Raw genomic sequence first — 60,948 nt, 5'->3', positions numbered from 1 at the left:
CTTGGATAATGAGTTTGGAATACCTACAATTGTTACACCTGGTGTTAAGTAGAGGTATATATCACCTCATGAGAGAGCGGAATAGCATAGTGTACCACAACACTACGAAGATCATAGAGAGACAAAAAACTTGTTGACATATTTACTTACAATAGATACTTAGCTGAACGCTATGCATACATGACAAAAATAATGAGTTACAAAGAACTCATGTCATTTGCAAAAGCAATCAGAGATGAGAAATGTTGTAAAGCAAGGGATGAAGAGTATGATGCATCCATTGACATCGAGATATGATCTCACTAATAACTTGGATAGTGAGTTTGGAATACTTGCAATTGTTACACCTGGTGTTATAAGTAGAGGTATATATCGCCTCATGAGAGAGCGGAATAGCATAGTGTACCACAACACTACAAAGATCATAGAGAGACAAAAAATTTGTTGACATATTTACTTACAATGGATACTTAGCTAAACACTATGCATACATGGCTTTCAACACTATGCATGAAGGCAAGATTTCTATTAGATGCAAGTGGGTCTACAAAGTCAACTGCAAATCAGATGGCTCACTTGAAATATACAAGGCCAGGTTAGTTGTGAAGGGTTATGCTCAACAATATGGGTTGGACTATGAAGAGACATTTAGTCCTATTGCACAAAGATGGCAATTGTACAGACAATCATTGCATTGGCACCATCCAAAGGTTGGAACTTATATCAAATGGATGTAAAGAATGCATTTTTGAATGGTCGTTTGATGGAAAAAGACTACATGGATCATAATCGAAAGAATATGTACATCCTAAATATACATCTTACGTTTGCGGATTGAAGAAACCACTGCATGGATTGAAATAAGCACCACAGGCATGGAATGCAAAAATCAGCTAACACTTACAAAGACTTGGCTTTCAAATGGATAAAGTTAATCATAGCTTGTTTACCAAGAAGATAGACAAAGGCTATGTGATTTTGGTGGTTTGAGTAGATGACTTGGTCATTACAAGTGATAATACATATGGGATTGATGAAATCATATCTATGTCGCAAAAAGAGTTTCAAATAAAAGATCTAGGAGAGCTGAAAATTTTCATTGGTATTGAAGTCATACACACAACTCAAGGAATTTGGATGTTACAAAAGCAGTATGCACATAATATATTGAACGTTGGAGTGCAAGCCCATGGATACTCCATTAGAAAAAAATATCAAGTTGATTGAAAATGTAACCATGTACAGATGGTTGATAGCTTGATTTATCTTACCATCACTAGACCTAATCTCAGTTATTCGGTTGGGTTAATCAATCAATTAATGCAAAGGCCAAGGAAACCTCATTTAGATGTAGTGAGAAGGATCATGAGGTATGTGAAGGCTACACTACACTATGGATTGTTTTATGAGTATGGCAAACCTCTTGAGCTTACAGGTTACAATGATGCAGATTAGGCTGGATGTACAAACAATAGAAGATCAACACATGGGTATGCATTTGATCTTGGCAACAACATGATTAACTAGAGCAGTAAAAATCACCCCACTATGGCTCTCTCTAGTATTGAAGTAGAATACAAAGGTGCAACCTTAGTTGCATGCTAAATTATTTGGCTCGTTTTAAGATGTTAGATGACTTGGGAGTACATGTGGATAAACCAATCAAGTTGTATTGTGACAACATGAGCAGTGTGCTTTTGGCAAGTAATCTTGTTTATCATACTAGATTGAAGCACATAGAAGTGCATTATCATTTCATTAGGGAAATTTCATTAGGGAAATGGTACTTGGAGGCAAGATAGACCTTATCCATGTGAAGACAAAACACTAGGTAGCAGACATCTTTACCAAATCACTTAGTAAAGATAAGTTTACTCATTTCAAATTGCTACTTGGGATATAGTAGATCACTTGAGCTTGAGGGAGAGTGTGAAGAATCGAGCTCATATGTCTGACTCCTTGTCCTTAGCTCAATGTCATTTTCGTGCCATAATAAATGAGTTGAGATCTATTTTTTGACTCTATTGTAGTTGTGTGTAGTTATCTATGTTACTCAATGAATAATGGGAAAGACTATTGAGAGCACCCTAGTCTCTAAGATTGCCTCACTCTCTATCTCTCTCTCTCCCTTTGTATCTTGAACATCAACCCTCATTGAAGATAGTTCAAGCATGTTTTAAAATAGCCCTGCATATACCTATTAGTTGCTCTAATTTTCTTCTCTTCTTTCTCTAGATCATCCCTATTATGGTTTGAATTAGGTTTTCTTCCTCATAAGCTTGAAATCTGCATTTATGCCCTATTTTTTCATTTTTCTCTCTTAACCGAATATGCCACGCACCTAAAAAATGCACTAGTCCTTCTCTTCTTGTCTTTGCCACCATCAATTAGCTCCAAACTTATGTTACCCAAAAATAACTCCTTTTTTTTATCATTCATGCACCAAGGTTGAGACATAGTCTTTAAGGCATTAAGTGCATTCACACATTTAATAGGTTAGATGCATGTAAAGCATACTCAACTCTTACATGACAAGATCCATGCTAAGTGCTATGTACATCAAGCAAGATCAACTTTATTTGAGCTTTATGTGTCTTTCAAATATGCTTGATCTTAGAGTTTCATTCCCTATCTATCAAAACATACAACATCGCAGTTGGCATTGCCTCTTATAGATGCCACAAGGCAAGAATTTCAATGGATGCGGATGCAAGATGGTCTAAGCTTTCTGTAATAAGCGAGACACATGGGAATTAGGGGTTAGATACCCAATTGCACCGATTGGAATATAAAAGGTGTAAGAGATCCAATTTAGGGCATCTATATATTATCAAGAACTAACTCTTCACCTTCTTCTTCAGCTTTCATGACTTCCTCCTCTCTCCCTCCCCTTTTCAATCTTTCTCTTTCTTCTTCTAGTATTTCTCTCTCCTCTTTTTCCTCTCTCCCTCTCTCTTATGTTCATTCTCCCACTCCTCTCAACCCCCTTTCATTACAATTGGTATCAAAGCCTCAAGCTTTGTTCCTTTCTCCGTTGCCCTTTTCTCAATCTAGCTTTCTTTTCAATTTTGGAAACTGTAGTTACTCAGGCAACAAATACATGTACAGCAAGGAGTACTATAGTTAGTGGAAATTTTCAAGAAGACAAGTAGGAGCTATGGCTAGAAATCTTGACATATCTAGAGGTAGAATGGTTAATTTAGCATGTCATTACCCTTTCTTATGCAACTTTTAGGAGTTATAGGATAAATTTGGAGCCTCAGGAGTCAGAGAAGGAGCAAAACCCCAGTTACTTTTTGCTTTAGGCCTTCTCTCTCTCCTCTTTTGAAAATTGCCATGGCTGCCATGCCCAAGAATCCTTCAAGTTCTTGCTTCTCCCTTCTCCAAGACCTCAAAGGTAGCAACCAATGGGCCCCCATCTCATGAGCACTTGATTAAGTAGTGGATAGGCTGGTTTCCTCCTTGTGGTGTCCTCCAAGAGGCAGCCTCGCAATTTGTAGTGTGATTCATGCTGCCTAGACTAATTTCCTCCTACCTCTCCTCATCCACTACCCTCTTGATCATTGGTTTCCTTGGCCTTCAAGCTCTCATTTGGGGACTCCTCCACTGAGATTGCACCTTTCTTCCCCCTTTTGCTAACCCCTCCATTTGAGATATACAAACCCTACGGTACACTATTTTAAATAGCCATTAAAGCTCAACCCAAGATCTCCAATCCTTCAAATTTCTTCAATCTCAAACCCCGCCCCCCCGTGGAGATTCTTCAACCATTCTTGGCTACATTGACCCAAATTGAAGACATGGAGGCTAGGATGCAAAGGTTTCTCATAGACAACCATGAAAGCTTCACATAAAGCTTTCAACTCTTGAAGAGCAAGCATGGGATCAAGCATGGGTGTGTCCATCCTCAAAGCAAGCATCAACCCCCTAAAGATTATACTCATTGAAGATGTCTTGATTCCACAAGCTGAATTAATGGAAGATTTGGGCTTCATTGATTAGTCAAGCCTTACTCATCTACTCCAATCATTGACAAGGTATGCTAATTAACTCTTAATCTCTCAGTTAATCCAATTGTTGAACTCAATCCTTTTGTTGGAGAGATTTAATGTTGCATGTCATCTCATACTTTGAATTCTCTTTTGAATTCTTGCTGTCCAATTAAATCAGTAGCTTGCTTGCCTTTCCCTACTAGATTAGAATTCCAATTAGCAATGGCACCTTTACTCAATTGGTTAATGCTAGTCCTAACACTTTCCTTATCATGTGTGTATTGATTTGTTCCTAAGAGATTAAGAAGCCCTTGTAAATAGGTAAGTGGCAGCCAATGAGTCACTAGACTGCCAAGGTAAGCCCTCCATCCAAAGCCCTTGTGAGTTATTGTCTTTCATGAAAAGGCCCAATGTTCAATTTCTTCATGCATCTCATGCTAGTTGAGTAATTAAAAATGTCTACCATGTATAGTCCAACTAAGGAAAAATGCTAATGTCAAGTGAGGTGGTAAGCTAAAAGAGAGGTGATCCTCCCTTACCACTTAAGACATTGAAGGGGGTATACCACCTAGCTCTGAGGGAACTTTTGCCCACCTCCCAGTGATTCGGAGCCCCTACACTTGTATAAAGGTACATGTATAATCCATGATCACCACATTACCGATTATATATCCCCTAACATGAGGCCCATTCATTGATCAAGACACCCATGTATAGTACTTGACATGTATGCAGTCAATGCAGGATGTATGGTATTGAAGCTTTCATAAGCAGTGTTGACAGAGTAAATTGATGCTTAAATGTGCTTGGGATTATGCTCAGTATGCTTTGTATGTTGGTTAGCATGATGCTTAGGCTCCTTATCCCTTAAGCCACTCATACAATGTGGAGTTGGGACCAAGACAGCAAGGCAATATTTTAGCTATAAGAATTCGGGGACAGTCACCACAAGCTTGTTGCAGTAACTTCAGCACTGAATCTAAGAGGGAACCTTGTAGCTCATTTTGTAGAGGGCATTCTCTCTTCAATTTGAATCGAATACATCCTCGATTAAAGTTATAGTCTAAAAGGTATGACCATTTTTGTGCATTGAGGTCATTGTGGACAAGGTGCAAAGCACTCCAAGATAGTCATAGAGATCCAATAGCACAATTCTCTTTTTTTCCCCCCTTCAATTTGAATAAAAAATTTCCTTAATTAGAGTTCCCTCTAGAAGTTATGCATGTTTTATTAATTGTGGGTCCTGTGGACTGCACTCAAATGGCAGGACAGAAAGGTAAAAGCAAGGCCCATGATGAGGTCCAAAGGGAGATTAGTGACTTCAGGGCCTCAATGAATGAGGAACCTAGCTTGGCACAAGATAATAATGGTGACATACACGAGGAGCTGCCCAATATAGAACCCTACAATATGCTCAATCACACCCTTGTCAACATGAGCTCCGTCACATGGAAAGGCACAATGACATAGTTACTAATCATCATCATATGCTATCAAAAATTGATCTTATGATCAAGCTAATGGCCCTCTCCAACTCTCAAACTCAACAAACCTTAGAGCACCTCACTACTCTTGAAGCCCAATTAGCCACTACCTCGGCACAAGATAAGGCAAATGAGTCCAAGCACGAATTACGATGGCCTTTACCATTGGAACTGCTTCATGGCCTACAAGTTATTATTGGAGCTAAGGGCATTCCCCCTACTACCACATATGAGTTTGGCGAGCCCTCTCACGTTAATGTGACGAGCCCCTCTTGAGCTCTCCCATCATCCATGCAACCAACCCCCCCGTGAGCTGTCCACTATCATTGACAGAAGCTCCCCCACTCTCCATAGGAGCCTGAATGGCACTTATATGCCTTAACCCAATAATGAACAATATGGTATTAATGGTCAGCACGTCACCCATCAGCAGTTTGGGGTCAATGTACAACATGGCTTATATGGACAACATGGTATATATAGATAGCAAGGCTTTCATGGGCAGCAAGGCCCAGCGATCTCCGTGACAAGATCATTCTTACCAAGTACAATGGGTAATCACCATCCCCATTGGACTTGGAAGAATAGATCTCTAAATTAGATTCATACTTTAATAATTACATGTGCACTAATGATCAAAAGATTCTCTTTACCCCTTGCCATTTAGAGGGATTTGTCCACACTTTGTGGCACTACATAAGCTGTGAGAATCATCAGTTTATTGATTGGGAAGACTTTAAGATACATATAGTTCAAGTCTTTATATCCTCGATGGAAAAAAGAGCGATTGGCAAGATGATGATACCACCTTGACCAATGAAATCTCCAGTGAGGGAGTACACAAATCAATTTATTTACTTGACCATATATGTTGAGAGCATTAGTAATGATGCAAAATTGCACAAGTACATCTATGGGTTAGAGCTTAGCTTATCGACTAATGTCATGGCTCAAAATCCTTCTACCTTGTTTGATGCAATTGAATTGGCTAAAAGACATGTAAGGAAGTACTGAAAAAATGAGAGATTTTAGCAAGGTTTTGGGTAGCCCCATACTTGAATGAGGCCAAGCTAATATGGTGGTATTTCTAGAGACAATCCCATGCCTAGTACCAATCCCAAAATTCCCACTTACATCCCTTTCTATGCTAAAAGAAAATAGAGAACTTTTGGGGTAGCACTTAACTCTAATTGTGAGCCCTAAAATACATTAACCTTGAGTGGTCAAAGTGGCCACAAATTCATTTTCTCAGATGTTATGAAATATCGAAAAGAAAAGGACTTATGTTTTTAAGTATGGAGATAATAATTACACAGCAAACCATGCCTCAAAATGCCCCTACAAGACAACAAAGGTCAAAGTTCACAACATGTATATTATGGAGGATTCGCAAAATGATAAAGAGGAGTTACGTGCCTTGAATACTACACATACCTTTGTTTATGCTAAAAATGAGAATTATTCCTAGTAGACTTGGGCCAAGAACAGTTCTATGATCCAAAGGATGGGTTTCCCTTTGACCCAAGTGGTTGCCCACCTCATGATTTTGATTTCACCACTTCCACTCCACCCCCTCAAGCTCCCACTTCCCTATGCTCCATCTCTATGGACACATGGACCGGCTCAAGAAGCCCCATCGCCTAGCGCATTCAACGAAGCATTAATGGAAAGCATGTATTTATCCTAGTGGATAGTAGTACTACCCACAATTTGGTTAATAGATTAACCATTGACGGGTTGAAATGCATCCCTACGAAATTACACCACCCCCTGAAAGTTCAAGTAGCAAACAATAAAGAAGAAATCAACACACATGTATACTCTAAAGTTTCCCTATACTTGGCTGAAAACTATGTGGCCTCAGTTGATCTAATTGGACAACTCATCTACCTAGAGGGAGTTTACTATGCATAGACAGCTCATCCATCTAGAGGAAGTTTATGATAATGCTATTTTTCAACTAATTATAGCAAAGCAACTCAAAAGGGAGTTTAAGAAATGCTTAGATCTCTTTGTCCTATACCTAAATAAGGAAAATTTTACTCCTCACAAGTGTCTAAGAATCCAGCATTGCAAGCCCTAAGAGAAAAGTATAACAATTTATTTCAAATGCCTACAACCCTTCCCCCTATAAGACAAGTAAACCACCCAATTGATCTAGAACCCCATTCTAAGCCAATGAACAAGCCACCTTATTAAATCTCCAAGTATAAGCGCGAAGAAGTTGTAAAGCAAGTCAAAGAGTTACTTGAGATGGGATTTATTAAACTGAGTTCCTCGTCTTATGTATCTCTAGTCCTACTAGTAGTCAAGAAGAAAGATTGCTCCTTTCGCATATGCATTGACTACAAAGACTTGAATGAGATCATAGTCAATAACCAGTATCCTATTCCAAGAATTAACGACTTATTGGATGAGTTGAAAGGTGCATGATATTTCACTAAGATTGATATGCGCTCTAGCTTATAAAAAATACGTATAGTGGGAGAGTGATGAGGTCAAAACGACTTTCAATAGTGATCATGGGCTTTATCATTTCCAAGTGATACATTTTTTATTTTGACTAATGTCCCCACCACCTTTCAGAGCCTCGTGAATAAAATCTTATACCCCTTCATTTTCAAGTTTGTGCTCGTATTCTTTGATGATATTCTTATTTACAGCACATCACGAGAGTAGTACGACAAGTATTTGATGTCTTGAGAGAACATACACTATCTGTTAAGGAAAGCAAATGCATCTTCATGTAAATCTCAAAGGAGTATTTGGGACACATTGTTAGTGAAAATGGCATACAAGCTTACCCCAAAAAGATATAATGTGTAAAGAACTAGCCCGCACCATCCAACACCACTTCATTATATAGTTTCCTTAGTCTCTTTTCATTTTATAGACATTTCATTAAGCATTAAGCCACCATTGTAGCACCTTTGACAAATTGATTAAAGAAGAAATCATTTTTTAAAAATGCTATTATTAAGATCGTAGCTTTAATAAATTGAAGGAAATGCTTACTTCAGCCCCTATTCTCGTATGCCCTAACTTCTCAAAAGAGTTTACCATTTAATGTGATGCTAGTGGCAGATAAATCAGTGATGTCTTGCCGCAAGAGCATGGTGTGATTACTTTTAAGAGTTGTCCTTGATGAAAAGGCGATACATATGAACGTTTACGACCAAGAGATGTTGGCCATCCTTCACGATGTTAAGAAATGGCAGCATTACCTCTATGGCAGTCATTTTAGGGTGAAGAACGACCATTGAGTGCTCCATTACTTCCTGACTCAGTCTACTTAAATACCTAAGCAGAGGAGATGGATGGCAACCTTGTAAAATTATAATTCTGACATCTCTCACATAGGAGCAAAGATAATATAGTAGTAGATTCACTATCATGGATGTGGGCATGGAAAGTATCTTTCATTTCAAAGTTACATAAAGATTAAATTGAGGAGCTTCAAGAGGCCTATTTACTAAATGAGAAATTCAACCACATATTCAAAAATTACAGTATGGGATAATAGACGAAAACTTTCAATATCAGCTAAAAAATGGCCTTATATGGTCCTATAGTAAGATTTTCATCCCCCACACTTTCCCCTTCAGACAAAGATCATGAAAGAGATGCATTTTTGTCCCATTATTGGCCATTTAGGTGTTTTCAAAACATATGATAGGATTGCCAAGAGCTTTCACTAAAAGGGTCTATGGAGGGATATCAAGGATCAAGGATTTTGTGCCCAATTGTGTCTCATGCCAACAAAATAAGCACATCACGCTTAGATCAACTAGTCTCTTGCAACCCTTAACCTATTCTTAAATGGAAATGGACACGCATCACTATGGATTTCATTATTAGATTACCCATCACCAAGAAATGATGAAATAGTACGTATGTGGTAGTTGATAGACTCACTAAGGCTATCCACTTTATTCCCACTAAAACTCAGTATATCACATCTCAAGCAGTCACTCAAATTATAAAGCACGTATTTGAATTACATGGGTTACCACAGGTTAGTGTGCATGACATGAATGCTAAGTTTATAAGCAACTTTTGATAGTGTGCATGACATGAATGCTAAGTTTATAAGCAACTTTTGACAAGCGATTTTCACATCTATGGGTACTAAGCTTGCTCCATCCACCACATACCACCCATAAATTGATGGTCAAAGACCAAAAGGGCCAATAAATGGGTTGAGATCTATCTACGGCACTTTTTCCGCCATGATGTACAACACACTTGGAATATGTGGCTCCACTTGGCTGAGTTTGCATACAACTCCACCTACTCTAGCATCAAGGTTTCTCCTTTTGAGACACTTTTTAGGTACAAAGTTCCCCTCCCTATGGTCCTCTTCAATGACAAGATCAAACACCAAAATAAAAAGGAGTTAGAGCACATACAAGCCATGCCTCATCAATGCAAAGTGAATCTTTGTAAAGCACAAGATTGTATAAAGCATTATGTTAATGGGACAAGAAGGCATCTAGAATTCCAAGAGGGAAAGCTAGTCCTATTGAAAGTGCCTAAGTCCTGCTACTCTACTATCAAGGAGAGTAGCAACGGCAAGCTGGCCCATCATTCCTATGGCTCCTATTGGATCCTGAAGAGAGTTGGGGACTTGACTTATCGATTAGAGCTTCCCTCCACTATCAAGATTCACAATGTGTTCCATGTCAATTAGTTGGAGCCCTTCATTGGCACCTCAGTGGACTATTTTACCTTCATATGTTTTGAGACTCCTAAAGCCTAGGTCTCCAAAATAAGGCTAAGGAGTTATGTCTTCAGCATATTGTGGGCTGAAAATAGTTCTATGTGGTGATAAAGGGACACTAAATGCTGACCACAAAAAATGGAACATAACTAAAGCAGTTTTGTTAAGGCACATTTCAACCTATGGAAGTTCTGTTCTTTTTGGAGAGAGAGGGGTAACCTACTGGAAAGAGTTTGCCAGTTGCCTCAGAAACCTTTGTATTTTGCTAGCAAAGTTTTAGGATCGTGAGCAAGGTTAGACAATTTTGATCTGATGACTGTGTCCCATTAAATGCCACAAGGATCGAGAATATAAACGTAAGAATCTTACAAGGTCAGATGGGAAAAAGGACAAATAACGACATTGAAACTACACACAGGTATGCCCACAACTGCATTGTGCATACAGAAAATACAATCATGAATACGTGTATATGTGCAGCATCAGCAGACAAAATTATCGAATATTCAGGTATCAACATGCCTGTTCTTATCAGCTGAATGCGATAACTCTTACATGGATTTTGGTAGTTCTTAACACATTTACAGCTTTTGTCTCACCCTGGCTCTGTTTTTACACTTGCTGAGATGGCAGTGTTTAAAACAACTAAAATCAGAAACAGCCTGACCTACACATCAGATAAACATTACATGAAAGCTATACTTTATAATGCTTGAGGAGCCTGTCAGCTTCACGAACCCCACTAAGAAATGCTCCATGGGTTGTGGAGTAAAAGTTTCTGTTGGTGGCTTCACCAGCAAAGAGCAGCTGCAAAGGAGAGGACTTAGTATTGGATGCAGGGTCAGTTGATGTAGGTGGTTCTACACTGAGGCCATCCCCTTCTCTGACTTCGCTGCATAATGATAAGGCTGACTTTTGCAGACTATCGTTAGTGTTGCCGCCTTCTGGCAACGGCTCTGCTAAAGTCTCCAAATCCCTTCCACTTGAACCAACAGCTACAAAGGAGTATGAACCTTGGCATAAAGGATTTGTTGCCCATTTGCTTCTCAATACTCCTCTAAACATACTTCTCAAACACAAATTCATGGATTTCTCATCTTCTGGAAGCTCTTGAAAATCATCTCTGTTCCTTCTTGTGCCTTCATTTTTTCCAGCCACCCCGAAACTGGTGAGCATTTGTGCCACTCCATTGAGAACCTCATCGTCAGATAGACCCTCCATTTCCAAAGCCTCCTCTCCGGCTAACCAACATGAGAGGACATTAGATCCTGGGTAAACAGGGGTCATGGAAAATATCTTTTTGGTCCACTTCGGTAAGCTCTCAACCTTCACAGAATCCTTATGGTGTAAGAATCGGAAGTATTGGCGTAAATGTTTATCTGCTGATGGGTCTAGCAGAAGGAAAAGCTTGTCAACGACACCAAAGCCTAATCGAGATATGGCTTCTAGCTTCCATGTGGGTAAAGTTGGCTCAAACAGCTCTTGATCTTGGAATTCTTTATCAGCCTTCCACCCTTGAAGGTCCTGCACTGATCTGCAAACAGAACTGTCTACTGCGAAATTCTTCAAAGTGCCTGTTTTTAGAACCCCTAAGGACATGGTCAAAATCACATGCTCAGCTTCAACAACAGAGCCATCTTCACAGTGCAAGACCACAGGTGCAAGTGTAGAAGGATGAGTACGGTTCCAGTATATCTTTTGTACTTTTTTCCTGAGCTTGACCGTGCCGGAGGGCAAGCCACCCTCCAGTTCTTTCAATACACTAATATATCCTTTAGCAATGGTTTTATGAGGACCTGGATATTCTGTGTATTCTTTCAAAGCATCGAGGTCCAGATCATCCAACGAATCGCATGCCGATAAACATCGTTCCATGGCTTGTAGCGACATGAACGCAGATTCCTGCAGTGCAAGGGGGTTCCATATCCCAGATGTATTGATGTCGCTCCCCTCAAAGGACCTCTTCATATCCTCTTCCTCTCTAAGAATGCTAGTCTGTTTCCCTTGTGTTTCTGTTGCTGCCTCGGAGTTCTGCACATGTGGTCCATCGGTGGACGGTTTTTGCACAGCAGCTTGCTCGGACAAGAATGAGAACAATCTCTGTCGCAGGAACGCACCGACACTTCCTTTCGAGGCGGCGGGTGATAACCGGCCTTCCCCTTTGTTTTTCACAAGGGCCATGGATGTCCTGTACAGGTCCATGGCAGGACCGACGAGCTGCGGATCGACGACAAGGCCGCCCTGGGCTCGGACGGCAGGGGGGCCACCGCTCGATCCGAGCTCCCGTGCACCGTCTCCAGACATGGCGCCAATCCTCTGGGCGATTCCGAAGACGGGGCTGCCGTTGATGCCATGAATGAAGGTTGCGCCGAGCTCCACCTGGTCGGAGCCGAGAAAGGAGGTGAGGATTCTGCCGCCCAGGCGGTCGCTGCCCTCCAGGACGGTGAGTTCGAATGGGGCGGCCGTCTGGTGCAGGCGGTGGGCTGCAGACAGACCCGCCATACCTGCTCCTACCACCACCACGCGAGGTCTCGGAGCCATGGTGACAGTCTTTTTTCTTAGCTTATTGTGATTGTTGTGATGATGAGAATTGGGCTATGCAGAAAGGCTCTTTGAGCTTTTACTATATGATTCTCACATTTATAATATAATTCTCACATTGTGAATTACAACAACATCATGAGCTTCTTCGAGGGTAGCACCCCCCCGGGACCGGCAGCCCATTGCCTCCGACCGCATCTAACTAGGTAATATGGTGCCTCTGGAGCAAAGCTACTGATAGTGAACACTCCAAGAAAAAATAAATGAAAAGAGCCCTTTGCCTTACATTAGAAATTTTTAAAAGCTTATTATGTTAAGCTTACTCTGATGATAGTAGAAACATTCCACAATCTAGCCTTTTAACCTTTACTATGATTATAATAAATTGCCAAAAATGGCACCCCGCTATAGAAAAGAATTCCACATTCTAAGCTGGTGAGCCCTTTTTTCTTTTTTTCTTCCCTATGCAAGCTATTAACAACTCAATCAATAGGATGATTGCTTGAGAAACATGTGGTCAAGGGTACAAATCCTATGATTGAGGTGGATAAAGTACAATCACAATAGGCTCTTAAGCTTACTATGAAGGTAGAGAAAACACGCAATCTGGCAAGCATGGTAAGGCTAGGGGCCATAAAAATGGGAGGCACGTGATAGGGCTCTAGGGAAAAGGGACCATATTAGTAAAACTAAGATTGTCTTGTATCCCTTTCACAACATGAATAGACTCAAGTATATGCTATTGAGAACATGTTATATAATGCTTTGTACTCACAATGCCAACATGTTGGAGATCAAATCTTATTTTCAAGTTGATCAAAAGAAATGTGAGTGCCAATAGTATCATAATTGGTCACTTTCGCTCATTTGCAAAAGGGTGCAAGGCAAAGGGGCCAATACAATGACATCTAACCTTCCCCCATAAGATTATTTTCCCAAGTGAGTAACATAATATTTTCATATAGTTCACCTATAAATATCATAATGATAGTCAAATAAAGAATTTGGAGCAATTTACTATGTGAGTGACCTACTACAGTGGCAAGTGGCAGGGGGGGGGGGGCGCTCAATAGAGCGATATTCAAGAATGCACTATTTTAAGATTGTACAAAATCTTAAATCTTTAAAAAATTACATGACTCACATTAAACTCACCAATACTATCATTGTTAGTCCCTTTCACTCATGTGCAAAAAGGGGCAAATACATCTAACCTTCCCCCATCATATTATTTCCCCAAATGAGTTACATGATGTTTTCTTAAAGTTCAACAACAAAAAATATATGATCGTTAACTATAAAATTTAGAGCATTTTAATATCTAAGGGGCATATTAGAGTGATAATAGGGGGGCCAATAGAGTGGCACTCAAGGATTCATTGTTTTAGGGTTTTACAAAATCTAAAATTACAAACATATATGACTCAATTGTTTGTCTCACATTAACTTATTTATAATAAATAAGGATGTGTGTCATAGCTTTAAGTGGCTAAAGAAGATGCATCTTTGGTGCAAATTTGTCATTAAATTGGGGTGCAATGCATTTTGCTTTTGGGGAGCTATGGCTTTATTGGCCCCTTTATCCTAGTAGCTATATAGTTTCAAACCCATGTAAACAGAGTATAATCAAGCAAGTCACTCATTTATGAACACCTTTTTCTCAATCAATATGATATCTTATGTCTCAAACTAGAACATGAGAATGTCTTTCTTGTTCATTTGGGTGTGACCATTTGAGAGTCGTAAAGTTATTGGCCACTTTACCCTAGCTTACTACAATTGTAATAGTAACAATTATCGTTCCTTGCACACTTCACACACACGGATTGCTATGCTGCTTCATGGCGTAACAAGGGAAGCAAAGTTACCGTGTGATATTTCACTTTTCTCATTGTCTTCCCTCATTTCTTCTCCACACATCGTATTTCGCTTTCCTCAACTTCATACGACAACTTTGCTCCCTTGCCTCTCTTTCTCTCTTTCCTTCGACACTTCATGCATAAGGAATGCCGCAAAAGCGACTTTGTGGGGGAAACAAAATTTTCATAATACCACATAGCAACTTCGCTTCCCTTTTGTGGTGACTGTGCTTGGACACCAATTACACATGGCATACCACAAGGAACATTAGTACATCTAACCTTCCTCCATCATATTCTTTCCCCAAATGAGTTATATAATGTCTTGTTATAGTTTAACAACAAAGATTATATGATAGTCAAATACAAAATTTAGAGCATTTTAAGATCTAAGGGGCATATTAGAGTGATAATGGGGGAGTCAATAGAGTGGCACTCAAGGATGCATTGTTTTAAGGTTTTACAAAATCTAAAATATTACAAACATATACGACTCAATTGTTTGCTTCATATTAACTTGCTTATAATAAATAAGGATTTGTGTCATAGCTTTAAGTGGCCAAAGAAGATACATCTTTTGTGCAAATTTGCCATTAAATTGGGGTGCAATGCATTTTACTTTTGGGAGGGCATGGCCTTATTGGCCCCTTTATCCTAGTAGCTTTATAGGTTTCAAACCCATGTAAATGAAGTATAATCCAGCACATCACTCATTATGAACACATTTTTCTCAATCAATATGATATATATGTCTCAAACCAGAACATAAGAATGTCTTTCTTGTTAATTTGGTTGTGAGCTTTTGACTGTCATAAAGTTCTTAGCCACCTTACCCTAGCTTACTACAATGATAATAGTAATAACTAGCATTCCTTGCATTCTTCGTGCACGCAAAATGCTATTCTGTGAAGCAGTATATCGAGCGAAGCGAAGTTGATGAGTGATATTTCATTTTTCTCATTGTCTCCCCTCATTTCTTCTCGACACATCGTATTTCACTTTCCTCAACTTCATATGGCAACTTCACTTCCTTGCCTCTCTTTCTATCTCTCCTTGGGCGCTTTATGTGCATCGCAAAAGCAACTTTGTGGGGGAATACATATGTATATATATGTATATATATATATATACATATGTATATGTATATATATATATATATATATATATATATATATATATATATATATATATATATATATACACATACATATATATACATATGTATATGTATATATATTTATTTATATATATACATATACATATATATATATAATCTCTCTCTCTCTCTCTCTTTCTCTCTCTCCTAAATTTTTCTTCTCTCCCAATTTTATTTTCTTCTCTCAATGCCCCAAAAGTCGTTTCTCTCCAATCTCTCTCTCTCTCTCTCTCTCTCTCTCTCTCTCTCAATTTTTCTTCTCTCCCAATTTTATTTTCTTCTCTCAACGCCCCAAAAGTCTTCTCCCTCCCTCCCTCTCTCTCTCTCTCTCTTTGTCTCTTTGTCTCTATCTCTCTCTCTCTCTCCCCTAAAATTTTCTTCTCTCCCAATTTTATTTTCTTCTCTCAACGCCCCAAAGGTCTCTTCTCTCTCTCTCTCTCTCTCTCTCTCTCTCTCTCCAATTTATTAGTTCGCTCTCCACTCTCTTTCTCCTATCAAACCAAAGCACAGAGGCACACATTATCCACTTTGAACTCATTTGCCACGTTAGAACACAACAGACCCACTTTTAAAATTAAAAAGAGTTCACCTCCAGATGGTAGGTGTGTCTCTTTGCAAGAAGAGTAGTATAACTGACTTGAAGGACTCTTTGAAAGCTAAAGATGAAAAGCAATTCAAGTCTCTTTACATTGCATGGTTGCTTGGTCTGATGCCAGCTAAAATAGCTTCTTTCAACCTGGTTTCATCAAGCAGCTCTGAGTAAAATGCATATAAAATTTTGATATCCAAAGATGGAACTTGTGTCCTATTCGTAGATGTAAAGGCTGCTAATAGCTTGTGTCTCTCTATTTTCTTTTTGTAACTTAAAATTCTCTCTCTCTCTCTCTCTCTCTCTCTCTCTCTCTCATCTATTCCTATTCTGTTGCATGCTATCTCTTGGCATCTTCGGTTCTACCTCCTACTGTGCTACCTCCCTCTGGATGTGCTACCTCTTGCCATTGTTGATGACATGCTGCTACTACTGATGTTGCCTCCCATCATGCTACCCACCTCTAGTTTCGTCTCCTATTGTGTTGCCTCCAATCCCACTGCTACCACTATTACTGCCTCCTATCCAACCATACCTTCAATTCTGCATCCTGTTTAAAAGGCAGAGCCCAAGTGGAAGCACACAAGAGGAAGCAAAAGCTATGGTAGATGGAGCAAGAGAGCAAGGGAGAGATATACCATATATGGGAACTCCAATGGTCATAATGTGTGACCGGCCTTCCCTTATTCAATAGTCACTAAAAGAATAAAGAATAAAATGATAGTAATGGTCGCTCGCCACCTGCAATGTATCAGTGTGTGGTCACTGTGTGTGTAAATATAGGGTAGCATAGGCATAGGTGCTTTTATCCCCAACAACGTCCAACTTAAAGGCGAATGTGCCTCTAGTGAGGAGAGGATAAGAAGAAGTGACAAAGTACAAATGTACATAAAGTACAGTAGGATGAGGAATAGATGTCTTCTCATCCTACACCCATCATCTTCCAAGGAAGGCAAAATGTTCCACTGAGAGACTTTTGGTCAGTAAATCTGTAGGATTCTCGTTAGTGAAGAGATCTTGACAATCTCAACAGACTTATCCTCTACCACCTCCCTGATGAAGTGATAGCACACCTCAATGTACTTTGTCTTCACATGAAAGACTGAATTCTTAGCTAACTAAATAGCACTCATAGAATCAAAATGCAGTGTAGGAGTAAGATTAATACCAAGATCTATCACCATAGGGCCTCCTTGCAAGCTTCAATGTGGCTATAACATACTCTATCTCAATAATAGATGAGACCGTGCATTTTTACACCCTAGACATCTAAGAAACAACACCCCCTGCAAAAGTGAAGACATACCCAAAGGTGGACTTTCTACTATTATCTACATAGGATAGTTGGAATTAATGTAACCTACAAATATATTGTCCTGACCACCATAACAAATGCTCATATTTATAGTGCCTTTCAAGTACCTCATGAGACCCTTTCACAACATCTCAATATTGCCAGTCCCAGATGTAGCCATATAGCATGCCACAACTCCCACTGCAAATGCTATGTCTAGACAAGTGGCTATCATGGCATACGTCAAACTTCCCACTGTATCTTGGCCTTCTACTCATCTAACTAGGGACAATATATGTGACTAACCTTCACTTGGAAAGATAAGGGACAACTAATCAACCAAACATCCTGCATATGGAAGTGCTCAAGGACGTTTATATGTAGTTCTTCTATGATAAGTAAAGGAGCCCCTTAGAGTGATCATACTTGATGCACATGCCAAGAATATGTGAGGCGGCGTGTTCCACGTTCTTCATCTCAAAGCTCTTCTTAAGCTGACTTTTCATAGCATACAACTAATCCTGAGCTCTCTCAACAATCAATATATCATCCACATAAAGTGCCAAGATAATAAGGCTGCCATGATGAGCCTTCTTCATGTAGAGTCACGAATCCATAGCACTACATGTATATCCTTGTGAATGTATGAAAGCATTAAACTTATGGTACCATTCCTTAAGTGCCGATTTAAGTTCATAAAGGCTCTTTCTCAAATTGCACACTAGGTATTCTCTACCTTTTTTCTCAAAGCCCTTAGGCTACTATATATAAATCTCATCATGCAGGTCCCCATGTAAGAAAGTCGTCTTTACATCCATCTAAGAAAGGTCCAGATCTAATTGTGTAACCAAAACCAGTACTAACCATAGGATAGTTATCTTGACCATAGGAGAGAAGACCTCATCAAAGTCAATACCATGCTCCTGCTTAAAACCCTTTGCAACCAATTTGACCTTACATGTTGGCTTAGGGTCTCCAAGGGTACTCTCAACTTGCACACCCACTTGCATGGCAAAGCACACTAGTGATATTCTGATTGGATGGCCTCTCCCAAGAGTGACTATCACCTCTGTGCATGGCCTCATCATAGGTAAGAGACTCACAAGTATTTGTCACCATAACATAGTCCATGGAGGGCGCAAATCAATCAAGCTAACATCTATCTCTAGTAGACTCACAAAAGAGGTTGTGTAGCATGTACATCCTATCCAACATCGTGATCATGGGCCACTAGAATATCAATTGTAGTTTTCTAGTTGATTGTATGGTAACAAGAGGCTCCTCTTGATATATCACTTTACGTACCTCAACTAGTTGCTCATGCTACTTATGCTTCTTCTCCTTGTGGAAAACAACATCATAGCTATGAATGACCTTCCTAGTTTGCAGATCCTAGAAAGATGCATTTTACTTATTTAGAATCCAAGTTATTATGTTTGTCCTTGGGAACATGGTAAAAAGTCTCACATCCAAAGATAAACAAATGAGCATATAATGGAGGTTTTCCATACCATACCTTCTCTACAACTTAATAGCCAATAGCAGTGCTTGGGGATTTGTTTATCGAGTGTATGGTAATAGTAATTGTCTCAATCCAAAAATGATGCGGTAATCCTGCCTAGCTAAGCATACTGCAGACTCTCTCTTGAATTGGCATGTTCATGTGCTTTACAACACCTTTCTAGGGTTGGGTGTAAGGGGTAATCAAGTAATGCTTAATATCCTACTCATAGCAAAATTGCTCAAAATTTTTAGAGACATATTCATCCCCATTATCTAACCTTAGGCATTTTAGCCTATAATCAAACTGGTTCTCAATAAGAGTAAGCCAACACTGAAAGATAGCCAATACATCTAATTTCTCCTTGATGGGATATGCTCAGATCTTATGCAAATAATCATTAATGAAAATCACAAAGTACTTTATGCCACCTAGTGATTTACATGTTGAGAATAGCAAATGATGCTTGGTATATGTGCCCAAAAGAGGCTAGAAGATAGACATATGATGTATGCTCTAGGAAGAGATGACAAAATCCCATAAGCACAATGAGGAGAGTGGAATAACCCAAAAGCTATATAAGCCTGTACTTGGCTCTTATCTAAAAAAATTGTACTATCAGTTTGAGTCACTCAAGATTGTCTTTATGAGTCCAAGCTAATCTATCTTGGAACCTAATTCACTTGAGTTACAATCCCTCGTTATGATAATGTATTGTGTGTTTGACTTGCGTCCACCATAGCTAGCTAGCTCTAGATCTATGTTTCTCAACATGGTATCAGAGCCATGGCTGAGCTAGATAGCTAGCGGGTATAGTTTCCTAACATTTCCTTCTTTCTTGCATATTCTAAATCATCTCATTCTTCTCCTTATATAAGCCTACTTCCCATCTCAATATCTCAAGCTTCAAAAATTCTTAGAGGCTTTCCCTTCAACCCTCTTCTTTGTCTCATTAGGGTGCATCCCAACCTCAAGAAGAAGATCGGAATCAACTGCTACTGTTCGTTTGGTCTGTTTTTTCCAAAACGTTGACTTTGAACTATAAGCTGTAATAGAAAGAGACGGAGAAGAAGTGATAGATCTTGAAGCTCTAAAGCTTGGCAATGATTTGATCCTTGCTTCTCTAAAATAATTGAAGAAGTGCCTGAATGTGGTAGGAGGGAGCTGCCTTTTGTGCCATCGTCTACATCTTCCCGCGCCCGACCTGCGTCTAGGATAAGTAGCCCAAGGGTTTTCTTTGACATCAACATTGGCAGGAAGCCCGAGGGCCTTGTTGAGATGGTGGAGATCTTTGCTGACACCACTCCCAAGACGACTGAGAATTTGTGTGCTCTCTGCACAGGAGAGAAGGGGGTGGGGAAGTCATGCAAGCCATTACATTTCAAGGGATCTAAGTTTCATAGGGTGATCCCCAACTTCATGTAATAGGGGGGTGATTTCACCAAGGGTGATGGGACAGGTGGAGAGTCAATCCATGGGACCAAGTTTGCCGATGAGAACTTCTCAAGAAAGCACACTGGCCATGGTGTTCTATCCATGGCCAATGTAGGCCCTAACACCAATGGGTCACAGTTCTTTATGTGCACAGTGCCAAGTCCATGGCTTGATGGAAAGCATGTTGTCTTTGGAAAAGTGGTTCAAGGCATGGATTTTATGCAGAAGATTGAAGGTGTTGGGCCCCCAAATGGAAGGACCAGCTAGCCTGTGGTTGTCGGCTTGTGGTTGTTGAAGACTGTGGCCGGATGTAGCTTGTCTTTTATGTCCGTGGTTTAGCAATAAGGTAGGTGTTGGGTATTGCCTAGTATTCTGAGCCCTATTTAGGACTTTACTCTTGGTAAGTTGAGGCAGCTACATAGAGGGAGCTGCACTCTTTGTGGAAACTTAATGATTTGTTTGCACCATGTGCAAATGTTCAATGCCCATAAAATCCTATGTATTCCAAGATCTATGTAATGACAACCTATAGCAATATACCTATTTGTATCCATCTCAAACTCATTGAGAAAAAGAACCTCACAAAGAAGACTAGAACACAAGTCAAAGATGAAGAGCATGAAGAAAACAAGACCAAGAAGATTATGAAGAACAAGAAGATTGAAGACATCATCGAAGGGTGCCAAAGAAGCACAAAGAAGATGAAGAAGATACTTTTCGCTGACAATTAAAAAAAAACTCCTATAGTGGATCTTTATTCCTCGTGGTGGATCTTGTTTCCCATAGTGGATGTAAAAACCCTTACCAAGATGTAAAGTTTCAAGCCTTAACTTGACTAGGCTGCCAAAGAGCTAGCCTCTTGGTCCATGTTCACATGCAGAGGGGGCAAAAGCTAGCAAGGGTAGAGACTCATCATTTGAGGGGGAGTGTTGAGAATAGCAAATGATGCTTAATATATGTGCCCAAAAGAGGTTGGAAAATAGACATATGATGTATGCTCTAGGAAGAGATGACAGAATCCCATAAGCACAATGAGGAGAGTGGAATAACCCAAAAGCTATATAAGCATGCATTTGGCTCTTATTTCAAAAAATGGTACTATCAGTTTGAGTCACTCAAGACTGTCTTTATGAGTCCAAGCTAATCTATCTTGGAACTTAATTCACTTGAGTTACAATCCCTTGTTTTGATAATGTATTGTGTGTTTGACTTGCATCCACCATAGCTAACTAGCTCTAGATCCGTGTTTCTCAACATGACAGGGCATGGGGCCATACACATCAAAATGAACAAGAGCCAGAGGCTCATCCATGCACATAGTGCTAGACTTCTTATGAGAACCGCATGTATGCATGCCATAAAGACAATGATCACATATGAATCAAAACATTTGTAGTTAAGGGACGAAAGATACCACAAATGAGAAAGCATTTTCATTCCTTTTAAGGGCATGTTCCCAAGGCGATAATGCCATAAATATACATGTGGTATATCAATGACAGCTAAAACATGATCAATAGATCAAGATACAAGCAAGGGATAAACATTGCTAGCCTTGGCACCTCAAGCAAAGACAATATTCCTACAAGAAATCTTTCACAATGAATCACCAAAAGATACATGATATCATGCATCATCCAATTATCTAGCAAAGAGTAGGCTTTTGATTAAAGTTGGAATATGGCATACATCATGCAAAACAAAAAGTGTTGCATGCAAAAAACTGTAGTCTAACATCACCAATGCCAAGTCATTTTCTAATCGCACAAAACTTGTCATGCTATTATATGAATTAAACCAATTCTTATGCAAAGGAACATGAAAAGAAGTCCCTTGAATCAAGGAGCCAACACTAAGAAAAAGTGGATGAGGCATCAACTAACTAACTAGCATCAAGAGAATAAGCTGGCAAGATGTAATCATCATCAAACTTAGACTCCAAGTCATTTATCTCCTCAATTTCCATACTAAACTTACTAAGAACAATACTATAATCATCAAACTTATCTTGCACTTTTCTTTGCCTTTCTCCTTGCACTTATCATCGCACATATTATGGCACTATGGCCTAATATGACCCTGCTTCCCACAATAATGACATATAAGAGAGGCCTTACAACTAGAGAACTTTCTATGAGACTACCTGTGAGACTGTGACCTCTATGAGTCTCTACCATGATAGTCATTATTGCTATTATCATCATGTCTGCCCCTAGCAATCAATGCATGAGAAGTATAGTCTGCATTCACATTCTTTATTTTTATCTCCTCTCTCAAGATGCCACCCTCAACATCCTGGAGTTTCAAACTATTATTAGGCATATTAGCACACATGGCAGTATAGAAAGTGTCCTATTACTAAGGAAGTGTCACAAGCAAGAACAAGGGAGGAAGATTATCCTTAAATTTAATGCCCTATAAAGTCAACTGGTTGAAAATCGAGTGAAACTCATTCAAATGTGTGAATACATAGTCCCTTCCTTCATGCAAAGGTCCATTTGTGAAGTAGAACTTTTCTCATCATAAAGATTACATATCTTTTCCCATAACTACCAAGCATTATCCTCAAGTGCCACAACATTGAAATAAACATGTTTAGATAATGATAATATAAGAGTGGATTTACATAGCTCATCCAAGTCATCCCAAGTATCCTAATCAATGCCTTCGGGCTTTACACTCCGTTTTCAAAGGCCTAACCTGCTTCTTTAGAACCAATACCTACCATATCTACATCTTCTAATGGGTGAAGTTTGTGCCATCAAGCTTTTCAATATTGAAACTAGCACTATCATTTGAAGATCCAATCATAATCACAATATACCAACGTAAAATCCAAGAGAATGGACAACAATAAATGATTGCAAATCAGCCCCCAAAACTCAACCAAAATAAAGGAAAAATGGGAGGGGAGACCAAAGTATAGAGTTCTCCACCAACTACAAGTAATAGACCACCAAAGTACAATGTTTGCTATCTAAGACAATGTTAATAATTATAATTACAATAATGCTAAAATAAAGACAACTTTATATGTCAATCCAACAATGGGTAAATAGTGAAGAAAATAAGCTTCCACTACTAGGGATATTCGAGTAGCAATAGAGATACAAAGAATGCAACTAACAATGACTAAGTATAGACCATCAATACTAAAGACTATCACAAACTCAAATTTTCAGTAAGCCATACATCCCATAAGCATATACAAGAGAGCATATACATGAACCAAGAGTCACACTATCTCAAAGAACCAATCTCTACCAAGTAAATACAAGCATCTCTCGCTACAAGAAAATCCAAAATACAAAGTCCATGCACATTACAAATAGTTCCAAGAGCATAAGTGTTAAATGAAGCTTCAATACCTACAAGTAGGCATAAAAACGCAAAGCAACTTACCAAAGCCCAAGTATATCAAATGTAGCTCAAATCCAAGTTCCAAAGTATGTCATAACCATATCCAAGAACATGCATGAATGTTGGACATCACTGTAGACATGTAGCATACCTGAAATACCATGTAGACATAATAGACATTCAAAGCATGAAGCTCACTATTATATGCTTGCTATCCAAATTGTTATGACAGCAATAAACCTCTTCAAAACTGAGCTAATTAAGCTGTAAACAATCCAAATAGCATCCCAAAATCATAACTATAATATTCGAGAAAATAGCATCTCCGAAGCATCAAACATGCATTATGGAATTTACTATTTATTGTCCAAACTAGAATTATTCTATTTTGTGTAAAATAGAAAATTTAAAAAAACATAAAATTAACTCTATGGGTGCTCAAATTTGTAGCTCTCATTGCGCTCTTTATTTTTAGCCATATAGGATGCCTGAATTTGATAATATATATGCAAAAGTTATGACAAAAATACGACAATACTGTCAAGCTACCATAGTTATCCACAATGTCTACAGCATGTTTTGTATCCACTCAAAATGGATAGAATGGCTGCCTCTCAACTCAATAAACACTCAATAAGGCTCAACTAAGCCCTGGGAAGCTTCTTGACAAGTTGAGAGCAAGCTAAAACAAGCTGGAAGAAGGAAATACTTAATGTATACCTTAGGAGGAAGAAACAATGGCAACCACGAAACCTTGAGTTGAAGCTTTGAATCCGAGCTGAAGCAAAGGATGAAGATGCTCCTCAAATGGTTGGCTCTGATACTAGTTGAAAGGCAGATCGCGAGTGGAAGCATACAAGCAAAAGCAAGAGCAAAGAAAGAGCTATGGTGGATAGAGTAAGAGAGCAAGAGAGAGAGAGACATTATATGCGGGAATTCCAACGGTCACAATGTATAACCGGCCTTCCCTTATTCAGTCATTGAAAAAATAAAGAATAAAGTAATAGTGATGGGCACTCGCTACCTATAGTTTATAGGTAGGCGGTCATGGTGTGTGAAGTAAATACGTGGCAGTGTATGCATAGGCACCTTTACCCCCAACAATATTGTGTTACCTCTCACCACCTATACCATGTGCAGGTGTTGACTCCCATCGGCCACCCACCTCCAATTTTGCCTTCTATTACCCCTGCATACTATCGTCTTGCCTCCTATCTTGGCTACCACTACTATCACCCATTGGTAGCAGCAGCTATTGCAAGTCACTAGCCAACCATACTGCCTCTGTGTTGAGAGAGAGAGACAGAGAGAGAGAGAGAGAGAGAGAGAGAGAGAGAGAGAGAGAGAGAGAGAGAGAGAGAGAGAGAGAGAGAGAGAGAGAGAGAGAGAGAGAGAGAGAGAGAGAGAGAGTGTGTGTGTGTGTGTGTGTGTGTACACTAACACGACATGCATGTCTTTGGAGCCTCATGCTATGTTTATAGCATGTGTGTGGCCTCTATGCTCCCTCACTTACGATGCATGTACTATGACTGTAGAAGGTTGGTGCACCTTAGGACTTGCGTTGTGCTAAGAGAGAGAGAGGGGGGAGCATGACACCTATACCCATTGCCTACTTGATTCTGAAGTGTGAGAGAGGACAACACTCCATTGTGGCCAGTAGCTTCACACACACACACACACACACACACACACACACACACACACACACACACACACACACACACACACACACACACACACACACACACACACACACACACACACACACACACACACACACACACACACACACACACACACAAAGAAAGAGAGAGAGAGAGAACTTGTCAGTAGAGAACTTTAATTTGAAATGGAAAGGTTTGGGGATTGTTGTAGGCTTGGGAGGCCCTTTGGGGGTTTGGGGCCTCCAAAGCCTACAATAAAGATAATATATAGTATAAATATCTAACCTCTAGGATCATTTTGTTATATATTTCTTTCATATCTATATTACTTAAAGGCACATGTACATGATGGGGATCAATTGGGTGATGCTTTAGATATGAGCAAGAAGAAGTCTCGATAATAGGGCACAAGTGCCACACAAGTCCCTCTACATTAGTGTAAGACCTTAATGTCAATTTATTTGTTGTTGATGCTCTCACTACTTGCTTATTAAAAGTCACTACCCTCCATGGTGGTAAGTATTAGATGACACCTCCTAAGAAACACTTGTTTTTCATTAACTTGATAGCCCACCTACCAATTTGTATGCACATTATAGCTAGTTTCACCTATGATAAGATATATTTTTTATTAGGAAAACAAGGTGATAAAAGTGCCTTGAAAGTTTTTTCTAATACTGCGCACTTGTGTTAGTAAGGAAAAGTAAGAGTATTTATGACAATACCAAGCCAATGCATTGACATCAAACTTGATAAAGGGCTTTAATAAAACTTTGAAACTTAATCGCAACCATGATGTTTTCCATGAGGAGAAAATACATAAGCAGCCTAAGCTTGTCGTTGAGGTACGCATGGTGATATTTCAGGAGGAGCCTCCTACTACTATATAGCCAGCTAGATAGCCTATAGCAGTAGCTTCCCCCATGGCCCAGGTCCCTAATGCTCCACAGGATGTACAGGCCTCATAGCCAAGGCAGTTGACTAGAGATACACAACAACATGTGCAGTTTGAGTCCTCTATGGATTATGTTATGGTGGTAGATGCTGGTGAGCCTCTTACTTATGATAAGGCCATGCGCAGAGGTGATAATCACTCTTGGGAGAGAGCCATGTAGTTAGAGTATGACTCACTACAGAAAAATCATACGTGGGATTTGGTTTCTTTGCCTAGTGGCAAGCGTGCCTTGCCATGCAAGTGGGTGTACAAGTTGAAAAGTAACCCTAGACATCCCAAACCAGGATACAAGGCCAGATTGGTTACTAAGGGCTTCAAGCAAGAACATGGTGTGGACTTTGATGAAGTCTTTTCTCCTGTTGTGAAGATGACTACCCTATAGTTGGTACTGGCCTTGGTTACGCAGCTTGACTTGGATCTTTATCAAATGGATATCAAGATGGCTTTTCTTCATGGGGACTTGCATGATGAGACTTACATGGAGCAACCTAAGGGCTTTGCAAAACCTAGAAGAGACCATCTACTGTGCAGATTGAGGAAGAGCCTTTATGGCCTTAAGCAAGGACCTAGGGAATGGTGCCATAAGTTTGATGCCTTTATGCACTCATAGGGATATTCCCATAGTAATATGGATCCATATTTATACACACAAAAGACCCATGATGGTAGCCTTATGATTTTGATCCTCGACATGGATGATATATTGATTTGCTAGGAGTGCCTATGATGAGTTGTATGCCTTGAAAGATCAACTCAAGAAAAGCTTTGAGATGAAGGACATGGGATAGGTCTCACATATTCTTGGGATGCGCATTACACGTGATCAGTCTATGAGGCTCCTTTACTTGTCATATAAGGAGTGCATTCAGAAGGTCCTTGAGCGGTTTCATCTGCAAGATGTTAAGCCTATTGGTTGTCCTTTATCTTCTCATGTGAAGGTTAGTCAAGCTGATTGTCTATAGTCTAGGGTGATGAGAAAAAGGTCGAGATGGCCAAGATCTCTTATGCATCCATAGTAGGCAGTTTGATGTATGCCATGATAGCCACTCATCCTGACATTAGATTTACAATAGGAGTTGTAGCACGCTATATGGCTCCACTTGGCAAATGGCATTGGGATGCTGTCAAAGGTATCATGAGGTACCTGAAAGACACAATAGCTATCTACATATGTTATGGTAGCCAGGATATCGAAGTTGTGGGATACATTGACTCTAATTATGCAAGACGACGTGCAGACAGTAGAAAGTCCACCTTTGGCTATGTTTTCACTTTTGGTAGAGGTGTTGTTTCTTGGATATCCAAGGTGTAAAAATGCACAGCCCTCTCTACTACAGAGGAAAAGTATGTTGTAGCCACTAAGGCTTGCAAGGAGGCTCTTTGGTTAGGTCATATAGTGGTAGATCTTGACATTACTGATGTGCTTCCTACACTGCATTCGAATTCTATAAGTGCTATTCAATTGGCCAAGAATCATGTATTCCATGCGAAGAAAAAACACATTGAGGTGCATTACCACTTCATCAAAGAGATCGTTGAGTATAGATCGGTTGACCTTGTCAAGATCTCAACTGACTAAAATCCTACAAATCTACTCACTAAAAGTCTCTCAATAGAGCATTTTGCCTTCCTTAAGAAGTTAATGGGCATTGAATGAGATGACATCTTTTTTTATCCTATTGTACTCATGTACATTTGTACTTTGTCACTTTTTTCATATTCTCTCCTCACTAGAGGAACATTTTCCTTTAAGTGGGAGGTTGTAGGGGGTAAAGGCGCCTATACCTAGCCGCCCGTGTATTAGTTACATTGATAGTACCTACATATCCGCACACATGTACACTGTAGGTGGTAGTCGCCCATCACTATCACTTCATTCTTTATTCTTTCAGTGATATTTGAATAAAGGGAATGCTAGTTACACATTATGACTATTGGAGTTTCCACATTCTCTCTCTCTCTCTCTCACACACACACACCATAGCTCTTGCTCCTGCTCCATGCTTCCACTTTAGGGCTCACTCCCTTCATATGGCATAGATTATGAAGAGACATTTAGTCTAATTTACTAGGATAGCAATTATCAGATATGTGATTGCTTTGGCAACAATGGAAAGGTGGAGTTTACAACAAATGGATGTGAAGAATGCCTTCTTGTGTGGTGATTTATAAGAAGAGGTGTATATGGAGTAAATGGTAAGTTATGAGGATTTGGAATATCCCACATATGTGCACACATTAAAGAAAGCACTCTATGGGCTGAAATAAGCACCTAGAGCATGGTCTAACAAGATCAGAAAGTATCTTGTCAACATTGGCTTTTATGTTTCAGATGCAAATCACTCACTTTATGTGAGAAAGGATGATGCATATTTGGTTGTCATAGTCATCTATGTGGATGACTTGATTATTACAAGTGATAGTGATAGTGAGAATGTAAGTCTCTTTCAATGCAATTGGAGCAAAATATAAAGTTAAATGCTAATATTGGGGATGAGATATGAGACCCTACTATGTTAAGGAAGATAGTAGGGAGTTTGGCCTATATAACAATCACAATGCTAGACCTAAGCTATGTTGTTGGACTTGTGAGTTAGTCCATGCAAGCACCTAAGAAGCCTCATTTAAATGCAATTAGATGTATATTGAGGTATGTGAAACACACATTGCATTATGGACTTTTTTATGAGACAAGTAAGGATGTACAAGTGTTATGATACATAGATGCAAATTGGACTAGTAGCAAAGCTGATAAAAAGATCTACCAGTGAATTCATGTTTTTCCTTAGAGTAGTGCAATAGCTACTTGGAGTAGCAAAAGCAACCAATAGTTGCTTATTGAGTGTAGAGGGTAAGTATAAAGGTGTTACTATGGCAACATGTGAGGTAGCATAGCTACGAAAGTTATTAGGTGATTTGGATGTGCAAGGAGATGGTCCAGTTGTCATTTACTATGACAACATGAGTAATATATAGTTGGCTAAGAACCTAGTGTTCCACGCTAGGACAAAACATATTGAGGCACATCACCATTTTGTGAGAGAGAACGTACTTGCAAGAGAGATCAACTTGGTATATGTCAGCACACAAGATTAAATAGCTGATGTTTTCATAAAGGCATTGGATGTAAATAAGCTTCAAAAATTTCGAAGCTTACTTAGAGTTGTAGAGATGTAATTGAGCTTGAGGAGAAGTGTTGAGATGGCAAGCTCAACACGTGCAGACGTTGATGATGGACCACCTAGTTAGATAGGCCTGCACCTCGTCTGCACATCTATAGTTAGCACTGTTGAGATATTGAGCTCCACTCGTGATACGCCAGGGTGACCGTTGTGTATTTATGTCACCGACTTGTCAGTTGCAGACGCGGTTGGTACACCGCCCATGAATAATAGCTACATGATAGCTATCCTTATCTACTCTAGTTCGTGGCTCAGTTAGTATGCCACCTTAGTTAGTTGAGTTTGGTTTGAGACCCATATTTAGGGTTCTTCTATTTCTTTGTAAGAGAGTTCTTTTTGGCTTACACAACTAAGAAGAGGAAAACTGTTTTCAGCCTCCACCCTTGTGTGTATTCCCCCATTGTGCAAGCAAGAAAGCTTCAAGTGAGACTCCTTCCTTCTCTCCCATAATCTTGACATGGTATCAGAGCCTTGTTCGTGGTAAGGAGCTCAAGAAAGCAAGCCAAGCTCGTGGTGTTCTGGTAAGAGGAGCAGTGTTGCTTTCATTTTCTATTTTGGGAGCAGATCTCTGCAGGTAGCACAGCCGGAAAGTGCAGGAGTGCATTGTCTCAGGTTGAGACGCCCTTCGCGGTGAAGCAAGAGGGCAGTATATGCTGCGGGCGAGGGCTTTAGCCCTCGGCGACCTTATTTTTTTGATTTGAGGCCATTTCGGGGCTTGTTTTGGAGGCGGAAGTTTTCTGCACGCACTCAGAAAAAGGCCCAGTTTTATGCTGTGCAGCCACTGTTCTATAGGTCGGTGAATAGTTACTGTAAAAATTGCATTGTATGCTTGTGCGCAGAGACATTGGGAGTTACAGAATCATCCCTGTTGCCTGTTGATGCAAAATCGTCACTAGGAAGTGACTGTGTGGTCAAATACCACTTTCGCCAGTTTTGCAGATTTTCCCTTGTGAGGGTGAAGCTGTGGTTTTTGCAGTGACAGAATTTCTTGCAGTATTCTGTAATGGCGTCTGATTCTCTTTCACAGATTGTCACTGAAAAGCTTGACAAGAACAACTTCCAGGCATGGAAGTTTAGAATGACGAATTTCCTTATGGGAAAAGGATATTGGGAATTTGTTGCAGGAAATGAAGAAGAACCAGTTCTTCCTGATGTTCCCAATCAACAGCAAATGCAGGCATTTAAAACATGGCATGAGAGAGCCAAGAAAGTTATGTATTGGCTTTCTATCAGTATTTCAGACTCTATGATTGTGCATATTCAGGATGCATGTACGCCAAAGGAGGCATGGGATACTTTGTCAAAAATGTATAGCACAAATACTCAAGCCAGAAAAATGCAGCTCAAGCAAGAGTTGCATAATGTGCAAAGAGAAAATATGAGCATCAATGACTACCACATGAAGGTGAAGAAGATTGCAGATGCACTTGCTTCCATTGGGTCGCCAGTGGAAGATGATGATTTAGTTTCTGTGACCTTGAATGGTCTAGGAAAGGATTATGCACAGTTTCGGACATCCATTTCAGTTCGTGAAAGATTTCCTGATTTTGAGGAGTTGATTGCTCGTCTAATTTCTGAGGAACAGAGAAATGGTGGTGCATCTTCTTCAGGAGGAACTTCAAAAGAAGCTGTCTTCTACTCAAATGCTGGAAGAGGTAGAGGCAGAGGTAGAGGAGGCCGATTTGGAGGCCGTGGCAGAAATCAGAATATGCAGCAAACTCAAGAAAACCAGTCCTATGGAGAAGGACGTGGTAACTCTAGAGGCAGGGGGAGCCAAAGAGGTCGTGGTGGATGGCAAAGAGGTCAAAATGCACTAAAAGCAAGATCAAGGGCTTACTTGCTAGACCTCAAAGGGCATGTTGTTGTAGATGTGCTTGTCCATCTTGGAAGACAATTTGAACCAATTTGTATTTTGGGTATGGGCACCATCTGATGGTAGAATAATGCAGGCCAACAAGGTGGTAAACATCATCCTTGCCATCATATTTTTCATAATACCTCAACTAGGTATGAGCTAGTAGATGCCAAAAACAAAATTCTACCATACATCTTGTAGTGCCTTGGTAGCCTTAAGCTTTTCCTTTGGGTATTTGAGGATGCTATACTACCACCCTTCTTTGTTGGCATTAAGTGGTGTGGTGGATAGCATTTCTCTCGTAATTATCCTAATGTCAAATGTGACATATGCACCAAGTTTGGTCACTTAGCCACTACCTATTGGAGTAGGGTTAGTTCTCTCCAGCAAGGTAGTCAATAACTTGGGCATGTGAACCATTGTGTGAATAACAAGAGTACCTAAGGAGAGGACCCTAAGAAAATTTTGCAAAGGGGTAAAGCCACACTTGAGGAAATGCCCAATGGGATAAGTTTGGTTGAAACTTTGCCAATTAGCAAGAGTTTATCTCCTAACAATGCTAGTGGTAGTAACTAGGGGTCAAAAACTGAAAGACACTAAGAATGATGACCCTAGTACAAGCAAAGTTAACCCTAAACTTAGCAAATATGATAAGAAGATGTTGGATGCTTAGCCGGGTCCTCTTAAAAGCGATGGTGTTTTAGAGGAGCATGCGATCAAAAGAAAACAAAAATCGAAAGAAAAGGAGGGTACTAAGATTATCAAGAAGCCAAAAGAGCAGCTAGTGTGGAAAGAGAAGAGAGTAATGGTGGCCAGCTTCTGTGAGTTTGACCTAGCAAACACACTATGAAGTCAAATTGGATGTGATTTTGGTACAACTAATCTAATTATTGCTGAACATTTGTAAGGATTTCAAGAAAATCCTACAAACGGGTTACATCATGGAACCTTTTGGTGTCCATCGAGTGGGTAGTGAATGGTGGAATCATGTAGAGAAGCACTACCATAGGGTGCAGGCATATGCCGATGGAATCTTAATAGACAATGTAGTGGTGGACCTCGGCTCTCATTCGTAAACATTATGAGTATGGATTTATTAGAGAGACTGGGTCTACCCATCCAAAAGGATGTCACGACATTTTTATAAATGGCTAATGATAGCCTAAGACAACCAGAAGGAATGGTGATACAAGTACATGTGACAGTTGCTAATATTGAGTGCGTCCTTGACTTCCGTGTTATCCGATTTGCTGGCCCATTGGCCAAGCTATCAGTTGTTGCTTGGATGTCTATGGATATTATATTCCAATTGTTTGATGAATATCCTAGCTAGTCAATTGATTTTTGGGCATGGGGTAAAGAGGATGGTTCTGGATGCATACCCTGAGCACCCGTTGGATGAAAGGGCATTACCTCCTACTATAGAATAGGAGGCACTAGAGGGAAATTCATCTATTGGAAACCCAAATTCTAGTGATTATAAAGAGGGTTCTACTCTACTGAGAAGGTTTGCCAAGCATGTTTAGATGAGCCAATAGAGGCAAAGGATAGGATTTGTGATACTGATGTGGTAGAGCTAGATCTTGGGATTCCCAATGATACTCATCCCATTATCGACACTATGTTATCTATTGATGAGTGTGCATATTATGTGGCACTCCTACAGGAGTTTAGGAATATATTTGCATGGAGTTATGATGAACTAAAGGGGATTCCCCCCTTTGTTTCCATGCATACGATCCCATTAAAAGAAGGTAGCAAGTCACTGAGGCAGAAGGTTAGACATATGCCTTTTGAGTTGAGAGAGCCTCTTTTTGAGGAATTGATGCATTTAAGGGGAAGGGTGGTTTGATCTTTCCTATTGAACATATAGAATGGTGCTCACTAGTGGTAATAAGAAAGAAAAAGAACAATCAAATCCACATGTGTGTCGAGTTTAAGAAATTGAACAAGTAGATGGTGAAGGACTATTATCCTCTACCCTTTATTGATGAAATTATAGATTAGTTGGCAAGGCGAGAGATATACTCTTTCATGGATTGTTGATGGGACCCAAAATGGATCGACACTGGCTAAAGCACTAGCCGAACGTCATGCATACAATATACATCTGCACCACCACCCGGCCTTGTGGGTGAGGAGCGTCCGTAATAACTAAATGCACACTAGATACATCTAATATTGCGTTTGTAGCTGAATAAGAGTCCAACAGCACCTTCCCCAAAACCCCTCAAAGGGGTATCCCACACATATTGGCAATAAGTGCCACGTATCACAGACATAGGAGGCACCCCATCGGCTGATTGCCATGACCCCACTGCAGCTCTCCTAGATCTTGGGGATTGGCCCCTTGATGCGCTGCTTTTACATATAAACACATTTGCACAAGACTCCTCTCTTTTCAGCGAGATCCAGGAAGTACCATGTTTCCTCACTAATAATCTCCCCCAAGAAACGAATGGCTAACCTATGGCAAGGGGAATCTCACCCTCTCAAGCGTAGGTTAACTATAATTCAAACAATTACTATACATTTCCAGGAGTTGATACCATGTGTTTGATCAATGCAATAGTGGATGTCTCATTGTGCAAAAATAGTTATGTTTCGAAATTAGCCTATGTGCTAGTATGCAAACAGTCTTTCCATGAATTCCAACTAATACGTATATGCTTCGTTGCAAGAATCTAGCACCAAGGCAAAACTTGTGCTACTAGATCCCTAATTTCCAAAAAGGCAGTTTCCTAAATGTTATGCATAGAAAAAATAATCAGAATTTGTATTATTTCAGCCCTCAAACTGTTGCACAAAATCCTACTCCCCCTTACCATTTAAGTTTTGCTTCGTTACATAGGTGTATAGAGGTTGTTTTGTCATGGTTTAATGTATAAACAGCAATAAATCACACACTGTGACAAAAAGATAGTTCAAACTCAGTTCAAACCTCATGCTTTGCCGCTACCATACACTCACAACTGCTTATTATATTTTTTCGTATTTTTCTAAGGCATATTCCTATTTTTCTCTTATTTTTCCCCATTTTTCTCTATTTTTCTTTATTTTTCCAATAAAATTTGATATATTTTCAAAGTTTTGGATCTTGATTCTTAGAGCAAAAAAAAAAAAGATTTTATTGGCACTTTATCCCATGTGTATTGGTTTATCCCACTCGAAAACACCAAAAACCCCATTTTTCTCATAAAAATCGTGTTTTACGGGTTTCTAAAAATTATTTCCAGCATTTTGACTTTATGTTTTCTGATTTTTTCATCATGCAAGCATAGAAAAAATAGTAGATAGCATGTCTACTAATTTTCACTCCATAAGAACAACATTGGTTCAATCAAATATAAAAAACAAGCAAATTTTCTTTGTAAAATAGAATTACCGGTTTTTCCTTCTTTGCGGGTTTTAAAATTTGATGTGGGACTGTAGATCAGCCCTCATTCAAGGCTCAGCCCACCTTTGAACAGCCAACTCTAGCCCTCCATCGATTCGGGAGTGATCCAGTACCATGCCGGACAAGCATCCTTCAACCGGTTCTCTTCTTCTTCATGGGCATGAACTGCCTCTTAAGGGGAGAGAGAGGGAGAAGAGAGAAAGACTAAAAAAATGAGATTTTTAAATCCTCCATTAAAACAGGCAAGCTTGTATCCATCCTGTTCCTCTCTCTGCCCTGATCAAGAATCTCCCTCTCTTTCTCCAAAAGGTGGAGAGGCATCGAGCAAAAATGAGGAGGCGCATTGACGTTTCCCTCTGTAACAATTTTTGCATTAGTTTCAAAGGCTTTTATTAAGCCTAAGGTTTAAAACATTAAAATAACCGATTTATCTTTTTAGGTTCACACTGTCTCGCAAGTGGATTTTTCAAATTTGAAGGCCCAAACCAACTTTGATTTGCAATCCGATTGGACAGGCGGCTTCATGGCATCGAACTCCATCAACTTGGCCTCTCCCATGCACTTTATAGCTTCACGATTCAGTAGCTACTTTATAACGCCGAACCTTGCGGGGATTAAATGGGGGGTCAAATGGGCTCGGATCGACAAATCGAGCCTTGCGTAGGATTCCTGACGTCGAATTGCACCTAGGAAAACTCTAGCTCAACCATCTGTCACTGTTTGATTTTTCATGAAAATTGGCTCTTTAACAGCTCTCAAGCACTACCATTCGACTGTCTAGCTTCCGATTTGAGGTCTGGAAATTTTTGACAGTCCGTCTTAGAGTCCCCCCATTACCAAGCATCTCCTAGAGTTTCATCTAACATGCCGAGAAATCATGAAAACTCCCAACCATTGCTCGATGGGTCTTTAAAGCACTTTTGGGGCTTTGCCACCTAAAATCGTACTGATTGCAGTTGCCGCCTTTGAGAAGTCTAATTTTTCCCTTGAAATTAAAATTTTTTGGCTATTTTAAAGCACTTCTCGGCAAAAAAAATCATATGTCAATTGTTTCACGGGTTATTATCAGATGGCCATAGCTAAAAAGGATAAGTGAAAGACAATGTTCATTACAATTTTTAGTACTTTTGCATACCATGTGATGGGTTTTGGCCTATGTAAGGCTTCTGGGTCTTGGCAAAGAATGGCTAACAATACATTTGCTGATATATCCCCTGAAGAGCTGAAGGTTTTCATAGATGATTTGAGGCCAGCTACCATGACCCATCATAGACACTTGATTGTTCTATGTGTATGCTTTGAGTGATGTTGTGAGTATTGCAATCGTTGAATCCTTAGAAGTGTGTATTCGGGGTGCCTTATGGTTTGCTATTGGGTCATGTTGTGAGTGTGGCTGGTATTGCACTGACCTTGAAAAGGTGGTTGTTATTGTGGCTCTAAGCCCACCCACTTGCCCTAGGGAGTTCACAAATTTGTTTCATCCATGGGGTACTATTGTCAATTCATTAATGCATTGGTTGGAGGTCTGTTATCCTTGATGAATCTTTTATCTCACAACCATATTTTTGAATGGAAAAAAGTATACAAAGTGGTGTTTGAAGATGTTAAAATGGAATTATCCAAAACACCAATTTTAAAAGCTCCGAAAAGGGATGACGTTTTCTATATATTCACACTTGCAACAAGGTATAGTATTAGTTGTTTCCTATCCTAAATTTGGGTGGCAGAGCTTTATCATCCTATTGCATCCGGAAAGCTAGAAGTTGAGAATTTTAGAGCTTCTTTACAGGTATTTGGAGAATATTTTCTTGGCTATGGTGTTTGCAAAGAAGTTTAAGCACCATATTATTTATGAGAAGGTGGTGTTCTTCACCAAGGTAGAGGGATTGCACTTAAAACTTAACAAGCTTCAACCCCTTAAACACCTAGTAGCCAAGTGGTTGATTTCTTTGTAGGAGTTTGACTATGAGATTAGGAGCAAGCCACAAAAGCTATAGGGTATCGTAGAGTGTCTAGTAAATTTCGGTGAGCCTAAGGAAGAGTGGGTTGATGTTAGTGACTATGAGGATTTATGCAAAATTGATGCAGCCTCTATTCCATCATGGTATGCGTGTATCATGCATTATTTATCAACAGGCAACCTAATGGAAACTCTTTCTAAATATGAGAAGAGAAAGATTAAGTAGCGAGCACTTTGCTTTTCAATAATATCATGTGCCTTATATAGGAAAGGTATGGATGAGATTTATCATCATGGTGTGGTACCCGATGAGGTACCCTTTATTTTAGAGAAATGTGATGATTCAACATATGGAGGCCATTTTGCTAGAGGACTCACCACCTAGAAAATTTTATGTGATATGGAGGCCATTTTGCATATGTTAAGTGTTGTGATGTTTGCCGAAGACATGATGCTAGGGAAAATTGAAAGCAGTTGCTTAGTCCTATTCTTGTAATTTTTCCCTTTGAGAAGTGGGGTATTGATTTTGCTGGGACCTATGCATCCTTTTTTGATACTATGTAGAAGCGATGTATCATTGTGGTGATGGGCTACTTTACAAAGTGGACTGAAACTCGAGCTACAATGAAGGACAATTCCAAGGAGGAGATGGCTAGTTTTATTATGGAACAAGTTGTCTGCCGTTTTGATCTACCAAAAGAACTAGTGTATGACTATGGGACACTTTCTGAATAAGGTTATAGAAGCCTTAATTGAAGCTCTAAAAATTAAACATAATAAAACTACCCCATATAATCCCCAAGTGGATAGACAAGTAGAGATACCAATAAGTAGCTTGTAGGAATTTTATCCAAGACTATATTTGAGGGTAAGCGTGACTGGGACACGAAACTTCACATGGCTATTTGGGCTTATAATACAATGTTCAAGAGAGCAACATGCCATATCCCATTTAAGTTGGTATATGGAGAAGAGTGTGTATTGGCTTTGTAAATTGAGTTACCCATTGTGAGGTTTGTGTTTTCTTTGGGGAAAAAGGAATCATTGCAAGAAAGGTTGACCTCCCTAGCATATCTTGATGAGATTCAATTGTAGGCTTTGTTGCATTAAGAGGTAGGGAAGAAGAGGATGAAAGCGATTCATGACCTTCATGCTAAAATATATAAATTTGTGAGGGGTCAGTTGGTTCTATATTATGATGCACATCATGAGTTATTTCCTGGAAAGTTAGAACCTGAATGGGATGGCATAAGACCATTTGTATAGGAAAGAATGGCTCTATAGTCCTTTTAGTAGATTTGCAGGGGGTGGAGTTTAAAACTAAAGTAAAATTCAATCAATTGAAGCCCTATTATGTGTAGGGGCTGACATCAAACTTGGTACCTTTGCAAGTCTTCCAAGATTCAGTTTAAACTTGCAGTAGGTGCTAAGGAAATTGGATGGATAGAATCATTCCTTGTCTTGAACGTCCATATTTAGAGCAACGTTACCACCAAGGTCGAGTGATCTGATGGAGTAAATTTTATCATATTACTGAGTGGCAAGACACATCTTTTACTTGGGATACTAAGGTCTATTGCTATCATTGTCATAGGGTTCTTATTGGCATCCCTATTGAGTTTAGTGAGGAAGGAGGGATGGTACTCGTCATACATCCCCTCTCTCAGCTTGACTTTGACTATCATAAGTATGAGTAGGCTGATTGGTATGGCATGGCTTATCAATGAAGCATGGGTCTATACTTTGTATTTTGACAAAGCCTCACGAGGGCCCGCTAAGCATGCGAGTGTAAGTATGGTTATTAAAGATCCCCAACGTAGAGTCAACATGAAAATGGGAGTTTATTTAGGCACCACTTTTACTAATAACATGGGAGAATACAAGGCCTTAATCATGGGGCTGATATGGTGATATCCATCATTTGTTGGTAAAAGGCGACTTGTAGTTAATGATTAACTAATTGAATGGGACTTATAGTGTGAGAGATCCCATTTTGTGGATGTATCATCGCACAGCTTTGGATATACTTGAGATTTTTGAGACAGTGACTTGTTAGTTGGTCCCTTGTCACAGAGGAATGACTTTGTGGATTCATTGGAAAATAATGTCCTTGTTGAGGATGTACTTCTCAACTGTGGTCCTAAGAGGTTATTAGAATTGCTCGATCTTATTAACCTAGGTCTACTACTTGTTGACATGTCTTGTTATGGCCGTTGATGCTTAGTATGGGTGATGATTTAAGGTGCAATTGACCATCTTTCTATTCTTTCATTGATAATTTCTTTCACAGTAAAATGCTTTATTTCGCGAGAGTAAGGCTGACGCCAAGAGAGATAAAGAGGTGTCGAGAAAGAAGATGAGAGTTAAAAAAGAGGCAATAAAGCCAGTGCATCGTCCTAAAGAGCGGATGGTTTGGCGCAAGAAGCGAGCTTTAGCAAATTATCGCGAATTCGATTTAGCTAGCTCCCTTTGCAATGTTAAACCAGATGTGAATCTCTTGCAACTAATCAAGTTGTCACCAGGAGTAGGCAAAGAATTTAAAAAGATCTTGCGTATGGGTTATATCGTAGAACCCTTGGGAATAGCACGGGTAGGGGATGACTGGTTTGAACATGCCGAAAAGCACTGCCCAAGGGTTCCAACCTATGTTGATGGGATTCTAGTGGATAATGCTATCGTCGACACAGGATCCTCGGTTAATATTATGAGTTCTGAATTGATGGAGAGGTTGGGTCTTGCGATTCAGAAAGATGCCTCCACAATCCTTAGAATGGCTGTCGATAGTTTGAGACAGTCGGAGGGCTACATTACTAAAGTCCACGTGATAGTTGCCAACGTAGAATGCCTATTGGACTTTAGGGTAATCCAATTTGCAGGGCGTTCGAGTTACCAAGTATTGCTTGGTCAACCTTGGATTTTGCAAGTAGATTGTCAAGTAGATATACCCACTGGTAGATTGATATTTGACAAAGCTGCTAGATAGGTGGTAGTTGACGCATATCCTGAATCACCTCAAAGTGAATGAGCTCCCCTATCTTTTACAGAGTTAGAGACAATGGAATATGTGTCTGCAAGTGAGACGTCGTCAACTGACAAATCCAAATTTTTCTATGTTTTTTTATAAGTGCAGTAACAACTTCCTTGACATGTTTCCACTCTATTTTTAAACCTGTCTCTATAGTCTGATCCTCTAGCAAATCATCAAGCTTGCTAGAGGCTCAGGATCAGTTGCATGTAGAAACAATTCAATTTTTTGACTTACAAAAGCTTGCTGTTTTGCAAGATCCAACTGCTCAAATCTACTTTCAAGTTCCCTTAACACTTTTGTAGCCACAAGACCCTTATTAGGTTGTAAAACTCACTCCTGAAAAGTCTTGTGCATAATCAAACTAGTATCTTCGATGTAAAATTCTTCCCTGAGTGTCTTCTTGAAAGCTACACAGTCAGCATCCTACATGTATAATTCAGTAATCCACGCTTTCAGTTCATGCACAGTGATCCGAACAAAATATCGGCTCCATGCAAGGTGAGCCATCCCAAAGAATTCCATCTTTTGAGCATAGGTATGTACATATGCAGATACATTCCTACCATTGAATAACTTCATCTCATGCTCAATTGCCTGCAAAGCATTCATCACAACACTTTCTGTTTGAGCAGAAGCTTGCATCACTGGTTGGCTATTGTTGTACCTGCATAAGCATATTCATATTTTGCACCAACTGTTGCAGAACATCATTGGAGATTGTGTTTGAAGGTTCTCCCATCTTGTCTTTCCTTCTTCTGATGACCTTTCACATTGGGTTCACCAATGTTGAAGGAGTTTTTGTCGAAAGGTTGTATCCACTGGGAATCACAGGTAGAAGGAAGTAGAGATAGGAGATGGAAGAGAAGAAAAAGAATAGAGAAGAGGTAAACATGACAAAGACAAAGCACAATGAATTGAATCAATATGTATTGATAGAACCTGGAATCCTTTGTCCGACAACACTACTCAAAAGCAATCTGTAGGAATTAGATCTCCTAGAGCTTCTTTGTAGAATAAAAACGTGCATCAAAATAACAGCTCCTTCTCTGCTGCTCGGAACCCAAATTTGATGGCTCTGTTGGCTTCAAAAGAGGGGGATAAAACCAGGACACCTAGTCAGGGATCTCCCAGTTCACTCCTTCTTCCCATTCAAAGTGCAATTTTCAGTCTGTTAACAGCAATCGTGATGCGCTCGCTTTCATCTCTCTTTCTTTTCTATGAAAAATCCAATAACTGGCTGAAAAAGCAACTTGCTTTTTGCATGCCATCCTAATCTAGAAGTTTTTCTAACTTTTTTAGATATTTACAATAAATAATATCAAAATTAAGCTAAAATTATCCAAAAATCTAGTATTTTTGGAACATTCATGCCACTCACACTAGTACTAATGACTCAAATCACATTGACTCTCTTGATCAATATAAGAAACTCGCATGATGATGCATTCCAAAAATTTTCACATCGTGTCCGCATAGTGGCACGAAATCGGGGGCTAGGCATAGGCACCTTTACCTCCAAAAACCTCCTACTTAAATGTGAATGTGTCCTAGTGAGGAGAAAATGAGAAAAAAGTGACAAAGTACAAATGTACAAATGTACATAAGTACAATAAGATAATGAAAGACGTCATCTTATCCAATGCCCATCAACTTTCTAAGGAAGACAAAACACTCTACTGAGAGACTTTTGGTGAGTAGATCTATAGGTTTTTGGTCAATTGAGATCTTGACAAGATCAATAGGGTTGGCCTTAACGATCTCTTAGATAAAGTGGTAATGCATCTCATTGTGCTTTATCTTTGCATGAAAGACCAAATTCTTAGCTAACTAAATGGCACTCATAGAATCCAAATATAGTATAGGGACCACATCAATAATAGTAAGGTTTGTCACCAAATGGCCTAACTAGAGTGCCTCCTTGCAAGCCTTAGTGGCTGCAATATACTTGATCTTGGTAGTAGAGAGGTTCATATATTTTTGCACCCTAGACATCCAAGAAACAGCACCTCTAGCAAAGGTGAAGACATAGTCAAAGGTGGGCTTCCTACTGTGTACATGTCTTACATAATTAGAGTCAATGTACCCCCCATGACTCTTATATCCTTGCTACCATAACATATGCATATAGCTATTGTGCCCTTCAAGTACTGCATGATACCCTTCACAGCATCCCAATGCCATTAACCAGCTGTAGCCATATAGCGTGCTACAATTCCCATTGTAAATGCTATGTCACGATGAGTGGCTATCATGGCATACATCAAACTACCCACTATGGATGCATAAGGGATCTTATCTTTCTTCTCATCAGACTATGGGCAATCGACTTGATTCACATGGGATGGAAGAGGGCAACCAATAGGCTTACCATCTTGCATATAAAATCGCTCAAGGACTTTTTAGATATACTCCTTCTGTGAAACAAATAAAGAATTCCCTTAGAGCGCTTGTAGTACAAACAATGATCTCAGTTTAGAAGATTAGTCCAAGAATTCACTTATGCATCTAGATTTGAAAGCTCTACTTGAGGAGTATAGAGAATTTTTTAAAGTGCCTACTTCATTACCTACTAAGAGAGTAGTGGGTCACCCCATGGATTTGAAGCCTCATTTGAAGCAAGTCAATAAGCCATCCTACAGATTGTCTAAATGTGAGCATGAAGAAGTAGCCAAGAAAATCAAAGAACTTTTACAGATGGGATTCATTGAGCCTAGTTCTTCACCATATGCATCTCGTCTTATTAGTGAAGAAGAAAGATGGATTCTTTAGGATGTGTGTTAACTACAGGGATCTAAACAAGATCATAGTGAAGAACATGTATCCAATTTTTAGAGTTAATGATTTTCTTAATGAGCTCAAGGGACCTAGGTTCTTTACCAAGATTGACTTGAGGTTTGGCTATCATTAGATCTATATGACAGAGGGTGATGAATTTAAAACTACCTTTAGGACTAATCATGGGTTATACAATTTCTTTGTGATGCCATTTGGCTTACTAATGCTCCAGCTACCTTCTAGAGTATGATGAATAAGATTTTATAGTCTTTCCTATTCCATTTTGTCCTTGTCTTCTTTGATGACATTGATTTACAATAAGACTCTATAGGATCATTTATCACATATGATGAATGCTTTTTATGTATTGAGGCATCACAGACTCTTTGCTAAGGAGAAGTACTCTTTCATGCAGACTAAGTTGATGTACTTGGGGCCATATTATCAGCAAAAAAGGGATATAGGCTGATCCTAAAAAGGTGCAATGTGTTAGAGATTGGCCAACACCTATCACCACTCCTTCACTTAGAGGGTTTCTTAGTCTATCATCATTCTATTGTAGATTCATTAAGCATTATGTAGCTGTAGCAGCTACTTTGATTGACATGTTGAAGAAGGATACTTGCTTTCGGGATGCACTTGTAGATAAAGGGACTACTTACTTTTGCTCTTATTTTAGTATACCTAGATTTCTCTAAAGAGTTTATCATACAGTGTGATGCCGATGGCTATGGCATAGTGTTTGTTTTGCTATAGAAGCATGGCGTTCTTGCCTTTGAAAGTCCCAAGCTTATAGATAAGGAGATAGCTATGATGTTTATGACCAAGAGATGTATGGCACCATTATTTATATGGCAGTCGGTTTAGAGTTCAAAGTGATCACAGAACCACATTTTCAGAAATTTGGAAAATTTCATAAAGTCTGGAAATTGACTAAGTAGGAGGCCTATCTTTCGGATGATGAGCTCAGCCATGTATTTTAGAAATTGTAGCAAGGTTTTATGGAGAAAAACTCATATTATTAGCTTAAAGTTGACCTAATCTAGCTTAATATCAAGATTGTTATTCCATCTACTCCTTTTAGGCTAAAAATTATTAAGGAGTTGCATTCTTCACCTATAGCTAGACATTTTGGAGTGTTTAACACCTATGATAAGATCAATGAAGGATTCCATTGGAAAGGATTGTGGAGAGATGCTAAGGACTATATCATGAGGCGTATGCCTTGTTATAGCAGAACAAGGATAGCACCCATAATCCAGGTGGTTTGTTGCAGCCATTGCCTATCCCTGAAGGAAAATGGAAATATATTACCATGGATTTCATTATTGGCTTACCTGTCAAGAATCGCGTGATGGGGAGACTTGCTTGAGCTGCGGCGCCAAACACACAGTGTATACACAAGAGGAAGCTCACTCAAGAACACAAGAAGAGAGATGGAGGCCAAAACGTTTTCTTGCTGGTTTCTTCTTCTTCTTCCACACACTATACAATGTACATAAAGTATAGATAAGATACAACATAAAGGAAAGTGGCCTACTAAGTCAAACAGTGCATAACCGACTACACTAATCGACTGGCGCTATGTCTTTGCTAGCTGTAGGTAGGTGTAACAAACTAAATATAATAAGTGATAAGTTAGTGGCCATGTGAGTATCATAATGACCACCAATGTGCTAAGTGTAGATGTGTGGACCCATCTAGCCAAGCGGTCCATCATCAATGTTCGCACGTGTTGAGCTTGCCATCTCAACACTCCCCCTCAAGCTCAACTCTATCTCTGCAACTCCAAGTAAGCTTCGGAACTTTCGAAGATTCTCTGTACCCAATGCCTTTGTGAAAATGTCAGCTATCTGATCCTGTGTGCTGACACATACCAAGTCAATTTCTCCTGCAAGTACCTTCTCTCTCACAAAGTGGTAGTGCACCTCAATGTGTTTTGTCCTAGCATGGAACATTGGATTCCTAGCTAGTTGTATGCTGCTCATGTTGTCACAATGAATGACAACTGGACCATCTCCCTACACATCCAAATCACCTAATAACTTTTGTAGCCATACCACCTCACATGCTGCCATAGCAACACCTCTATACTTAGCCTTCGTACTCGATAAAGCAACTGTAGGTTGCTTTTTGCTGCTCCATGTAATTGCTGCACCTCTATACTTAGCCTTCGTACTCGATAAAGCAACTGTAGGTTGCTTTTTGCTACTCCATGTAACTGCTGCACTACCAAGGGAAAACATGAATCCACTTGTAGATCTTCTATTTGACATGCTACCAGCCCAATCTGTATCTGTGTATCCAAAGACCTGTATGTCCTTACTTGCCTCATAAAAAAGTCCATAATGTAATGTGGACTTCACATATCTCAATATGCGTCTGACTGCATCCAAATGTGGCTTTCTAGGTACTTGCATAAACTGACTCACAAGACCAACAGCATAGCTCAAGTCTGGCCTTGTAATGGTCATGTAGATCAAACTCCCCACTATCCTCCTAAACATAGTAGGGTCTTCTATCTCATCCCCAACATCAGCACTCAACTTTACATTCTACTCCAACGGGACTGAAAGTGGTTTGCATGCTGTTATACCATACTTGGACAACATATCCAAGCCATACTGTCTTTGGGACAGCCATATACCATCATCACATCTGATCACCTCAATGCCAAGGAAGTACCTTAGCTCACCTAAATCCTTCATCTCAAAATTCTTCTTCAAAAAGTCCTTGACTTCAGTAATTCCACTATCACTATCACCTGTAATAATCAAGTCATCCACATATATGACTATGATGACCAAACCTGCATCTCCCTTTCTCACATAAAGTGAGTGATCAGCATCAGAAACATAAAAGCCAATATTGACAAGGTACTCTCTGATATTGTCAAACCATGCTTTAGGTGCTTGCTTGAGCCCATAGCGCGCCTTCTTCAACCTGCACACATACGTGTGATGCTCTAAATCTTCAGAACCTGTTGGCTGATCCATATACACTTCTTCCTGCAAATCACCATGCAAGAAGGCATTCTTCACATCCATTTGTTGCAACCTCCAACCTTTGGCTGCTGCCAAAGCAATCACACATTTGACAATTGCCATCCTAGCAACTGGACTGAAGGTTTCTTCATAATCTATGCCATATGTATGGGCATACCCTTTTGCAACCAGCCTAGCTTTATACCTACTAATAGAACCATCTGCATTGTGCTTAATCTTATAAACCCACTTACATCCAATAGCTTTCTTGCCCTTCGGCAATGATACTAGATCCCAAGTCTTATTGGCCTCTAATGCAACCATCTCCTCGTCCATTGCTGCATCCCAATGAGCATGACCAACAGCCTCCTCAAAACATGTGGGCTCAACATCCTCAATCACTTTCACCATATAAGCATAATGGTAAGTTGCATAACCTTCAAAACCAAATCTTTTAACAAGGTATCTGACCCCGCTAGATCTGCGTACCACCGAATCACTCAATGGAGCCTTTACATTACTATGAGCTCTCTGTACACTTGGTGTCCTGACAAAAGGAATACCAAGCTCATCATCCAAGCTCTTCAAACCACTTAAATCTCCATGCAATCCCAAATGACTGGTAGATGCATCATTACCATCCAGCACTTTTTTCTTTCCTTTATCCTTCTTTGCAGCACTTATAGATCCACCTGAAGATGTGGGGCTACTCCTTAGTCTCCTAGACCAAGGGCTCACTGTAGGTGTAGTACCAGATGATGTTTCTGGTGCACTAAGACTCTGTGATTCTTGTTTATCTTTCTGCACATAGATGTCTTGATCATTATCATCATCCAAAACATCACCAGTAGGTGTATACCAACTTCCCATCTCATCAAAGATAACATCCTTGCTCACTCTGAACTCACCTGGTGACAGGGTTATAACAGGGATACCCTTTCTGCTCTAAAGAGTATCCAATAAAAACACATTTTTTTGCCTTTGGATCAAGCTTCTTCCGTAGCTCATCTGGCACATGAATGTATGCAATAGAGCCAAATAGCTTCAAGTGCAATACATCATGCTGCTTGCCAGTAAATCATTCTTCAGGAGTCATCCCATGAACTGCAGTTGTGGGAGTTCTATTTATAATGTAAACAACAGTATAGACAGCCTCAGACCAAAAATGTTTGGGCATATTCTTTTCAGCCATTAATGCCCGTGCAACTTCTGCAATATGCCTGTTTTTTCTTTCTGCAACACCATTTGCTATGGGGTATACTTCCAAGTAAATTGTCTCTTTATCCCATGAGTCCTCAAGAAGCCACTGAACTCATTAGAGAGGTACTCTCCCCCTCCATCTGATCTCAAGAACTTTACTTTTAAGCCTGTTTTTGTTTCAACAGCTGCCTTAAAAGATTTGAAGTGCTTAAACACATCACTTTTTTCCTTCATGAAGTATACCCATAACTTCCTTGAACAATCATCAATAAATGTGACAAAGTATTTCCAAGAGATACATTCTGTGTAGGCCCCCAAACATCTGTATGCACTACATCAAGTATTTTTCTACTCACTTCTCTGTCATGTGAGAAGGGTTGTCTTGCTTGCTTACCAAACTGGCATGCTTCACAGACTTTATGCAATTCTACAAGTGTAAAAGAAGGCAACCTTGTAACCAATCCTCTGGACTGCATTAATTTAAGCCTTTGCACATTTGCATGTCCAATACATTTATGCCATATTTCAATATCTACAACTACTTCTTTTCCTTTAGCATACATAGCAGTATCCATTGCAGGAATTCCAACATCCAAAGTGAACATTCGGCCAATTCTACTTCCTTTTGCGACCAACCTGTACTTATCATTAAAGTCTTCTACAAAACAACCTTTTGTATTGAATCGGACCTGCAACCCCTACTCCGCCATTTGGCCAACAGACACTAGATTCTTGGTAATTGATGGCACATGTAATACATCTATCAGACTCTTTGTCTGGCCATCATACAATGACAAGGAAACCTTTCCAATGTGTGAAATTGGGTGGCATGAATCATCACCCGTTTGCACATAACCTAGATTTTGTAAGTCCTGCATCTCTCCAAACCATTCAACATGACTAATCATATGATTAGATGCACCTGAATCAACATACCATACATCATCATGTGTCCCCTTTCCTGTAACTGCATTCATCATATGCTGCATAACAAACAGACGCTCATTTTTGTCTTCATTCTGTCTTGAAGACGATGATAGTTTCCTTGCTGCAATTTACCACTACGAATATCATCCTTCTTTGCATAGCAATGGGCTGCAATATGGCATGTTTTTCCACAATAATGGCAAACAATAGCAGAATTTCCAGAACCTCTATTCTGCCATCCACCTCTTCCCCTAGAGCTCCCCCTGCCTCTAAAGTTTCCTCTGCCTCCAGAAACCTGCATTTTACCAAATTGTTGATTGAACCTATTTTGCTGGTTATCGCTAGCACGTCCCATACCACGGCCTCTCGAAGAGGATCTACCACGTCCCCTTCCTGAACTCAAGTAAAATGCTTGGACCTGTTCACCATTTCTTTCATACGAATCACCCTGCATATTGATCTCTTCAATAATCACGAGAGAGATCAGCTCATCAAAATCTGGAAATGGTTTCCGTACATATACTGAAGTAACAAATGATTTCCATGCCTTCTCATTGTTAAGGCCACTCAGAGTGGATGAAACCAAATCATCATCATCCGGCATTGCATCAATTGCTACTAAAGCATCTGCAATGCTCCTCACCTTCAACACATACTCATTGACATACATGGACATTCAACTCTTGCTTGAATTGAATCTTTCGTGCCTTTGTATTTACTGAAAATATGCTCTCAAAAATTGTCCAAGCTGCATGTGAAGTTTTTGCATTCCTGATATGTCCCAGCATAGTATTATCAATTACTGTAGATAGCCAGTACATCACCTTTTTGTCTTTTGCATTCCACTCTTTCCATGCTTTTAACTCATCTGCAGTAGGAATACCCAGCTCTGGCTTCTTTTCTTCACCTGAAACAAATTCATAAAGGCCCTTTCCAATGAGGAAGTTCGTCACAAGAAACTTTCATGAAGGGTAGTTGTTCTTGTCGAGCTTCTCAATAATGGGATTTCCATTGTTCTCTGCCATTATCACAAACAAGAATACAACACAGCAAGCTAGTCTTCTGCAATCTTTCACAACACATGCACAGCACTATACCAAGCAACCTTTTTCACTGATTGCCCAATAGTATATGTAATCTGCAACCTGTTTGAAGATAAACCTTATGTTTGCTTCCTGCAAACACCTCAAAAGTTACAGATTCAAAATCTGTAACCTGTGCACCCACTTTCGGTCAAAACAGCCGAAATCACAGTGTACCCTGAAACTATTGTCCGCAATCTTGCGGCTGAAAAACGGGGCCTGAAATGGCCTCAAACGCCCAAAGTAACTGTGAACAAGCCCTGAAGGGCTTATATACAGAATATATAGTGATTTTCTCCCACACCAAATCTCACTGCAATCTGAGATTTTTCCTCGACCCTGCTTTCGGTGCCTCCACAGGCACTATCCAAGAGAGAGAGTGGAAGAATGTGAGAGCTTCTTACCCATTGCTTGCTTGCTCGAACCTTTCTTCTTCTCCTTCACTTCAGCCTTCGAAATCAGCCTCTCTCAGTGGTGCAGCTTTGATACCATGTCAAGAATCGCGTGGTGGGGAGACTTGCTTGAGCTGCAGCGCCAAACACACACTAAATACACAAGAGGAAGCTCACTCAAGAACACAAGAAGAGAGATGGAGGCCAAAACATTTTCTTGCTGGCTTCTTCTTCTTCCACACACTATACAATGTACACAAAGTATAGATAAGATACAACATAAAGGAAAGTGGCCTACTAAGTCAAACAGTGCATAATCGACTACACTAATCGATTGGCGCTATGTCTTTGCCAGCTGTAGGTAGGTGTAACAAACTAAATATAATAAGTGATAAGTTAGTGGCCATGTGAGAATCATAATGACCACCAGCGTGCTAAGTGTAGACGTGCGGACCCATCTAGCCAGGCGGTCTATCATCAATGTCTGCACGTGTTGAGCTTGCCATCTCAACATTACCTACTACAAAAAAGGGTTGGAATAGCATTTATGTAGTAGCAGACAAACTCACTAAGTAGCCCATTTGATTCCTACCAAGGCCTAGCTCATTTCTTCACATGTGGCTAGTCAGCTCATAGAGCAGATCTTTAGATTACATGGATTACCACATGTTATTGTGTATGATAGGGATACCAAGTTCATGAGTACCTTCTGGCAAGTGGTATTTAGCTCCATGGGAACTAAATTGGCTCCTTTTATAACCTATTATCTGTAGAGTGATGGTCAAATAGAAAGGGTAAATAAGTGGTTGGAGACTTACCTTTGATATTTCTATCATGACGTGCAACACACTGGGATTCATGGGTGCATTTGGCTAAGTTTGCCTATAATAACTCTACTTATGCTAGCTCAAGTAAGATGAATCTTAGAAAAGCTTAAGTTCAAAAGAAGGTGTTTGGAAATGCTTGGAGTTCCAAAAGAGAGTTCATTCTATTGAAAGTACCCAAGTCTCACTATTCTACTTTAAAGAATGGATCCAAAAGAGAGAGTTCATTTTATTGAAAGTACCCAAGTCTCACTATTCTACTTTAAAGAATGGATTCAACGACAAACTTGCTCATAGGTTCTATGGACCCTACAAGATCTTAAAGGGTATTGGGGAGACTTGTCATATAGATTGGAACTTCCCTCTTCCACTAAGATTCGTAATGTGCTTCATGTTAGTCAACTCAAACTCTTTTATGATACCCAGGTGAAAATAGTTGATGAGCTACCTCTTATGGATGAAGAAGGGCTTATTCAGTATATTCATGAAGAGATCATAGGTTAGCATGAAAAGAAGCATCGCTCTCGCTCTATCATTAAGTATTTGATCAAGTGGAAGGGTTTACCACTGGAGGAAATTTTTTGGAGTCCAGATTCTATTTTGGATGAGTTTCCCTATCTATGGGATGCATTAGTGGTTGAGATATAGTCATCAACATGGGAGCCGGTTGCGGTATAAATAGGATTTAGATAACAATCTATTTTAGAATAATTTTTATTCTGCCTAATTTTCAAAAATATGTCACCTAAATAGGGCCAAAGTACTCTTCAATAGCTCCATTTTGACATGTGGCATGCCCTATTTGGATACTTCTATCAAAAGATATGGCAATTTTGTTCAGAATGACCTAATTTTTATAGCAAGCTGTCTATTCTTTACAAAGTCTATTTCTTAAAGATTTGAAGGCTCCAATTTCTTTTGAAGACATCAAGATTATGCATATGGTGGAGGATTTCCTTTAGTTCTTCATTTCAACAAATATCTCTTCATTACTTGATTCATTTGTTATCTTTTGTATAGCTAAAATCAGAGTAGTACTCTATTTCATCCATCCTTCTTTGCCTTTGTAAATTTGTTTTTGTGGGAAAAAACCTTTGGATAGGGATGGATTGTAGGAAGTTGGGAAGACATGTTTTAGTAAGAGGGTTATTAATAATACCTTATCACACTGACATGGGTATAAAAGTTATGAGACATACAAATTTTGACATATTTTTACCATAATACAATTATTGTCTCTCATAATCTATAAATCAATCAATGTAGATGTGCACAAACAACCCTTTCATGATTTCACTGGGATAATCCATGCTATTGCCCTTTTTTAAGACTTAGATTTAAAAAATCCTATATGTTAGAATATGCATCAAATCATAATACAAAGGATGGCAACTCCCACAATCCCCTTCCCCCTACTGTTTACGATTTTGCATTCGATGGATAAGTTAAAAGTGTATTTCATGTATGTTTCTTTATGTAGAAAGCGATAAAAACACAGACTTTAACATAAAAACGGGGGTAAACTAAGGCTAATCCTCATGATTTACCTTCATTATATGTGCAAAAACATTATTCTAATTTTAAAATACTTGTTGGGATGCAAAAACTATTTTTTTCCTATTTTCTTTACCCAAAATCATATTTTAGGGTATTTTTTCCTATTTTCTTTATATAAACTGCTTTATTTTCTAATTTCTCTGAGTCAAGAAATTAAATCACACTCTAATCCATCATCACATTTGATTTTATCCCATATGAATATGATGTGTTCACCCGAAACCAAGAAAACATCAATTTTCCTCTTAAAACATGCGTTTCAGGTTTTAGAAAATTAATAACTCATGATTATGAACACAAGTTCTGTATTTTATGCTTTACAACCCTCAAACACATCACAACCAAGCCTGAAAGAATTTTTCATCATATTAGGAACAAGATTGGCACCATGAAATGTCAAAAAAGATTTGAATTTCCACTAAAAAGAGACTTACTACAATTTTTGGGTTTTGGGTCTCAAGAATTGAATTTTTGGGTAGGCACTGGGCCCACCATTGATTTCCAAAGAGTGTTGGTCATCACTTACTAGCATTTGCATGATCTTATATCAATCAAGTTCAAGCAGGACAATCGATCTCCATCGTGATATTCTCCCATTAATTCTCGCATGAATAGTCCATTGGAGGAGAGAGAGAGGAGAGAGAAAGATTGAATTTGGATCTTCATACTCAGGCTACTAGTTTTAGATCTAAGATGAGTGATATGGGGCAAAAAATTCAAGCATTGATTAGGTATGATCACCAGTCTTTACAAGCTCTATAGTCCCTCCCACCTCCAAATCACATGTCTCATGGCACCTTCATTTTTTCATTGCAATCAGTAAGAACTCCCCCCCTCCTCCCCTGCACAAAAATTTTGGGGGGCCTTTGAGCCCCCAAAGGTCACCACACTTTATTTTTTAAGACTCTTTTACATTGCAATTGGTCTCTTTGACCCTCCTCTGGTGCCTTGGCCTTTGCTACTCCCACATCCAATGAGACTGATTCGTCATCTAAAAAATTTTCGTGTCCATCTCAAAGACTTTCATGGCCTAGAGTTCATTCCACATCATTGCAACACATGGAAAATTTATGAAAAATCCAAGACCATTGCAAAGTATGTCTTCAAAAGTGATTTTAATTCCCATCTTTCGTAGCCACTTAAAATTGTCAAATCTGCATCGGTCACTTCCATCGAGCTTTAATTTTTGCATCAAATGGATAGGAATCCGCATCCCCACTTCCATCAAGCTTTAATTTCTGTGTCAAATTAATAGAATTTGGTACTTTTCTGGCATTCTTCGGGTCGTAAAATCCCGCTCTTATTGGCAACCACGGGATAAGGTGTCTTGGTCCCATCGAATCCATGAACGGATCTACACATATAGAAACCATAAAGAGAATCAAGCTACTACAAAGAAAATACACAACAGAACACAAACATAGCTCTCACCCTACCCCCTAGCAAAATCAAGGCATAAAGATTCACAAGGGATAGGCCAACGATAGTCTGACATAGATCTAGAGCTAGTCACTAACCAACTACTCCAACTCAAACGAGCTAAAAAAAACTATCAAAGGAGTCATCCTAAGTGGTGGTCTGATCTATCTACTTGACCTAGGACAACTAGACCATGAACTCCTACTAGGCAAGGAATCCTATAGCTTGGTCTTCCAATTGCAGATACTTTTCATGTAGCTTTTTGTCTACACTTCAGAACTTGATACTCGGGCATGTAAAAAGGAGGGAGCTGAGCGTATTGTGACCCAAGGAGAACAGGACATCGGCCTTAGGTCCTATCTTAGTACCCAAGGACCTAGCAAGCTCTCATAAGGCGGCACTAAATCCTTTCCTTATGCTCACTTTTATTTTTGCTCCAACCATCCTTATTTAATTTTTCTTCTAAATGACACCCCTTGTTGGAAGACAAGGCATTAACCCTGGGTCAGTAGGGTCTTGAGTCAGCATACTTGTCAGGAGCCTACTAGGCCTTCATATGGCAATGATCATCTCCTCTTTGAATTTTTCTTTCTTGATTTTTCTTATTTTGGGGGTTAGAACCCCTTTTTACACACCTCCATGTTTATATAGGGTTTTTCAGAATACATATTGTTTCATCTCTTTCTTTTATTTGGAAGGCTTCTCTACCGGCCTCACAACTAACGAAAACTTCTAGAAAGAGCTACCTAATAGCTAGCAAAATAGAGTCACTAGGACTACTCACAAAAATAGTGCTTAGGGTGCCCTTGATAATGTCTTCACAAGAGGTGAATGATTGCTCAGACCTCTCCAACTACACATAACCTAAACTTTGGGACTTCATGCCTTGATTTTCTAATCCCCAAAAGAAGAAAATTTCTCGCACACATATATACATATATAGCACAAAGGGAAATAATGCATAAAGAAAGGACATCACCGGACTTGGCCATAAGAAGCTTTTGTGCAATAAGAGGCTACAGAGGTCCCCCTTCCTTGTCAGGATTTAGAGCTTCGTTCCTTTATCATCTTGCCTAGGGTTCCAGTCGACAGGTTTTACATTATCTTTGTCGCTTTCTCTATGTTTTTGGCCTCTTGTTATAGCACGCAGGCTAGAAGCTTCAGTGCCATTAACCTGCACAGCCTCGATGAGGCTCACCCCACTACCACCTCCTGGCAGTTCCTTGATAGTAGCCTTACCCCTTTGGAGTATGTGTTTCCGCCCATCATCCTTCTGAAAATTGTTTCCTTGCGCATGATGATTAACAGGCCCTAGTTGCCGATTGCCTTGCTAGAGAGCACTGATCTTGCTCCAACAGGTGGCTGCTAAATGGCCAAGACTTCCCACAAATGTCGCACTTGAAATTTGGAAAATTACGTGGAAAATGTTACCCACCACACCATTTGCAGCTGAATTTAGAGAGTGCACCCTCTTCGGGGCGTCGACTCCCTATCAGATTCTATTGTTTCTTTAAGAAATTAATGTCAATGGCTATTTGCCGATATTGTTCAGAGATCATATCTGTGTAGTGCTTCATCATGTCCTTGACTTCGCTAAGGACATTTGATGAACTCGACTCATAGTCCTGATCATGTACCCACCGGTCCTTGGACGCACAATTTGATTAGGCATTGGTTGCATTGTTTGCTGACCCACAGGAATGATGTTAGGGTTCGCTGCTTGGCCTCCCACATTTGGAGGCATCTGACTAGCCATAGGCATAGTCACACTAGGTGGTGCTGGCAATAAAGGCACATTCGACACCATGTTCCCTCTCCCGTTAGGGTTGGCCATCTCTATCCCTTGGCTTCCATTGCCATTGATCAGTTGTGAATTATTTCTCGATGCTAGACCCATATTGGGATTGATTCACGAAGCATAGGCCACTTGCATTCGGGACCCTGGATGTTAAAATCAAGACCATGCAAGAAGTATTATAACTGGGTAGCAGGTGGGATAGGGATAGAGACATCCAATTTACGGAAAACCTCTTTAATGTTCTTGGCATACGCTTGTATATCTTCATGCGGTTCTTGGCGTGCCAAATTCAACACGCGCAGCCAATATTGGCCACCCCTCTCAGGAGAGAACTCCCTTCAAAAGGCTTCATAAAATAAGTCCACGGTGGTTATGGTTTCGACCTCAAGGCCGTGATACCATATAGCTACCCTTCCCTTCAGGGTCATGTTGAAGAACATCATTAGATGCCCTTCTTCTTGGATGTGGCAGTTAAACATCAACTTTGAGAACTCCCTTATATGAAGCTCCGCATCCTCTTCCACTAACCCATTAAAAATGGGTAGGGGAAAATCTAAGGCCAGAAAATCCGCCGTTCCCGCAGGGATTGCGATAGGTTGTGCCATGGCAATGATCGGATTTCCTAATGGAATCGGGACAGGAAAAGTTGTCACACCACTCAAAGTAGGCAAATTAATTGGGAGGGGTGAAGTATTAGAACTTCCACCTCCTAATAGACTTTGATTCAAGCTAAGGTTATTAAGACCTTGCCCTTGAATAGGTTTAGGACTACTCCTTTTAGGAGAATAATGCCTATTGATTTTGGCCCTCTGTCTAGCCCTCTCGGCTTTCTCATGTTTTTGGAGTTCGTCTTGATGGATCTCTTCAAAGGACATCAACTAACAAGTAGGTCCCAAAAGACGCTAGATTCAGAAACCACCACTTTGAGGTGGCTCCCAGAAAACACACCACTGATGGGACCAAAAATGGGTCGGCACTAGCTATGGCACTAGCCGGACCTCATGCACAAAATAGACACCTCCACCACCACATGGCCTCGCGGGCTAGGAGCATCTGTAATAACTAAATGTACACTAGATACATCTAATATTGCATTTGTATTTGGATAAGAGTCCAATGGCACCTTCCCCAAAACCCCCTCAAAGGGGGTATCCCACACATATTGGCAATAAATGCCACGTATCACAGACATATGAGGCACCCCATCAGCTGATTGTGGTGGCCCCACTGTAGCTCTCCTACATCTTGAGGATTGGCCCCTCGATGTGCTGCTTTTATATATAAAAACATTCACACAAGACTCCTCTCTTTGTCAGTGAGATCCAGGAGATACCATGTTTCCTCATCAATAATCCCCCAAGAAATGAACGGCTAACCTATGGCAAGGGTATTCTCACCCTCTCAAGCATGGGTCAACTATAATTCAAACAATTGCTGGGGTAGGATTTTGTGCAACAATTTGAGGGCTAAAATAATATAAAATTTGATTGTTTTTTCTATGCATAGCATTTAAGAAACGGCCTATTTGGAAATAAGGGGTCTAGTAGCACAAGGTTAGCCTTGGTACTAGATTCTTGCAACAAAGTATATACGTATTAGTTGGAATTCATGGAAAGACTCTTTGCATACTAGCACACATAGCTGATTTCGAAACATAACTATTTGTGCATGATGAGACATCCACTATTGCATTGATCATATTGTTTAAGTTTTTCTTTATTGCATAGGTGTATAGAGGTTGTTTTGTCATGGTTTAATATATAAAGAGCAATGAATGACACACTGTGACAAAAAGATAGGGCAAACAGAGGCCAAATCTCATGCTTTGCCACTACCATATACTCTTAACCGCTTATTATATTTTTTCGTACTTTTCTAAGGCATATTCCTATTTTTCCTATTATTTTCCTCCATTTTTCTCTATTTTCCTATATTTTTCCAATATTAGAGATGTGGCTCTTGATCCTTAGAAAAATATAAATATAGATTTTATTGGCATTTTATCCCATGTGTATTGGTTTATCCCACCCGAAAACACTAAAAACCCCATTTTTCTCATAAAAACCGTGTTTTACGGGTTTCTAAAAATTATTTCCAGCATTTTGACTTATGTTTTCTAAAATTTTCATCATGCAAGCATAGAACAAACAGTAAACAACATGTCTATCAATTTTCACTCCATAAGAACAACATTGGCTCAATCAAATGTAAAAAAGAAGCAATTTTCATTTGTAAAATAGAATTACCGGTTTTTTTCCTTCTTTGCGGGTTTTAAAATCTGATGCGAGACTACAGATCAACCCTCATTCAAGGCTTAGCCCACTTGTGAATAGCCAAATCTAGCCCTCCATCGATCCGAGAGTGATATGATACAATGCCAGACAAGCATCCTTCAACCGGTTCTCTTTTTGGTTTTTCCCATATGAATTGCCTCTTGGAAGAGAGAGAGGGAGGAGAGAGAAAGACTGAGTTTGGATCTGTCAAACCGGCAGCCATTTCAGAGGCCAAAGGTGATGATAGGAAGTGTAGACAAGATGTAGATCGGGGATATAGTCAGTTGGGGGGGTGTTTGCAGCCACCATAGCCCCTCTATCCCTCAAAAATCGGCGCCTTCATGGTGTTTCTTCCTGATCAGTGCCCGCAACCCCCCCCCCCCCCCCAACAAAACGATTTTAGTTAGGGCCCCCCCAAAGGTTATACCTTTTGGGCTTAACTCCCTTTTACACTTGGTTCTTGGTCCTTGGCCTCCCGTCTGGCCTCCAAATCGACCTTCAAAAATTCCTGGGCATCCGTCATGAAGTCCCACTATCGAGCATCTCTAGAAGTCTTGTCTAACATGCCGAAAAATCATAAAAATTCACCAACCGTCGTCCAATGGGTCTTTAAAGCACTTTTGGGCATTGCCGCTTAAAATCGTACCGATTGCAGCTGCCACCTTCAATGAAGTCTATTTTTCCCCTGAAATTCGGAATTTTTGGCTATTTTTAAGCACTTCTCGATGTAAAAAATCATATGTCATCAGTCCTGGATTGCATAGCAATTGTCTTCCTAGGATATGATTTATACGTTGAGTGGTAAGGAGCCTTTGCTGAAGGTCAATTGTACACTTTCCTTGGGATTGTTTGGTAAGGATTTATATATTCATGGATCGTACAAAACAAGAAAAGAGTGGAGTTTATGCATTATGTTTTATATATTGGAGCGACACATCTTGGGACCGATCCCCGAGGTGTAGGAGAGTCGCAGTGGAGCCGTGGCAATCAGTTGGGGGGAGCTTCCTGATGTTTGTGTGACGAGGCACTATGCCTACATGTTATGGGATCTCCCTTTGAGGAGAAGGGAAGGTAAACATTGGACTACATATCAGCTACAAACACATAATTAAGTCTATTTAGTGTACATTGGTGTATTGCAGACGCTCCTGGACCGCGAGGCTATGTGGTGGGGTTGTCTATTGTGTGCATGAGGTTCCGGTTTTGTGCCACAGCCAATGCCGGCCCATTTTAGGTCCCATCAAGACTTGACTAATCAAGTGGGAAGGGAGAGCTCTACGTACTAAGATAACAAATGCCTTGTGTACTTTTCTCTTAGAAGAGATCTTTTGTCGATATGGCTGTGTGGGAAAAATTACTGCAAATAGGGGTGAGCTGGATGCATATAAAACTCATGATTTCTTTGCATGGTTGGGGATAAAGCTTGCTTTAACTTCAGCCTATAACCTTGAAGGAAATGGCAAAAGTGAAAGAGGTCATCCACCTATTGTGAAGGCATTGGCAAAAGCATGTGGAGAGAAGGTAAAAGAGTAGCAATAATTGCTCCCTTATGCCTTGTGGATTGATAGAACAACTCATAGTGCTGTTATAGGATATATGCATGTAGAATTGATGTATGGTCAAAAATCTATCATGCCGAAAGAAGAGATGACAGGCACATGGAGTGTGCTACCTTGGGAGGAGGAGTTTAATCGAGAGGAGTTGTTGGCCTTGCACATTAGATAGTTGGAAAGAAAGTCAGAAGGCATAGAGGCAGTACTTGCAAAATTAAGGGCAGCAAGGATACTGAACAAGAAATGGTTTGACAAAAGAGATAGACTGAGACCAAGAATCATACAAGATGGGGATTGGGTATTGGTTTATGATAGTAGTTTAGACAACCAGCATAGTGCCATGCGTAAAGTTTCCAAAATATGGTTTGGACCCTATGTGGTACTTATGCATTAAATGAGCTGGATGGGACAGCCATAAAACTTTCGATAGTAGGGAAAATAATCAAATTATTCAAGAGGCGCGAATCTAATGCCTATGAGTTGCCAGAATAATCTAATGCCTATGAGTTGCTAGAATTGGAAGAAAATAGTGGCCATGATACAAGGGGTAGCCAGGAAGATATAGAAGATGAAGAAGCAAAGGATATGGTTGCAGAGGATGAGGAGGACTCAAAATCCGGTAACAACTAGGATTTGGCACATACCAGAGGATGTGTAGATTCAAAGGGGGTGGATGTCGTGCCACTACGCGGACATGGTGTGAAAAATTCTGGAATGTATCATCATCTGAGTTTCTTATTGATCAAGAGAGTCAATGTGATTTGAGTCATTAGTACTAGTGTGAGTGGCATGAATGGTCCAAAAATACTAGATTTTTGGACAATTTTAGCCTAATTTTGATATTATTTAATGTAAAAATCTAAAAAAGTTAGAAAAGCTTCTAGATTAGGATGGCATGCAAAAAGCAAGTTGCTTTTTCAGTCAGTTATTGGATTTTTCATAGAAAAGAAAGAGAGATGAAATCGCGCGCATCGCGATCGCTGTTAACAGGTTGAAGATTGCACTTTGAATGGGAAGAAGAAGAAGGAGTGAATTGGGAGATCCCTGATTAGGTGTCCTAGAGTTTTACCCCCCTTTCGAAGCCAACGAAGCCATTGGATTTGGGTTCCAAGCAATAAAGAAGGAGCTATTATTTTGATGCACGTTTTTGTTCTATGAAGAAGCTCCAGGAGGTCTAATGCCTGGAGATTGCTTCTGAGTAGTGCCAAAAAAAGGATTCTATGTTCTATCAATACATATTGATTTAATTCATTGTGCTTTGTCTTTGTCATGTTTACGTCTTGTCTATTCTTTTTCTTCTCTTCCATCTCCTATCTCTACTTCCTTCTACCTCTGATCCCGGTGGATACGACCTTTCGACAAAAACCCCGCCGACACCGTGTATAGTTACACCGATGTACCCACACACCTATACATTGCATGTGACGGCCGTGTGCCGGCTGTGTGCCCACCACTAATCAATTTATTCTTTATTCTTGTAATGATATTTGAATAAGGGAAGGATAGTCACATATTGTGATTATCGGAGTTCCCACATCTTGTGTCTCTTATCTCTTGTTCTCTTCCTTCTTGAGTTGTTTAATGGTGATAAGCTAAAAATCAGATTTACTAGGGATTTCCTATAGATCCCTAAAAAGGAAGTCTTCCCAATCTCATAAGTATTGTGTGGCATCCCCTTCTTCCTAATAATACGTGGCTCAGGATTATTATTTGATGGTTAAAAGGGCTGTTTATCTCTACTCTCTTTGTCTACCATTTGTGTTGCCACAAGCATAGAGATTTGAAGCACTAATTTTGTCCAAAGAATCTCTAGTGAAAGAAGCAAACTCCTCCAAGAAAAACTTAGTAGAATGGGCCATCTTCTCATGATTTCCTTGGATTTCATAAATTTAGATTGAACTAACTATTCAACCACTTGATCCAATTTAGAAACTAATTCCATATGTTTGATGGAATGCATAGTCTTGTGGTTACAAAGAGTGGCATTAATAGAACTATATGCACTATATTCTTGAGAATATTCATCATCATGGCATGCCTCAAGTCAATCCTCACATGCTTCCTTAATTTGTTTCTAAACATCATCATTAGGCTTGTTCTTGTTCAAGGTCAAAATCAGGGACAAAGAAAGAAAGCAAGGACTAATAATGTCAACAACTTTGTTCCTACTCAAAGTAATGGCCGAAACCTCCG

General features: G+C 39.7%; 1 protein-coding gene and 1 pseudogene across 1 annotated transcript; one reads left to right on the top strand and one right to left on the bottom strand.

Annotated features, from left to right (window-relative positions):
- Window positions 1–10,643: 10,643 nt before the first annotated feature.
- On the bottom strand, window positions 10,644–12,932 carry LOC148024955 (putative polyamine oxidase 5). The gene has a single exon (XM_087694637.1). It carries the CDS (start codon window positions 12,735–12,737, stop codon window positions 10,893–10,895), a length of 1,845 nt encoding a protein of 614 aa, XP_087550763.1. The 5' UTR covers window positions 12,738–12,932; the 3' UTR covers window positions 10,644–10,892.
- Window positions 12,933–16,347: 3,415 nt separating this feature from the next.
- Window positions 16,348–20,884, top strand: LOC148024954 (uncharacterized; annotated as a pseudogene).
- Window positions 20,885–60,948: the final 40,064 nt, after the last annotated feature.

This window comes from Lygodium microphyllum, chromosome 15 (genome assembly GCF_053477565.2).
Source record: "Lygodium microphyllum isolate KBCC chromosome 15, Lygodium_microphyllum_v1.1.10, whole genome shotgun sequence".
Lineage (NCBI taxonomy): Eukaryota > Viridiplantae > Streptophyta > Polypodiopsida > Schizaeales > Lygodiaceae > Lygodium > Lygodium microphyllum.
Note: the sequence above shows the minus strand (reverse complement) of the source record. Positions and strands in the feature narration are given on the sequence as shown.

Bases quoted from the DNA above. Each gene is read 5' to 3' on its own strand.
- LOC148024955 (XM_087694637.1), bottom strand. From the start codon at position 12,737: ATGGCTCCGAGACCTCGCGTGGTGGTGGTAGGAGCAGGTATGGCGGGT.